The 72089-nt window shown below is 37.5% G+C and overlaps 1 long non-coding RNA gene across 1 annotated transcript; it reads left to right on the top strand.

The window, feature by feature from the left end:
* The first annotated feature begins 43303 nt into the window (after positions 1 to 43303).
* Positions 43304 to 68927, top strand: LOC131032254 (uncharacterized). Its single transcript, XR_009103414.2, has 6 exons — positions 43304 to 43359; positions 43529 to 43637; positions 65985 to 66151; positions 66345 to 66503; positions 67215 to 67313; positions 68485 to 68927. It is a non-coding gene; the product is annotated as an uncharacterized LOC131032254 (long non-coding RNA).
* The last annotated feature ends 3162 nt before the right edge of the window (positions 68928 to 72089 follow it).

Below are 72089 nucleotides of genomic sequence, written 5' to 3'. Positions count from 1 at the left end.
TCATTAAATTCCTCAATGTGTTGTGAAATTATGGTGATAACGCTTTGGATTGAGAGAACCATTCATACCGAGGTATTTTTACGTCACTGACTTGGAATCTATTTTTGCGAGGATTCTGATTATATGCTTTGCATTTTTGTTGTACATCATGTGTTTACTCTGTGTTTTATGTTTGCTTGTTGTCTTGCGTATATGCTTTGTGCCATGTGCGTTTGCATTATGTCTAATTCATGTTTGATTTGAGTATGCTATATATCCTGTATGTGCCCTCTTCATATTTTGTATATCACGTGAATAATATTGTGTATTGATGAAGCTCCCCTATGTGTCTGTTATATTTTGGGGATGATGCATGGTATTTAGACAACATTTCATACTAAGGTATCTTCACCCCATTGACTTTGGATGTTTGCTTTGTAACATTGCCATTATATGCTTCGTAATTGTCTTTTATATCATATGTGTTTTCTCTGTCTTGTGTGTTTTATGTGTTTTCTCCCTGTCTTGCAATATGCTATGTGCCTTATGTGTCTGTATGATATCTATATCATGTGCTTTATGCCCCGCACGAGTCTTCCCCATGTTTTGTATTTACCATGAATCACATTGTGGATTGATTAAGTTCCTGAACGTGCCATATTCCTCATGAACGACATTGTGGACTGATTAAGTTTTTGAATGTGTTTGTGAAATTCCGAGGATTATCCTTGCAATCTAGACCACCTTTCTTGTTGAGGTCTCTTTAACTCACATAATTGGAATCTTTGTTTGCTAACATAATCATTATATGTTTCGTTGTTGTCTTGCATATCATGACTGTTTTCCTAGTTGCACGTGTCTTGCGTTTGCTCCGTGTCAAGCATATATGCTTTATGCCTTGCCTGTCTCTATATCATGTTTGATTCATGTTTTCTTTGTGTAGGTTTTATGCCATGGACGTGTCTGCTACATACTATGTATTTCCTGTTAATGACATTGTTGATTTATTAAGTTCCTCAAAGTCAATGTTAAATTTTGAGGATAATGTTTGGTGTTAAGACAACCTTTCATACTGAAGTCTCTTTACCTCACTGATTTGGAACCTTTGTGTTTTTAGATTGTTCTTATATGCCTCATTTGTGTGTTGCATGCCATATGTGTTTTCTCTGTGTGTACTCCGTGTCTTGTGGTAATTATTTGTGCCTTACCTGTTTTCTTTATGTTTGATTCAAGTCTGATTTATGTCTTGTATGTGTCTGCTTCATGTGTTGTATGTGTCTGCTTCATGTTTTGTATTTCACATGAGATATTGTGCATTGATTAAGTTCATCAATGTGCTTGTTGTATTCTGGGATGACGGTTTTCAAACAACCTTTCATACGGAGCTCTCTTAACATCTATGACTTGGAATTTTTGTTTGTGAACATTGCCATTATATGCTTCACAATTGTCTTGAATGTGGTGATTGTTTTGTGTGTTTGCTCGTTGTCTTGTGTATATTCTTTGTGCCTCAGGTGTCTGCATCGTGTATTCTTTGTGTATGCTTATCTTGTGGATGAGTCTCCATCATGTTTTGAATTTATTGTGAATTACATTCTAGATCGGTAAGTTACTTAATATATCATGTGCATGGGTGTAAGCACACAACTCTTCTAAAATTGGGGCTATATGTAGTGTCATAAATTGTTGACACTCATAATTTCACACTGTGTTTAGCACCCATTTTATCATGTGTAGTGTGAATGAACTTGCCTCAAGTTCAGAATGGCAATCCTGGTCACATCTTATGGTCCCTGGTCCTTTGAAGAACCAAATCTAGTAAGACAATAATGTCCATTGCTCTTGTCCCAACAATTTGGCTATAAAATCTTAGGTTCAAATGTCGGCTTCAGGATCTTATCGAACATGTCTTTTTTTTGTAGTTGACCTTTCTCATTAATTTTCTTACGAAAAGGTGTAAGTTGCATATAAATGTGACTCCCATTCTTTTTTGAAAAGCATGGATAGACAATCTATTTAACGTCTGGGGCCTTCTCACAATGAGAAACAACACCTTGGAATAATTCAACTCGCAATCTCATTGTGTCATCAATCTCTTCAATGAGGGATTTGAGAACAAGGGCTTTGTTCTCTAGAAGTTCTTCAAATTCCAGATACATGACCTTGGAAGGAATAATGGCATGCACTTGAAGAATACTCAACCGTTGTCGAGGCATCTTGCACCAAACTGTCAAGCTACCTTCAACCCTTTCCAAATTTTGTTTGAAAGTCTTGGAGGTATGATTCAATTTTTCTTCAATGGTCTCCTGCTTAGCCATCATTTGGAATATGTCTTACAGCATTTGCACACACAGGTCATGAAGTTGATCCACCCAAGAGTCCAACGCTTGTACATTTTGAGCAGCTCTTTCAACTCCCCGAATCGATTCTTGTGAACCAAAAGAACCTGAAGAATTACTCCCTTCACTAGCACGTTTTGTGATTTTATGAACACCTGCAACAAGTTGCCTATTTTACTCTTCTAGCTTGTCTTTCTTCGCTAGAAATTCATCACACCGCTGTACTAGTGAAGCTACAGATTGTTGGGCATCATGCTTGACCACTTCATGCTTTATTTTATCCAATTCTATCCTTGTAACCCTGTAAACAACAACTTGCATTTCCTCACATGGCTTATCTGCAAGAGGCTCAACAATTTTTGCCACTTTCATCTTGTTGCTGTCAACAGTTACCCTTGAGATTTTCTTGGGCCTAGATTGCTGAAGTTGCTGATAATCAAAGACATTAGGAGAGATTTCTTGCTTCTTCCTCTTGGGGGTGAAAGAACTAATCCATGGAGGTAAAGCCATCAATTCTCCTTCAGTAGTAGCTACAAGCAAAGGAGAAGCAGCTCTGTTTGAGCAACCGTGGTCATCCTGGGGGAAGCATTTGTCTGGATGGCAACCATGGCTTGCTCGGTAATCAAAGGGTATGAAGATTCTCATAAACTCCTCAAAGCTAGAAGTAGAGGTATCAATCTCTGACAAATGAATACATGTAGGAGTATCCTCGAAGATTTCCAACAAACTCTCTTGTTCATGATCAAGAGGTGGCTCATTCTTGAAATAGGAACGATATTCTGAGGAGACTCCTCCACTACTGTGTCAGGAGGAGATATAGGCAGCTCCATGGAAACCGAGGAGGGAATCTCATGAGGTGACTCCGAAGCCAATGACTTAGAAGCATCATCGGATTGCTGTCCTCCTTTCGGATTATCGGGATTAATCACATGAATGTGAATTTGGGAGTTTTCTTTTCCACGAGTTGTCGCATCCTCAAGAGGAAACACTATTGCCCGACTAACTCGCAGTTTGATCCTAGTGCTTGAAGATGATGCACCTTCCTTGTTGTCAATCTGAATCTCAGACTTACGTCCAAGAGGCCCTGTAGAGTCATCTTCTTTTTCAACCTTAACCTTGATGAGTCTAACACCATTACCTTTGAGCCAAGTGTTGGTGTTAGCTAGGATAGGCTGAAATCTTTCAAGAATAGAAGTGTATTCTTTATGTGACCATTGGATTAAAGGAAGTGGTGCTTCATCAACCCTTTGTGAGACATACTGTGGATCAAACACATTCCCATCATCAATCATCCCTTGCGGAATGTCCACCAGGTTCAAATCAATAACCTGTTCAAGAGTGAGCCTGCAGTAGTCCATCTTGAGAACCTCCATTTCTGTAAGGAGATCCACCCAGATATCCTCAATGCGATGCACATGTATGAAGGACTTTTTGATCTTTTCCTTCATACCTCGGTAGTCAAAATATGCCCTCAACTTAAACCTTTTGAGTTTAATCTCCTGCATCTCGCTCTCCATATCTTTAGCTTTGGTGGATATGATAAGGGAGTATGGCCAATCTTTAATGGGTTGGTTGTAGAAATCCCCATCCCAACCTTATGTTTGACAGATTGATGTGCATGTACAACCATGATCTGTCTTCCCAACTCCATAAGAATAATCTTATCAGTCGAGTATCTAGGAAGCATGTATGGCTGCCGACTGTAGCATAAAAGTAGCACAAAGTCTACAAGTTATCTCCTTACTTGAACTTTATACACTAGTTTCAAACGTGATAAGAAGCTCAAAGCCTGCAAGACCAAGTCTGAAAACCAAATCTATGACTCTAAATACAATTAGTAGCTCAAAGTCTGCAAGATTGAATTTAAATTCCTCTTGAACAATAGAACAAAAATTATAATCAATTCCAGAAAATGTCATCAGATAATAACTTTGAATTGGCACAAAGTTTCAACACAACTTGCCTCTTTTATTGAAAGCAATTTGATTTACATCTAAGCTCAAAGTCTTAGAGTGCACATACAAACTGGCAGAATTTTGTTGCATTGCCAAAATATATAGATTATAATAGATCCTCTCCAGTATATATAGCAGAGGAGTCTTGAGAAAAAGGTGGGAGGATCCCAACTAACTTGAGAAATTGTCTCAACCACCTTGACTTATTCCAACTACAATCCTAATTTAACTCAACTTTTAGTTGCTTTACCGGTAAATACATTTTACAAAAATGCAAAAGTGACACTTGGAATTACAAAACTTGATTTTACTTGTAACTTGTCAAAACAAAATTACAAATTGTAAAGTGGAAAATTGGATCCTAGTGACTCCCCACCTAGGAGTGGGAAAGGAAGCCACTGGGATGATTTTCACTTGGGAAGAACTTTACATTCAAAAGAGGGGTTGAATCCGTTACATCCAGATCCGAGGGAAACATGGATGTGAATTCTGAATGGATTGCAAGTGGTTGAAGTGTGATTTACTCTCTTTTGTAAATGAGAAAGTTGACTTGTTGACTATGTGGAAAAGAGAGGAAATAAGTGAAATGAGGTGCTACCAGTTCGGGATTGTGTTGTAACTTCGGATTTGAGCTAATTAAACTGATGTGGATCTGCCCTGCAAATTTGGAGAAAAGTCGTGGTGACCATAGTGGGAATGTACATGGTCCGCCACAAAAACCATGAAACGAAAAGGGTTCTTTTGTCTCTGCAAATGAAGCCCAAACCTGCAATTACAGCTGCGCACCTCCAACCTGCACACAAAAAAGAGAGGAAGAATGGTTGTGGATAGGGATTGCCTCAGTCAAACCCCGGTTGAGGAATCAACCTTGAAAGAAAGTAATTGCAGATGCTTGAATGTAAACAATGGAAATGTATACCTTATAGATCTGCAACTTGTTGATGATGATTGATTTGCTTCTTGAATGTAACCATAAATGTTGTATGAAATGACATGTAACATGGCAAAACCCTAACACACACACATGCTTGCAAATGAATGTTGTAATGTTGCTCCCATGGATAAATGAAGAAGACTTGAATGCTTGAATGCTTGATGATGACCTTGAAATATTGTATCTTCTCCTTATGCCTATTATGTCCTATCATGCGTTTTATCCATCCTCTCTGAATGTGGGTATTGAATTCCTTTTTATACATGCCTCAAGGATTAATTTTCAACCATCGAAGGTGGACAAAGAGGAATTGCAAACCCCGAAGAAAAATTGTGCATAGGAGTTCAGGCAGACCTGACATAGGGCCACCGTAAGAGGTGGGGACAGGGGCGCCACGCCACGCCACTGTCCTGCCCTATTTTGGGGCTCGGATAGGGTCTAGAGAAGACACAGGTCATGAAGGAGAAAGAGTGAAGGGTTGAAGATGCCTTTGCCAAGGCGAGGATCCAAAATGTGGTTCAAATTGCATGGGTCGCAATTTTATGACACTACATTTAGCCTCCGCTTTAGTGGGAGTATGTCTTACGCCACTAATGTTGGTAAATTAGAAGAAAAGAGAGATGAAGATGAGAGATGCGAAACAATACCACAAGGAGTGTAAGACATCACTAATATTGAGGAGCAAAAAGCCCCCAATCTTAGGGTCTTAACTCACGCCAACATATGCAAGAGCACACAAGACAGACAAACACAAAGACAAAGCACAAAAAGACACATGACAAGAACAAGACACAAGATGATAAACTAACTAGCGAAAGAGATCTCGAGCTCAGATGTCTCAACAACTAATTAGGACACAAAGACCAATGCCATCACATAAACACGAGCGATCACGTAAAAGAGCAAAGCTAACATCATCCATGAACTATCAATAGTAAAACTATGAGTTCATGAGAGGAAGAAGAGAGAGAACATGAATACACACTTTGGTGATCCATGAGAAGAAAGACGAAGAAGAAAGAAACCATGGATGTCTCGCCCCTAAACTACGTGATCCATGGAGAGAAGGACATGGAAAATCTTGCCCCTAGGTGATCCATGTAAAGAGAGAGGGTGAGAACACCGTTAGTTCTACTCAACCTCATGCGCGTGTGTGCAAGTTAGATTCAAAGCGCCTCATAGGAGTCTATGCTCGAGTATGCTACAACCTGTATAGAATGTAGAGTACAAGTGTCAAGAAAGGTGTGATATCTTGCTCCAAGAGACCATGCTCTGGTTCCGAGAATAATCACCCCGCATTAAAGAAAAAGTGGCATCATCTCACTCTAAGAGACCGTGGTCTGGTTTCGAGAATGACCCACTGTACAAGAAAAAAAGTGACGACATCTTTCTCTAAGAGGTTTCCCTCTGGTTCCAAGAATGTCCCACTGTACAAGAAAAGTGACGACATCTTTCTCTAAGAGGTTTCCCTCTGGTTCCAAGAATGTCTCATTGTACAATGCATGAGAGAAGTATAGTACAAAGGAGCAGTGTGGGTGCCCCCCCTTAAGATGTCAACATAGACTAATGTTGATATCTTAAGGAAAGCAGAACAAGGATACCTACCTTCATCACAAAGAAGATATCCGCTATGCAACAATGTCATAAATCCAAACAAGAGAGGGAATACTCTTCAAGCAAGGATAAGATAGTTGAAAATATATATCTTGCTGTAAGTGTAAGGGTGATCCTTGGAGGAGAAGAGATCTTCGTTCAAAAGACATCTACCCCCAAGAGGAGCTGTCTTAGACAAACATTACATCTTCTAGAACAAGACAAGGAAAGAACAAGAATGTAATCCTTCCTCCTATTTCTAGGTGAAAAGGGATTCTTGGTGAGGGATGACTCACTTTTATCCCCCAGAGGGATGGGTGAATTTATCATAGATGTACATGACCAAGTGTGAGAGAGGTTGTAATCAAGGATTTACACCTCTTGTATAAGAGAGAATCCTTGAGCCAACAACCAACAATTTCGTGCAAGGAATGACATCAAGTAATACAATTCACACCATCCACTTAATAGGAAAAAGTGGACCCCTAGAGAAAGAGAGAGAGAAGGATCATTGCCCCTCAAGCTAAGGGACAATGAGAAGAGCTTACACAATCTACTAGAGAGAGATTAAACATAAGCAAATGTGCAATGAACTTACATGAACGCATGCAAGAAAACACATTAGTAAATGTAAAAGACATGTCTCAAGAAGTGGTAATCTTCGAAAGGAAGAGAGAAAAAGCATCATATAGTCCTCAAGGGGGATTAGTCATAAAAGCATACCATTGTAAGAAATGATAATCACATATAAACAATGTAGCCCCTAAAGGAAATAATGATGCAAGGGAAAGGAATGAAAATCCTTGCCCCCGAAGTGAGGAGAACAAGGAGAAACATTACACATTTTTTGATGGCGATTAGTTTCAAGTGATATGCCGTCCTTATGGAACAAATCCTCTCAAGGAAATGATACATACCTCCCAAGAGATCATTCCCTGCTAAGGGGTATATCATACGAAACTATAAAAGAGGTAAGATTTCCAAGAGAATGAAGGAAAGAGAAGAAGTGCAATATTTATTAAAGATGCCCCTCTCCAAGCACAGATGAAAACCAATGAACAATTATATGCTCACATAAGAATAACTCTATACAAGAAAGGAGATCTAATAATCAATATTGCACAAAGATAGAGATAAATGTATAGGAGGAAGAAGAAAAATGAACTTCATGTTGCTGCCCCAAAGTATGTTAAGGTGAAAGAATACCACCACTAATGATAAAGAGCCCTCGTTAAATGGGCTAATTATGCCATAGGGTGAAGAGCAACATGAAGGGAAAAGAAGTGCCAAGCCAGATGTTTTTATCAAGAAATACAACTAGATCTTCTGTGAGACAAATGTGTGCAAGATCATATTGTAGTTGAACAAATTTCATAAATGCATAACACTTTCCAAGAGAATGTGAATATGAATCATGAAAAATGCAATATTCAATACCTTTCACTTGCCTAAGATTTTTGTTTTTATTTTGAGGAGGAAAGGAAATGTTCTTGTCATATTTCAACCTTTAATAGATTCTTGCAGCTAATCTGTCAGGATGGTAAATATCCTCTTCCCATGAAGAAGAGGTTTTGTTAGGAGTTTCATTATCCACAATTCTAATTTTGCGACTATCTATGCCATCTTGAATAGATTTTTGAAAATCATGGCAATCATCAACATTATGATCATGGGTTTTATGAAATGAACAAAAAGGACGCTTTGAAAAAGCATTCTTGCGGGCTCTTGATTTGTTGTTTTTGAAGGAATCTTAAGAGTTTTGAAGCCTAAGGAATTTGTCCATAGAAAGAGAGGTACCACTTCCTAGGCCTCTTGTAGTAGTTTGTGTAGGAGGATTTATAGGGACACGAATTCCATGCTCAAATTTCCCAATTCCTTGTCGTTTAAAACCTTCTTTTGTAATTATATGAAAGCCACGACTATGATAATGTTGCAATTGACTAGATGGAGGAACATACATGAAAGCTCTGAGATCTAATAATGTGGAAATCCTAACAACACAATATGACCAAGTGCTATGAAGAAAGAGAAGCAACAGGAAATGAAAGAAACTCTTATCCAACACATGATGAATATATGCAAAAATTAACGTAATCACATGCGAAAGAGCAATTAAATCCAATTTATTAATTGCCATTAAAAGTCTCTTAAGTGAAATCTGAATTTGTTGGAAAAACAAATCTAAAATTAGGACCTTTTTATGAAAATTAATTTTAAGATGTAAATTTTGAATTTGTGTTTGACCTTAGAGAGTGTTAAAATTGGTAAAGTATGCTGATTTTCTAGATCTGCGCAGAAAAATACAGTCAATTTCATCTTCTGAAATTTCGGGAAAAAAGCCGAGGACCGTGGTAGGAATGCACACGGTCCGACCAACTTTTTTCGAAATTTTCAGGGATGATAGAGATTATGATTTAATTCAGAACTCAAAAAAACAACAGATTTGGAGATGTCTAGATTGGTCAAACTTGCAGTCAAAGGTCGAAAATAGAAGAATCTTAAAAATTAGGGTTTTATGATTTAATCACTGAATTTTCAGAATAAAGAAACAGATTTGAATTGCAATTTTGAAATAGAAATCAGATCTGCAACAAGTAATTAAAATTTTACACCTCACAAGCTTAATTTTCACAAAATGAAAAATTACGGTTTTTATGCATTAACCTCTAAAATTTGCAAATATATCAAACTTGAAAATAAAAATTTGAAATAAAAATTGCAAATAATTAAATCTAATAATGGGAAATCGGAATTAATGCGTAAGACGTCAGGTTCACCAAAATGTAAAGTGGAAAATTGGATCCTAGTGACTCCCCACCTAGGAGAGAGAAAGGAAGCCACTAGGATGATTTTCACTTGGGAAGGACTTTACATTCAAAAGAGGGGTTGAATCCGCTCGATCCAGATCCGAGGGAAACAAGGATGCGAATTCCAAATGGATTGCAAGTGGTTGAAGTGTGATTTACCCTCTTTTGTAAATGCGAAAGTTGTCTTATTGACTGTGGAAAAGAGAGGAAATGAGTGAAATGAGGTGCTACCAGTTTGGGATTGTGTTGTAATTTCGGATCTGAGCTAATTAAATTGATGTGGATCTGCCTTGCAAATTTGAAGAAAAATTGTCGGGATCGTGGCGGGAATGTACATGGTCCGCCACAAAGTCTGCGAAACGAAAAGGGTTCTTTTGTCTCTGCAAATGAAACCCAAACCTGCAATTACTGTTGCGCACCTGCAACCTACACATAGAAAAGAGAGGGAGAATGGTTGTGGATAGGGGTTTGCCTCAGTCAAACCCCAGTTGAAGAATCAACCTTGAAAGAAAGTAATTGCAAATGCTTGAATGTAAACAATGGAAATTTATACCTTGTAGATCTGCAACTTGTTGATGATGATTGCTTTGCTTCTTGAATGTAACCACAAATGTTGTATGAAATGACATGTAACATGACAAAACCCTAACACACACACATGCTTGCAAATGAATGTTGTAATGTTGCTCCCATGGATAAATGAAGAAGACTTGAATGCTTGAATGCTTGATGATGACCTTGAAATATTGTATCTTCTCCTTATGCCTGTTATCTCCTATCATGCATTTTATCCATCCTCCCTGAATGAGGGTTTTGAATTCCTTGTTATACATGCCCTAAGGATTAATTTTCAACCATCGAAGGCCGACAAAGAGGAATTGCAAACCCCAAAGACAAATTGTGCATAGGAGTTCAGGCAGACCTAACATAGGGCCACCGTAAGAGGTGGGGACAAGGGTGCCACTCCACTGTCCTGCCCTATTTTGGGAACCGGATAGGGTCTAGAGCAGACACAGGTCATGAAGGAGAAAGAGTGAAGGGTTGAAGATGTTGTCGCCAAGCTGAGGACCCGAAATGTGGTTAAAATTGCATGGGTCGCAATTTTATGACACTACACAAATGCATAATTGAAACTATTCTCTGTGTCTGAAGACACGAGTCTAAGTACATCATCCTTTGTTTGTGACGATCTTCATGTTGCTTCAGGATGCTAGAACTTGAAGTATTCAGGATTGGTGAAGACATCTCGAACCGGAACTGAAATTTGTATCTTGAATGATATTTGTGTCCTTGGCCAACAAACTCTAACCTTATCACATGCTTAGGGTAGTACCATTTCTTCAGGAGGGAAATCCTTCTCTTCGTTGTGTTCTTTCTCCATGCTTGATTCACTTTGTCACTAGATAAGTTCATGAGGATTACTGACCCTTGGGCTGCCCCATGAATTACTGTTGCATCTCTTCTTTTGTTCACTGATGAAGAACCCATAACACCTTATTCAAGATGAAATTGTTATAAAACAATGCCCATGCCTTGATTTGTTGGTTTGATAGATCGTGCGTGCAAACAAGACTTTCAAGGGAAGGGATAAATTGATGCAAAAATGGGCTCACAAGTGAATTTCGGGTTTTGAGGACTGCATTACTTGTGTAGAAAAACAAGAGCATTGACTTGCAAACGCGTAATGGGAAAATACAAGTTTGCACTTGTAATTGGTTCCAAGAGACTCATTTTCAAGTGTTTTTTAGTGCATTTTGGACCAATTTCAGGTTTTGGAAGGGTGGCTGCAAGTGCAAGTATAGGGAAAAACTTTTACAAAACCACTCGTAATCAGGTCTTGAAGATTTGACTACAAGTGTTCTTTATTTGCAAAGAGGGAACATTTAAAACTTGCTTATGAATGAAAAAATATTCCTTAAAATATTAGCATAGTAATATGCTAATAGTCAAACTGTAGGGTGGGTGGTCATGTGGCCTCCTAGATTGTGGACTATTTGATGTCCCCCCTCTATAGTGGTTTAGTTTTATAATCCGCTATGAGGCGTGGTTATATATCTTCACAAACCAACAAGTTGCCTTATACTGGGTGATTCGTAAACCTGCAAAACTTGCAAGAGGAATGCTAATAACCATGCCTCATGAGACATTATGGAAAACTAAATCACCATAGAGGGGTTACATCAAAAAGTCGATGACATAGGGGGCCATATTGATGTGCCCCATCTATTATGGTGTAGTTCTTCACAATTCCTTTTGAGGCATGCTGATCAGTCTTTTTTATTACATATTGAGTTCTTACATGCGTTTTTTATATGTATTGATTAATTTCCATTATGTGTTTGTTATATTCTAGGGATGATGGATGGTATTAAGACAACCTTTCATATTGAGATCTCTTTACCTCACTGGCTTAGAATCTTTTTTTTTCTCAGATTGCTATTATATTATTTGTATTATTTTTACATGTCGTGTGTTTGCTTCGTGTCTTGCTTGTTTTGTGTGTGTGCTCTGTGTCTTGTGTGTTTTGTGCGTGTTCTTTGTGTCTTGTGTGTTTTGTGTGTGTTCTTTGTGTCTTGTGTGTTTTGTGTGTGTTCTTTGTGTCTTGATGCTTTGTGCTTGACATGTCTACATCATGTCTAATTCACGTCTGATTTGTGTATGCTTTATGTCATGTATGTGTTTGCTTCATGGTTTGTATATCACGTGAATGATACTATGTATTGGTTACATTTCTCAACGTGTATGTTGTATTTTAAGGATGATGCTTGGTATTGAGACAACCTTTCATACCGAGATCACTTTACCTCATTGACTTTGAATCTTTGTTTGGTAACATTGTCATTATATGTTTTGTAATTTTCTTGCATATCATTTGTGTTTGCTTCATGTCTTCTATGATTTGTGTGGTTTCTCCATGTGTCGCGTATATGCTTTGTGCCTTACGTCTTTGTATCATGTTTTTTGTTTGTTTTTTATGCCTTATATGTGTCTGCTGCATGTTTTGTGTTTTTTGTGTGTGGTTTCTCCATGTGTTGCGTATATGCTCTGTGCCTTACGTCTTTGTATCATGTTTTTTGTGTGTTTGTTTTATGCCTTGTATTTGTCTGCTGCATGTTTTGTATTTCATGAGACTAAAATCGTGGATTGATTAAGTTCCTCAATTTGTTTGTTAAATTGTGGGGATGATCCTTTGTATTTTTTGTGAATGACATTTTGGATTGATAAATGCCTTAATCTTTGATTGCAATGAAATTTCTTGTGTGTATGGGTGTAAGCGCATACGTTCACTAAAGTTGCATCTAAATGTAGCATCGTAGATTGTTGATAGTGGCAATCTCACATTGTCTTTAACACCCATTTTGGCATGTGTGATTAGTCATTTGTGAGTGTGCTTTCCTCGAGTTTATATTGGCAATCCTAGTCATATCTTATAGTGCTTGGTCCTTTAAAGAACCAAATAGGACACTAGAATCCATCACTAGCGTCCTGCCAATTTGTCTCCACAATCTAAGGTTAAAATGTCAAATCACCCTTCAGGCTCTTAACGGACATGATCTTTTAGTTGACCTTTCTCGAATAATTGTTTACGAAAAGGTTTAAGTTGTATATTAATGTGGCACCTTTCCTCATTTAGAAGCCTAGCTGTACAATTTATCTAATCTCCTAATTAATCTCTCTAGCAATCAGTTAATATCAATCAAGCTAAGAAGTGTGAAGATAATAAAAGCACGTAGTCATTTGCAATCGTGTAGTTTTGTTTCTTACTTAGTTTATTATCATGTTGTGTACTAACACTTGCAATACTTCACCAACACCTTGTGTTAAAAGCAAGGATGGGCTTCACATCTAAGGTAATCATTATCATTTATGTTATTTGTCTTTGCCTCTACTCTCCTAAGAGAACATGATTGTTATTATTATCATCATAGTTGTTGTGGAGGTGGGAACACCAACATGGCGCTTGACCAAGGGAAGCCCATATACAACACAACATCTTCCATTCTTTGGTGTGTCCAGGTGGAGATCCAAAGGATTCAGACTATGAAAATGGCACAGGTGGACAAAGCAAACTACAATGAAGTGTTCTAGACTTTGAATAATGCAAAATCGTAGGATACTAGTGCCCACACATTTGTCCTCTTGTTTTGGCTCCAAATTTTGAGGATAGCTGCATAGGTATTGTTGATGTGTTTTTCATGCACATGCGAACACACAATAAAATAACCAAAAGTATCTTATCCTCTCTTGATCAAAGTCTCTCAAATGCTGAAGACTGGCTTAAGGATCACTTGAGACAACTCCAAGGTTCATAAATGTCGGGTCACGACGTGTGGATAAGCTCAATGATTTGATGTGATTATGCTGGAATTACAAAGGGACTTACGTTGAATTGTTGAATGCTTGAATTGTTGGAACTTGATCATTTGATGTATCAATCTTGTAATGCTTTCTTTCCTAAACTAACTTGGATTTAGAAAAAAGGACAAAAGAAAAGGGTTGATGAAGTCTATTCTAAGACCTAGAATGCAAGAAGATGGGTGAATGGTTAGATGAAATCCTATTGGGCAAGGTCTCACGATCAAATTGAACGATTTGACGCAAGCTCAGTGAAATCTTCTAAGGGACAATTCAAAGATATTCAAATCATTACCGTCGAATATTGATTACCATTCAAGTTAATGCATGAGTAATGGACATATAACAATTTGAAGTTAAGCTCATTCAATTCTAGTTGACCACGCAAGGCACACTTACAATCAGCAAGAGGATAGTGGTATGGACTAAACGGATTCCACACAAATGCATTCAACAAATTCCTCCATTTAATCAAATCAACATGAAAGCAAATGAATTGAGAAGTAGAGACCATGGAACTTGTTGAAATAACACATTAATTCACCATAACTTCAATGAAATCATATGCTCTTTACAACGAGATTTTAACAACAATCTTTGCCTTCTCCTAATCTAACTTCTACTCTAATTGCTATCTACCATTCACTATTCTATTCCTTCTATTCTATCACTATTAACCTTTACAAAATGAAGAGCTTGAGATTTATATAGAGAGTTCATTTTACAATGAATGGCTTGGATCAAACCCCATTAACGGCCAAAATTTTACAATGAAAACCTAATTAAGGTTTGTTACAACAAACTCAATTCTGGCCAATGAAATTATTACGTTCAGGTTCAATACTGAATGTGAACCAATAGAAAACGGGGGTAGGTGCCTCAAAGTTTGTCTCCATGGATGATCTTGGTTCATTGAATCCAGACATGCTGATGTGGAACCTTCTGATTGTTGGAATGATGACTAGGATGCCATCTCATCTTGCACTTGTAGACTTGGTAGATTATCATGAATGAGTATTGAATAACATTTCTTGATACTCAACATTATCCAGATTCAACAATGATGGTGATGATCTTCTAACTTTGATTAACTCTTCTGAAACAATTTGTTTCCTTGATCATGTTTGATGTAGACTGTGTGATGACCTTGATTGATCTTCCCTTGTTCATGATACACTTATGAATAATGCTCTTGGTGTATTTGGCTCCTCAATGTGCAGACTTCGGTTCTTGGATTCCCGAAGGGAATTCAAGATTGTAAAACATTCCTTCAGTATGAAGTTGACTCCTTCATGCTCCAAGGTTTTGATTTCTTTGTTTTGCAATGATATCTTGAAGGTCTTCGAGCTTGTCTTAATCAACCAACTTCTTCATTTCGCCACAATGCAATGAAAGTCTTTTGAATGCATTATACTCCTCTTGTTGTCACCTTTTATATGCATATGTAGGGTTAATTACCCACAGATTGTGATCTGAAAATGCCTTTAGAATCAGAATAATGATTTTCAAATTGATTCCATTCTTCATATACGCCCTTCTTGTAATTTGTGAATGAATCAAATTCACCATGTTGATGTATACAACTTCGCCTTCAACATTGTGAATTTAGAGATGGGGATCTGAATATTGAATTGATTTCGCACAAATTCGCCCTTCTTGATTATAAATCTGAATGTTGCCTTGTGAAGTTTGCTACCTCCTTGAATTGCAGAGCTGCTTGTATTGATTGCTTTGATTGATGCCTTAGAATGAAGATCACCATCCTCTTATATAGGTGGTGTGTCTCCTCATTCTAATCCCTTAGGCCGTCTTTGCATTTTGTTCACGCTTTTGATCTTTTAATTTTACAACCTTGTTAGCATTGCATCATTTACTAGCGGTGGCATTTTTAGTGACCTTTGCAAGCTAAGGTGAAGTCGGTAATTTCGAAGACCTTTGCACATTGCACCTTGGGCGGAAATTTCAGGGAGCATTTCAACTTAGGTTGATGGTGGCATTTGGAGAGAGCATGCAACTTCTCCCCTTGGATTGAAATTGAAGGTGCCTTTGCAACTCTCCATCATTGGAGGCATTTCAAGATACCATTGCAAGCTAACATCTTGGTGGAAATTTGGGACACCATTGCATTTTTCTATCAAATAGGCCTTTGAGAGCACTTTTGCATGTTTTTTACTTAGTAGAATTTCATCACGCCGTTGCATCCCTTGACTTAGGCGATATTCCTTAGCTCCTTTGTAACTTTTCCCCTTGGGTGGCTTTTGAAGGTAGCATTGCAACTTGGTCACCAAGTCGGTATTTTGACTCACCTTTGCAAGTTTGATCTTGGTGGTTTGATGAAGGCGACATTTTAGGGGGCCATTGCACTTCATTGACCAAGGCGGATTTTCAAGACCCCATTGCACCTTTGCAAGTTAGCACTTGATCAACCATCTTAACTTAGCTTTGCAATTTTAGTCGAAAAAATTAGGTGACTTTTGCAATTGCAATTGATTTGCATCCAAAGTTTCATCATGATTTTGAGATATTTTTGGCAAATTTTCAAATCTTGATTCAATATTTCATCCTTCGGCCATCCAAGGCTCCTTTTCACTAGGTCTTGATGCTTTAACACAATTGAGACAAATCTTCATTCAAACCCTAATTGACCTAGACTAGGCCACTCCAATGATCTTAATCCTTCTACATACCTCCTAATTCATGAATTTCATCTTCAGCTACTAAGATTGACAATGCTCTTCATTTAGAGTCTAATCCTAGGGATGCTAGCCATTTGAAGCTTTAGAGGGCAAAGGTAGTGTTGCACCTCATTTCATCCTAAAGAGAGACTTGATTGCGCCCTGAGCAACTACATGCGAGAGGCTAATAGAAAAGACACGACAACAACCAAAGGTTAAGCTAAGACAACTAACCTAAAAAGCAAAAAAAGTGGGGGTCCCCATTTGGAATGGGGCGATGTGTGAATACATCACAAAATGTATTTTCTTAGATGATTCCTAACAATAACTCTTGTCAAAATAGATTCAAGACTGGCACCTAGCTTTGGAGTTTTACCTAGTCAGCTTCAGTTTTCTATGCTAGTTTCCTTTATGTATCTCTTTTTCAGATATGCTTTCATCTTTTGTAGTTTTGTCTTGTCCTTTCTGCAATATGTTAAATTTGTTTAACTTAGCCTTCTTTAGGTTAGTTCATTGCACGCATTGAACTAAGATCCTTTTCTAGCCTAGTTCTCTATTATGTTGCTCCTCAGTATAAGAGATTTGTAGCTCTATATTGGGGCTTACTGTCATTCATGGTCGTACAATCTTATGTGCATTCATACTTTATCTTGGGTAGTAACAAAGTCATCTCTAGTTCAATTGTCATTGCCTCTGCACCAGGGGAAAGGATAACTCGTTTTTCAAGGTGTGTATCCTTCATGAGTAATTGTTGTGGTGGTGTGGTTTTCCTTAATGTGCACTAAGGTGTGGTTATTAGTCTTCATCTTGCAAGTTTTGGTTCTCTCTGACTCACCCACCATAAGGCAACTTGCGTACTAGTTTAATTCATATGACTCACCTTGATCATGTAGCATAATGCATCTTGCTAGTTTGTGATTTTTTGTTATTTACATTCATAAGGCATTAGTTGTCTATGAATCACCCAACATTACACAACTTGGTGGCTAGTGGAGTTTATATGACTGGCCTTGATCACTTATCGTAAAGTAGCTTTCTAGTTTGTAATATTTTGTTGGTTATGCTCCTTGAGGCATTGTTGGTCTGTGAATCATCCAACATAACATAGTTTTATGGCTTGTGGAATTCATATGGCTCACATTGAACACCTAGCATACTGCAGCTTGCTAGTTTGTAATCTTTTGTTGTTTATGAATCACTCAACGTAACACAACTTGGTGTCTAGTGGAACTCAAATGTGGTTTGTTATCCATGGTCATATAGTATAAGACAATTTGCTGTAATGTTCATGACCCCTAGTGATAGAGCAAGCTAGTGTTGGAGTCGTGCACAATCATGGTCACAGCATAACACAACTTGCTAGCTTGTGATTAATGAGTCCATTTTGACATGCATGACCTCTAGTGGCAAATTAAGCTAGTGTCGGTGGTATGTTTGCATTTAGCACCTCCTTGTGTTTTATTGAGTTCCTGTATATGTTGAAGTTCTTCTATATGTTTATTACATATGGAGTTCTTGTTTTGTTTGTTATATGTATAATCAAAGTTCCTCAATGTGTTTGTTGTGTTTTTGGGATGATGCTTGGTATTGAAACAAACTTTCATATCGATGTCTGTTTACCTCATTGACTTGGAATCCTTGTTTGCTAACATTGTCATTATATGCTTTGTAATTGTCTTGCATGCCATATGTGTTTGCTCCATGTTTTGTATGTTTGCTCTATATCTGGCGTATATGCTTTGTGTCTTTCATGTTTGCATGATGTTTTATTCTTGTCTCTTTGTTCCCTGTATGTGTTTTCTTCATGTTTAGTGTTTCCTATGAATGGTATTTTGCAATGATTAAGTTCCTCAACATGTTTGGTATATTTCGGGGATGACGCTTGGGATTGAAACAACCTATCATAATAATGTCTCTTTACCTCACAAACTTGGAATCTTTGTTTGCTAACATTGTCATTATATTCTTTGTAATTATCTTGCATGGCATATGGGTTTACTCCATGTCTTGCATGTTTTATGTGTTTGCTTCGAGGCCTGTGTATGTTCTATGTGCCTTACATGTTTGCATTATATCTTATTCATATCTTCCTTGTGTATGCCTTATGACTTGTACATGTTTGCTTCATGTTTTTGTATTTTCAGTGAATGACATTGTGTAGTGAGTAAGTTCCTCAATGTGTTTGTTATATTCTGGTATCACTTTGCATTGAGACAACCTTTCATACCGAGTTCTCTTTACTTCATTGACTTGGAATCTTTCTTTATGTCTTATGTATATGCCTTGTGCCTTACGTGTTTATATTCATGTTTGATTCATGTGTGAATGTGCTTGCCTCAGGCAAACTTGATCACTGATTATAATACTGTTTTTTAAAATGCTTTCTAAATGTGAATATAATGCATATGGTTTGGGGCATATGGAATAAGGAATTATGGTCCCTGTGGTACTGACATTGTACTCTTATAGAGGGTTTAGCTTCCTGGCTTTATTCTACTCATACACTTCCTTCTTTATTACCTCCTCCTAGAAAACAAAAAAACCTTGTTTCACATGAGATAGGATTGCTTCTTGCCCCCTATCCTTTATCGAGGCATGAACACACCTTGCAAAGGCTTCTAAAAGCCCGCTTGATTGTTCTTTGTACTCCAACATATGAAAAATATCACAAACATAATTGAATGGATCTCTCTTTTTGTGCATATCATCAAATGCTTGGCCATGACATTGGTGAATGTAATGCCTTCAAGAGAGAGGTCTGAAAGCTTCTTTATGATGATACCATTCACATGAGAAGTGACATTGAATTTCTCCTTTGTCTTATATCTCATATTTAATCAAAACTTTTGCTATTATGTTGTTCCTCACTATATGACATACAAAGCTCTATATGGGGGGCCATTGTCATTCATGGTGGTACAATCTTATGTGCAATCATACTTTATCTTGGGTAGCATTATAGTATTGTCAAGTGCATTTGTCCTTGCCTATACACCGGGGGGAAGGATAACTAGTTTTGGAGGTGTGTATCCTTCTTGAGGATGCCCTTCTATTTTCTCATATTCCTTAAAATATTAGCATAGTAATATGCTAATATTTAAAGGTGGGGCATATGGCCTCCTAGGTCTTGCACTTGCCTTTGTGGTGGTGTGATTTTCCATAATGCTCCCCAAGGTGTGGTTATCTGTCTTCGTCTTGAAAGTTTTGGTGGTCTATAAATCACTCAACATAAGGCAGCTTGCTGGTCAGTAGAATTCGTATGACTCACCTTCATCACCTAGCATAACGCATGTTGCTAGTTTGTGATATTTTGTTATTTACACTCATTGAGGCATTGGTGTTCTATGAATCACCCATCATAACACACCTTGCTCACCAGTGGAATTCATATGATGTACTATCACTTAGGATAATGCAGCTTGCTAGTTTTTTATCTTTTCTTGTTTACGCTCCTTGAGGCGTTGGTGGATTATGAATCACCCAACATAACACGACTTGGTCATTGGAATTCATATGACTAACCTTGATCACCTAGCATATTTAGCCTAATGTAACTTGTAAGTTTTAGATTAGTCTTCTTTAGCCTAGTTCATTGGACACACTCAACCAAGGTCATGTTTAGCCTACTTCAGTATCATGTTGCTCCTCACTATAAGAGATTCCTTACTCTATATGGGGGCTCATTGTCATTCATTATGATACAATTTTTTGTTCTATCATACTTTATCTTGTGTAGCAACATAGTAGTCTCTAGGGCAGTTGTCCTTGCCTATACACTGGGGGATGGATAACTGATTTTTTTGATGTGTGTATCCTTCTCCCTTTGTGGTGGTGTAAAGAGTCCTAAAGAAAAAAGGGAGCATTTTTTATATTCGTGAAAAGGTTAAATTCCATGGTGAGCAAAGCCTTCCCACAATCCCTATGTTCAAAGTTGAGGAAAAGATAGAGTTTCATCTTTATTAAGGATAGGTAGATGCTGACAAGCTTGACCATTAGTGGGCACAACCTAGGTTATATTCCTGTGTGTGTGATGTTAGTGATGAACAAGAAATTTCTTTTGCTAGATTAAGAGTAAGAAAGCATGCTCTTGGTTTTGAAATCTATGCTCATTTTAAGAAATATGGTATAATTTTTTCTTGTGATGAATCTTATAGACTAATCAAAAGCAATTATCTCATATGGTGTAAAGAGGAAAGGTCTATTGATTGGCAATATTACACTACGAAGGAAAGGTCTAAATGAAACAAGAATGTGTAAGATGATGACATCTTTATGAGGCAAATAGGTGGACTTCAAAGCTATCTAATGAGGTCTACAGTTTTCTCAAACCTTAAATATGTAGATGAGGCATGTTATTGTGCTCACTATATAGAGATGGACAAGGAATTGACTCAGCCCCTCTTTTCAAAGTCACAAGGGCAATAAGGTGAACCAAAGGCCAAAAATAAAGGGAAATGTAATCATAATGTTATGACTGTTGTTCTCATTTTTGAAATTTAAAAAATGTGACAACCCTTACAAAATTTTGGTATAAATGTGTTGTTTCTATCTCCAAGGCATGTTTTACGAGGTACAAAACTCACATTTGTTAGTGTCAAATCATTGAGGGGTGTCTTTGCCATCATTGTCTAAGTTTTGGTGAGTTTTGGCCTTCTTTTTCCTAACTTTTTGTGCAATTTCGGGTTTTAGAGCAATCACTACAAGTTGAAGATTTTACTCTTAAGGCATGCTTACCGAGGCAAAATTTTTGCTTCTTGTTGAACTAGACTGATCTTCGGTCCATCCTCGATTCATGTTTCAAATTTCATCGCGTTCCAAGTTCATTTGCTATGTCTTTCCTTCAAATACGGGTTTTTTCTTCCTGACTGCAGGTGGGAGATTTTCTTTCTATTGCAGGTTAGGAGTTTCCTTTATGTTTTTGTATTATAGGGGGTTTTTTCTAGCAATTACAAGTGCACTTTATTTAAAACTTGTAATTGGTAACTTGCTTTTTATTTTCCCTTTTCCCTTTTCCCTTTTTGTTTTTTTTTGATTAAGGAAAAAGCAGGTTTTGAAGGGGCCCCGAAACCCTTTACAATCAGAACTTAAACAGCATAACCAGCATAAGTGACGAGAAACAAAAAAGAACAGAACCACAAAAAACCATCGGAAAACCAGAAAAAACCCAAAAAAGTCCCATTAAGCCAGCAGGCCTTCCAGAATTCAGATTTTTTCTAGGGCTTTTGCCAGGGTGTTGCTAATTTCGTGCAGCTCTTTGATGTCGTCTTTGAGGTTAAGGGGATCCTTTGCGGAAGCAGCCACAACTTTCTTGACACTGGCCCTGGTTCTCTTCGCAGTACCGCCCACCGGAGTAGCATCACCGCTTCTAGTCTGGATGGTCTCATCATCCAGGTCAAGATCCATGATCGGATTCGGAGTGCAGGTATGATCAAAGACCTTGGCGATGTCCTCTTGGTTTTTAGTGACGACAGAGAGGATACTTGGGATAACGCCCATCAGATTTTTCATCGCTTCTTTTCCCTCTTCCAACGATTTTACCTTATTCTCCATTTCCTGCTTCCATTTAATCTGCTCTTTGTTTTCATCCTCCCTCTTCTCATCCGAGTTTATTCCCTTTTTTTCCAGGTTTTTCAGGATCTCATAGGTCCATCTATCGTAATCCATTCTCACCTCAGAGTGTTTCTTGAGGTTATCTAGGATAAGCCCTTTACCAGCACATTCCTTATCCTCGCTATCCTTGTCCTTAGTCAGGTCTTTCTCAGAATCTTTGTTCGTTTCCTTCTCGGAATTCACTTCGGTTTCCTCGTTATCCTTGAGATCCACTTCTTCCATCAGATGGCTGTTGTCCTTACCAGGCCATTCGCTGAGGATAGGGCTTTCATGACCAGGCTCATTATCCCCACTTTCTTCCTCATTACCCAGCTCCTCGTCTTTCCAGCTATCTTCACCGTTGGAGTCGTCTGTCTCCATTCCACTGCTTTCCTTAACTATTTCCTCTGTTTCCAACCCAGGAACACTTTTCCTTTTTTTGTTGGAGGATGCCTTCTCCTTGCTGGTTTCTCCCTCTTCCATCTTTCTCTTGCCCAGAGAGGCGGAAATCCTCTTATTTTCCAGCAAGGCGAGGGTTTTGCAATGCTCATAGATGAGCAACAGAAGCCCGCAATGGAGAATAGGGCTGGAAGGGTTATTCCTGTGTTTATTGATGGACCTGGAGAGGGACCGAAAAAGGTAGTAGGGCAGGGATACCTTTTTGTTGTGTCTGAAATGGTTTAAGAGCACGAAGTGGTAGGTGTGGGCCCTGGAGAAACGGCCTTCAACCGTGATGTATTACATAATTGCATTCAGAACCCAGCCCCACAGCTTCTTGATGTTCGCAGCTTCGTAGTAGCCCCCAGTGGCTTTGCCGATTTTAACCCTCTCTTTCTCTTTTCGCGGGAACAGATTGACCACGTTGTTGGAGACTTTAAGGTCTCGAAAGAAATTAAGCCCAGTGTGGGGAATGCCGGTCACAGTGGATATGAGCCCAGCGTCTAGCTTAAATTTAACTCCATAAATTTTAAAAGAGCCATTAGACTAGTTTTCAGAAATCTTAGAAACAGCTAGGTTAACCCTACCTTTGTCATAGTCCACGAGCTTCTCCATGAAGCTGGTGAGAGAGCCCTTCTCCAATTTCGCCCAGACTTTTGGCATTGCTTTCTAAGTCGACGTATTGTCTGGTTCTTCCCGCCTTAGGTCTCCTCCCATCTTCGAATACGGGCTATCTGCTCTGTTTCTTTGCAAATTAAAACCTTCTTTCCCGATGTTGCTCAAGTTTTAGAACTGAGTAACCCACAAAGCGTGCGTCAGATTATTAAAGGTTGTTGAAGATCTGCCGCAATGCCAAGTAATGATGGGCTTTCCAGCAAGGCATAAATGATGCTTTTTACTTGTCATGATTAAATTGTCCTTCTCTCCCCATATAATGGTCCTTTCTAAGGAACTCTTTAATGTTTAAATTGAGATCCTCCTCGTGCCAAATCATTTGGAAATCAGAGTTAACCCCAGAATTCGCTAAACAATCCGCAACACTGTTTTGTTCTTTGAAAGCATGTTGAATAATAATTTCTTTGAAACTTGCAATGATCTCCCTAGCTTTCATGATGATATTTTCAATAGACCAAGAAGGCTCCGATTCCCCCTTTAAACACTTAATGATATTAAGTGAATCTCCCTCAAGCCATAATTTATCATAATTTAGATTTTTAGCTATAATTAAGGTGTTTAGGGCGGCAGAGGCTTTGGCAAAATGGCTAGTTTGATTCCCCAGAGGTCCAGCCACCGCCTTAAGACAACTTCCAGCAAAATTCCTAACAATGCCCCCATATCCAGCTTTACCTGGATTCCCTTTAGAAGCCCCATCAAAGTTAGCTTTAATCCATCCCTGAGGAGGAAAGCACCAGACCAGACCTTCTCTTCCAGTCTCCTTGCTAGAAGTAGTGGTAGAAAGGTTCCACCTGTCTTTAAAATCATCTTTAGCAACAGGTCCCTGATTAGTGCAATAGAGGCATTCAAAAATACTCCTAAAGATTTTATCTGCAACCACTTCAGGAATAGCTCTTTTATCCCTAAAAATCCTGTTGTTGCGCTCTTTCTTGATATTCCAAATAACAATCGGCAGAGTAAGTCTCCAAGTCTCCACAATTTTAGGATTAGAATTAGGGCAATGCCATTGCTGCCAAGAGTCCCCAAGGGAGTTCGGGAAAACTCAGCTCAGGTTCCACCTGGTTAGGATGATTTTCTAGATATCCTGGCTAAAAGTGCATTGATTTAGAATGTGGCAAGCCGTCTCTTCTTCCCTGCAGCAAAGAGAGCACCTATTAGGAAAAATAATACCTCTTTTATGAAGATTGTCCAGGGTTAATACCTTATTTTGGATGAAAATCTAGAAGAAGATATTGACCTTTGGAACTAACTTCTTGTTCCAAACTTTAGCCCAGATGGGAATTTCTTCCACCGGGTCATTGTGAATAGCCACAACAAAGGAAAGAGAATAAATTCCATCCAGGGTTTCCCTCCATATCAATCTGTCATCTTTGTTGTCTCTAGGGATTTTAGCAGAGAGAGCAATCTGAAGGAACTTGAGCCCCGGACACTGCTGGCTAAAATCAATCCAGTTCCCATTTATCCAATAATCTCTGACCTTTTCACCATACCTGCTTTTGAACCGGTCTTTTAAGGATTGGAATTTCCTCTAGAGGTTTATCCAGGATCCATCTACCTTCCCAAAATCTTATTCTCCTCCCATCCCCAAGGTTCCAAGTTCTGCCAGCAGCAGCCCAGCTTTTAGTAGATTGCATAGCATTCCATATAGCGGATCCTTCAACAGTGAAAGAGTTATCAAAGAATTCTTCCTCAGAAGGTTGCATATAGAGATATTTGTTTTTCCAGATAGAGTTCCATTCTCTTTCTTCCCCTTTGAATCTCTATATTTGTTTGGCTAATAAAGCTTTGTTCATAGAACCAATGTTCCTTAAACCCAACCCACCCGAGGCCTTAGGGGAACAGATTTTATTCCAGGCAATAAGGGGAATTCTGTTTTTGACTTCCACTCCCGACCAAAGGAATTTTTTTTGGATTCTTTCAATGGCTTCCGCAAACTTTGTGGGGATTTTGAACAAGCTGAGAGCATACACAGGAAGGTTTTGGAGAGTGGCTTTGAGAAGAGTGATTTTGCCCGCTTGACTAAGGACAGCCCCTTTCCAACCAACAAGTTTCAGGTTAAGTCTGTCTATCAGCTTGTTCCAGAAGGAGTCCTTAGACTTAAGACACAGAGGAAGCCCCAGATAAGTAGAGGGAAACTCAAAGATATTGCAGCCAAGAATCCTTCCAATCCTTAGTTGCCTTTGGACCGGGGTATTGATGAAAAACAAAGAACTTTTATCCCAATTGATTTTTTGGCCAGAGGCAGATTCATAAGTATTTAGAATATTGTTCATATTATTAGCTTTCATGATGGTGGCTTCCCCCATAGTAATAGAGTCATCAACGAATTGTTTATGAGAACAGACAACATTGGAAGAAGAAGGTTTCAGACCCTTAAGATTGCCGTCTTCCACATTTTTGAGAATGAATCTGCCCAGGCATTCAACAAGTATGGTGAACAGGATAGGGGATATGGGGTCCCCTTGTCTGAGACCTTTAGAGCTTTTGAAAAAACTGGACGGAGAACCATTGACAATAACAACAAAGGAGGACATTTCCATAAGTTGAGAGCAGAGCTGAATAACTTTGTAACCAAAACCAAACGCTTTCATGATCCTAAGGAGAAACTGCCAATTCACTCTATCAAAAGCTTTAGCCATGTCTAACTTTAGGAAGAATCCCTGGTTATTTGTCACTTTCAGGGAGTGGATATTTTCATGAACGGAGATAATGGAATCCAAAAATCTGTCTTCCGGGGACAAAGCCATTCTGCTGGACAGAGATAATCCTAGGGAGAATTTCCAACAACCTGGAAGTCAGAACCTTGGATAAAATCTTGTAAACAGAGTTACACAGGCTAATAGGTCTAAACTTGTTGAGAGAATCTCAGCTCCAGGGATCTTTGGGATAAGTACTATGAATCTTTGGGATAAGGACTATGAAGGTGGCGTTCAGTTCCTTAAGAAGTCTTTTGGAGCCAAAAAATTCTTTAACACCATTGCATATGTCAGCCTCCACTATGTGCCAGAAATTTTGGAAGAAAAACATAGGGAAGCTGTCCGGTCCAGGGGATTTATAGCCCTGAAAGGAGAACACCGCCTTTTTGATTTCCAGATTAGAGGGAATACGGGATAAGAGGTGGTTATCAGCTTCTGTCAGGATAGAAGGAATAGCTTGTAAAAGGGTGTTTTGATTGTGGAAATCCAGGTTATCCACTTCACCCAGCAGGGTACTGAAATGCTCGAGAGCTTCCTTCCTAATGTCGCAATCCTCTGTTAGGATACCTTTATTGCAGGATAATTTGGATATTCTGTTGGCTGCCCTATGCTTAAGAGTAGTTAAGTGAAAGAAGCGGGTGTTTTTGTCGCCTTCCTTCAGGAACAAGGCTCTGGATCTTTGTCTCCATAAAGTCTCTTCATTAGAGATGATGGTGTAGTATTTAGATAAAAGATTATTTTCAGCCATCCTAAGATCTTCAGTCAACCCAACCTCTTGGATTCTATCCTGAACATCCTTTATTTCAGCTTTGACTTGAATTTTGCTTTTGAATATGTCCCCTAATATCTCTTTGTTCCAGGTTTTAATTTTAGCTTTTAGAATGTTGAGCTTTTTAGCAATTCTAAAAAGAGCCTTACCCTCCACTTCAGAATTCCACCATTCAGCAATACAAGGTTCCAAAGAAGGATGGGAGAGCCAAGCTTTTTCAAATCTGAAAGGGAAGTTTCTCTTGGCCGAAAAAGAATTGGCAGTGAAGGAGATGGGGTAATGGTTTGACCCAATTTTGATAATGGAAGCAAGGGAGCAGCTATACATATAAAACCAATTAGGAGAGATTAAAGATCTATCAAGCTTAACTTGAATCAGATCAGCTCCGGTTCTTCTATTGGTCCAGGTGTAGTTGATACCCTGAAGATCCACGTCAATAAGAGCTTGGTCATTAATGAAGTCCATAAGGTCTTGTTTCCCATCAAGTTGTAAAGGGATACCTCCCATCTTCTCTTCATCTTTGAGTGGAGTATTGAAGTCTCCCATAATAATCCAGCTTTGATCAGCAAATTGGAGTTTGTCAGTTGCAAGGCTTTTCCAGTATTTAGCTCTCCTAGATTTGGTATTAGGAGCGTAGACATTAGATAACACCCAAACAAAGTTGTCCTTAATATGCTCAAGATGAACTGCGTTCCTATTAAAAGCAGAGATGATTTCCTTTCCTATTATAGTTTTTTTGTTCCAAAAAATCGCAGTTCCTCCAGAAGCTCCCTCCGAGTTAGATCCTATGACTCCATTTTCCTTGAAAATTTTAATCTTTTCAACTTTTTCTTTAGACATCTTGGTTTCCTGAACAAAGACCACATCTGGTTTATGATCTCTGATGATGTTTCGTAACACATCCTGCTTATGAGGGGCGTTCAGCCCTCTGATATTCCAGGATATTATCTTCATACTTTAACTGGGGATAGGGTTGACTCAATGGAACACTGTGCTCCATCTCCATCAGCTTTCTTGTTCCCTTTGATGGGGTTGACTCAATGGAATACTGTGTTCCATCAGCTTTCTTGTTCCCTTTGATGTTTTAGGGATGGCCTTCCCTGCTTTTTATTCTGACTTCCAACATCTGCCTTTTTCTTGATCTTGCTTCTAGTTGAGATTCCTCCATTGAGTTCCTCCTTGTTCGATTTTCCTTCTCTCGAACCGGGTATCCAGAGATTCCCTTCCAGCATATCCACACTTTGAGAAGGGGTATTACAGAGGAGAGGCTTTGGGCTTCCATTAGTTAAAAGCAGTAAGGGCTCAGTATCAAAAGGGTCTTGAGCTTCATTAAGGTTTTCCTCGACCAATTTAGAGAGTGAAGAGGCTGGAATGGTTTCTTCCTTCTCCTGACTAACTGATCCATCCTCCTGGTCCTGAATGGTTTCTTCCTTCTCCTGACTAACAAATCCATTCTCCTGGTCCTCTGGGTTTTTTTTATTGTTCAACTCAGTTCCTTGCTCTGCTTCTTTAGAGCTCTCTGGTAGGTCGTTGGAGCAAACACAATCTTGTTTATCATTACTGCTACTCACAGTCCTCTTGACTTCATTCATAAGATCCGTTACATCCTTATCTTGGTTACACTCGGTTGTTGATGAGTCTCCTTTTTTATTTATCGTTTGCCAGATCTTTTTGTTCTTGGTATTGCTATCAGTCTTGATTTCCTTGCATTTCTTGAGTGGACATGATTTTGCCCAATGCCCCGATTTTTTGCAGTGGAAACAGGCAAACGATAGAGATTCATAATCAATAGCTTGGGACCATTTTCCTAGTTTAGATATGATATCTATGGATTGAGGCATATTTGTCATTTGATTAACATTTACGCAGATGCGAGAAAAGACTAACCTTGATTTAGCCGTCATCATCGGGTCAATTGACAAGAGTTCTCCAAAGGATTTCGCAATGCGCTCCTCATTCTAGTATTCCAATGGAAGACCCGAGAGGTGCGTCTAGACTGGCGCAAAAACAAGGAAGGATTCATCAAGGACGAGATTTGGGGCCCGTTTCTGAAGAGCCAGGGATGACTTACCAAACATCCAGGGGCCTTCGCAGAGAGCTTTATTCATGTCTTCTTCAGAATTGAAAACGAAGGTAAAAAACCCTCTAGGCAGTGCTGCCACTTCCACTTGTCCTTTTACAAGCCATTTTCTCCTTACGAAATTCCTAACATCATCAATGTTAGGCCTAAAGCTAGAGAATCGTCCCACTAATGTCATAGATAGGCTAGCTATAGTCATATCAACCACTTTGTCCGGAACGGAAATAGCGACCAGTCCAGAGGCGGGGTCTGAAATGTTTGTTACTTCCGGAAGCCCAGATTTAGCCAGCGGCTTCACTCCAAAGAGCAAAGACCATTTTTTGCCTTTACCTCTGTCGTGTGAGTCCCCGAGGTTCGAATCTTTATCCTCTTCCGGTTTTGCTTTTTCCTTGTCCTCTTTTGACCCTTGAGATGCCTGACCTCCTGCCTGTTTGCCAGTTCCGATCCCAGAAGAACTACAATCTCCAGGAAATCTGCCTTCCCCAGGAAATCTGCCTTCCCCAGGGATTCCGCCATTTCCCAATTTGAAATTTGGGACTCCCGCTTCTTTTCGCTCCGCACCCATGTTGTTGTTCTTTTTTAAGTTGTTGTAGGAACTTTTTAGACATATTGCAAGTGAATTTAAAATTACAAGTTTAATGAGAACTTGTAACTTCTCATAATAGTTCCTACTTTGTGCTTTTAAGTTGTGATAGGGGTTTTACTTCCCTATTACAAGTCTTTTAAAGTTTTTAAAGTGATTTTATGTCTTGTGTTTACGTGTAATGGGAATTTTATTTCCTTATTACAAGTTTTTATGTTTTCATTCCTTTTAAACCTGTAATGGGGATTTTATTTCCCTATTACAAGTCTTTATGTTCCTTTATGTTTTTAAAACTTGCAATGGGGATTTTATTTCCCTATTACAAGTAGTAGTTTTTTTTTTTTTTGCTCTTCTTCCTTTCAAACCCGAATTGCTCAAGTGAAGGAAAAGTAATGCAATTTAAAATTTGTAAAGGGGTTTTAAAAACCTGATTGCATCTTTGGAGGGCACATTTGGTTGTAGTTGAAAAGGAAAAACCCGATCTGCATTTTTTCTCTCACAAATCTGATTTTTGTGGCATTATTCCCTTGAATCCATCTCACATTCTTGCTATGCAGCTCGAGATCGATGGTTGGTGCCATGTTTTTGGGATTCAACGGTTTTGGCAAACACGTTGTGCATAAATGTGGGGATTTTTGACTCTGTTTTTTGCTTTGTAAGCTCCACGTTTTGGGTGCCCATATTCCGCCATTGTTGCCACATTTGCAACACGTTTTACATCCTTCATTCATTAAGAGTGTTTGACATCAATCGTATCTCTCCTTCCAAGCCATTTTTTGTGGAGTTGGATGAATGGAAATCCATTTTTAGCTGCCAAGGAATATCAACGTGGTGATTTCTCAATCTATTTATAGAGCATTTTGGTTCTTCCCAAGCTCATTTGTTTTGGTCTAGGGCATTCTTCAAGCAAGGTTCATTGAATGCAAGTTGTAAATGTGCAAGATTTTCCCCTCTTTCATTTCTCCTATTTACTTTTATTCGGGTTTACATAACCCGATTACAAGTAACTGTGGTAATGTTGACCTTACCCCTTTGGTAAAAAGAGTTTTCTTTTTACAAAATTTACAAATGTTGAAGAATTGCCATGAGACTCATTCATTTGATTTTGGGATTTACAAATCTGATTACAAGTTGAAGTTTTTCCCTTTTTCCAAGTTGTCAAGCTGAAAATATTCATTCCCATACATGTACATGGTCATCCAAATTTGCCATCTTCTCTGTCATGTCAAAATCCCTTTCTCACCATTTCATCCATTCATTTCACCCTCATTCTTTTTTCCCATTATGAGTCTACTTACAGTTGGAATTTTAAAACCCAATTGGAGTTGTAATGTTCTCTTACTTGCAGCCAGCCTTCCAGAACCCCAAATTGGTCCAAACTGCACTCAAAAAACACTTGAAAATGAGTCTTAAAGGTCCAAATACAAGTGCAAACTTGTAGTTACCCATTACACATATGAAGTTGCATGTTTGTTCTCCACAATTGCAAGTTAATGTTCTTGTTTTTCCACAAATGTAATGCAGATTCTAGAACCCGAAATTCACTTGTGAGCCCATTTTTTCGTCAATTTATCCCTTCCCATGTCAATCATGTTTGCACACACAACCTACCAAATCAATAAATTAAGGCATGGGCCTTATTTTGCAAGCAGATTCCAAGATTGGAGAAAAAACAACATGATGACAAAGCCACACAAGGAGATGGATAAGTGATATGAATGATTGAGAGCATATAATGCTTTCAAGACAAAGATAGGTTTCTTACTTCAGCCTTGCAAAGAACTTCCCTCCTGAAAAGCCAGTACTACCTCAAGCAAGAAGATAAGATTGAAGTTCGTTGGCCAAAGACACAAAGATCATTAAGGATGCAAGTTCCCGTTCTGGTTCGAGATGTCTTCACCAATCCTGAATATCACAGAGTGATAAACATCTTGCAACAACATGAAGATTTTCAAAACAGAGGATGATGTAGTTAGAGTCGTGTTTTCGGACACAGAATAGTTTCAATTGTGTATTAGTAATTTTGTTTTGACAAATTACATGTAAAAACAAAAATTGTAATTGCAAGTGTCACTTTCACTTGTACTTTTGTAACTTGTAATTACATGTAAGTCATGGTGGTAGAGAGAATTTCTCAAGTTAGTTGGGATCCTCCTACCTTTTTCTTAAGGTCTATTGTAATTTTTATCTTTTGGCAATGCAACAAAGCTCTGCCAGTTTGTATGTACACTCTAAGACTTTGAGCTTAGTTGTAAATCAGATTGCAGTCAATTAAAAGAGGCAAATTGCTTTCAAACTTTGTGTTGATTCAAGGTGTTATGTGACGACATTTTCTAGAGATTGATTGTGAGTTTTGAGATGTTATATAAGAGGGATTCAAGCTCAATCTTGCAGACTTTGAGCTGCCTATTGTGTTTGGAGTTTTAGATTGGTTTTAAGATCTGATACTGCACGTCTGAAACTATTGTAGGACGCTCAAGCAAAGGGGTAACTTTCAGACTTTGTGCTGCTTTTATTTCCTATGTTTGTGCATAAGAGGTGCATCATGTGGTTAGACTTTGAGTTGATATTGTGATTAGTTACCAAAAATCATCTACAAAGGTTGATAGGACAGTAGAAGTGCTGAAGACTTTGTGCTTTCATTTTTGTTTTCCCGTCCCGGGGAAGTGACGAAGGTCTTTGTGCTTTCATGGAAACTTTTCTTCCCTTTATGTTCCAAAAATCCTACAAAAAAGTCTTATTTCTTTATTTGCTGTTATTTATTTCCAATTGCTATTACTTTTCTGTGAAGAGAAAAGAGTATAGTTTTTCTTGAAGAAGAAGAAAGATTGTTGTCCTACCCATATTAGATTAGATTACTTTGTAGATAGGGAGAGCCTTCCCTAAATTAGGAGAGTATCATACTCACACACTATAGCTGAAACCACAATTTTGCACATTCCCCAGGTGTACAAAATTTTCAACCAACAATGAGTACACTAAGTTTGCTTAACGCTAGAATTGGTGTGATGTTGATGATCTCACATATGAAACATTTTGGAAACTACATCTAAAATTACATGCATGAAAGATTGCGAAATGTGAAAAAAAGCAAAGGAAGGCCATGGCTTATTTCAAAGGAAGATAAGTGTAGCTTTCATAAAGATGAAAGGCTTGCTTGTACCACCGTTGATAAAAGGTCTGCTTAGGTAGAATGAAGGGCAAGACGAAGTGAGCATACCAAACCTTTTGATGTCAAAATTAAGATCAAGAGGACAATATTGGCTTCTCCCTTGGGTTCTTGTTCTCAAGCTAATTTATTTTTTTGTTAGTGGAGAAGCGTGGATTCAAACATGTCCACATCCCAAACTAGATGAGTTGGGTTATGTAAAATAAGGATTAAATTGTCTATTCCTAAGAATGTAAAGTTAAGTTTGCAGTTAATCAGCTTTTCATTTATGGAGTTATTGTAGATGCTCTTGAAGAATATGTATAATGTTTGGCAGCCCATACATATATCATAGAGATGCTATTTATTGGAGAAGGATCAATATTCATAGGTTGATTAAAGATGGAAACAACTTCATCATCAATGCATATGAACGCAAATTAGGGATCTCCTTGGTAAGTACACATGCAAAGAGGTGCTAGTAATAAATTTGCTTCACTTATTTTAAGAGAGTTCTGAATGTGAGACTTCTTCTAGTGTAGCTACTAACCAAGATCAGAAGCAAATGGAAAGGTAGGGGCAGCAATTTCAAGGGGCATGGCAGGTTGATCTGAAAGGGTAAAACAAATGCATGACCAAGTGGAATCCAATAGACAAGGTGAAGGAATTGTTTCCTCATCGTAATTGGGGATGTATGATCAAAATGGATCAGTTAAGTTAGTGAAATTCACTAATATATTCACTTAATGGTTCTCATGGAGACTTTCCCATTTCGAAGAGCTCTTAAGACTCAATTAGGCAAGAAAGTATCCTAAAATGAATAAGAAAGATATCTAAAGTGGAATACTTTTATATATTTGTATTCCTCTTGTAAAGTTATGCACTAATAAAAAAGTAAGCATTTCATTTCTATTTCGTATTTAGAAGTTATGTCTTCTTCAAGTAGTAGGATAGTGTTACTAATTTGATTTTGGCTTAAAATGTCACGAGGCACAACTTATCACTTCAGTTGGGGCTGAAACTATCAAATATTCACACAATATCAGATCCTATGCAATTAGAGGAAGTTTAGATATTTGGAATTCTATTTCTTCAAGTATTGGAGGTATTTGGTCTTCTCTTTAAAATTCTCTTGTAAGTTCTATGCTATAAAGTTATAAACCTATAAGACTTCCAAAGGAGGCCATTGTTATGTTTTCTTAGTCGTATTGGTTGAATTGTGCTTGTGTTGAATTGTACTTGGAGTTTATGCACAAGAGGCCATTGTGTTGTCTTCTCATTTTTTTTTTGTGTATGCACTTATGTTTTGCTGATATATTATTTCTTTATGTTACTTGCCCTTAACGACATCACATTTAAGACATAATGAACGTTTTTCCTGTGTTTTGCATAAGGAATAACAGCCTAGTTATACAAGCATATTGAGGATAAGCAAGATTCATCTTCATGAATGATGTAGTAGAATTTTCACACTAATTACAGATCATTTGCCATCGAAGGATGAATTCTAGACAGCCATTAAATTTAATGAACAATGTTAAAATTGAAACGCAATTGCTTATATGGAATGGGTTTAAAACCCTTTTATTTATTTTTTAAAAATTCGATCAAAATACTTCCACAAATTTGTGTGCGCTGTCCAAGCAAGCACTTAATCTCCTCAACACTTAAAATGCCCCAGTTGACGAAAATATCACCCTCACAATGCTTGAAACTTGGAACAATTGGATCTGATTTTGCAAATAATGTGAGTAAAATAGAATGCCAATGCATGCAAATGCTAGAGTGCTTAATGATTTACCTTTTAACTAGTAGAGTCTCACTATTTCCACAATTTTTTTGCAGAGAAAAGCCAAATAGAGAAATGATAGCCTTGCAATAAAATGAATGGATTTGGAAAGAGAAGGGGTAATAAAAGAGATGATGAGCGAGTTAACTAAAACTGAAGCAAGCAGAGGGCACCTTATCACTCCAATCGGGCCAAGATCATTAAAATTTAAGATGTTGAAAACACTTTTACTGAGATCAATCTTACAATCTGAAGATACCAGTTCTAGTAAGACCAAACCTTACTGATGCTATACCTATTTAGGTTGCTTAAATAGAGACCTTTAAATGTCAAGAGCCACATTCATTTGGAAATTAGGGGTGTACTGATGTTGTGCAAGGATTAATTGAAGATTCCAAGTGCCGGATTGAGCTTTGTTCTTGAAATGTTCTGGAACATTTCCTCAGTGGAGTCGCCAGATGTTGTGACCTTTTCAATGACTAAGTAACTTGATACAATTCTTGGATTCCATCTTTTTAAATGTGTTTTCTGACCTTATGCTATGTTGTGCAAGGATTAATTGAAGATTCCAAGTGTCGGATTGAGCTTTGTTCTTGAAATGTTCTGGAACATTTCCTCAGTGGAGTCGCCAGATGTTGTGACCTTTTCAATGACTAAGTAACTTGATACAATTCTTGGATTCCATCTTTTTAAATGTGTTTTCTGACCTTATGCTATGTTGTGCAAGGATTAATTGAAGATTCCAAGTGTCGGATTGAGCTTTGTTCTTGAAATGTTCTGGAACATTTCCTCAGTGGAGTCGCCAGATGTTGTGACCTTTTCAATGACTAAGTAACTTGATACAGGTCTTAGATTCCATCTTTTTAAATGTGTTTTCTGACCTTATGCTATGTTGTGCAAGGAATAATTGAAGATTCCAAGTGTCGAATTGAGCTTTGTTCTTGAAATGTTTTGGAACATTTCCTCAGTGGAGTCGCCAGATGTTGTGACATAATCAATGACTAAGTAACTTGATACATTCTTGGATTCCATCTTTTTAAATGTGTTTTCTGACCTTATGCTATGTTGTGCAAGGATTAATTGAAGATTCCAAGTGTCGGATTGAGCTTTGTTCTTGAAATGTTCTGGAACATTTCCTCAGTGGAGTCGCCCGATGTTGTGACCTTTTCACACATCACCCCATTGCTAACGGGGACCCCCTCTTTTGTCGGCTTTCTGCGTTGTTAGGTTAGGGTTTTGGTTGCTTAGTGGGCAATTTTGTGTTTCTCGTGCCCGAGTCTCAGAGTTTTGATCATGCCTAGTGCCGTCTAGGATTTTTGAAGTTATAGGATCAAGTTGCAAAAGTTGATATTTTAATGATCCTAAGTTTTGCTAAGGGTAAACCTTTTTGAACGTTAACGTGTTTTAGACAAGCGCATCAAGTGATTTTAAAGTGCCAAGGTATTCGCAAACCTTTTGGAGTTGTTTTCTCGCTCCTAAGGTAATATTTAAGTTGGTTTCGCACTTTATTCCAATATTTTTCTAGCGTTTCGCTCATTTTTTTTTGGAAAATTAGCCTAAGTCCAGTTAAATTTAAAGTCGCTGAGTGATTTTGAGTGGTTAAAATGATAAAATCCTAAGGGAAATTCATAGTCCAAGGGTTAAAGGGTCAAAATCCATGCTAGAGTTGTTTTTCCCCTCACATTCCAGACTACCCAACCCATTCCCCCACTCAAAATCCATACTACACATGGGTTTCCCCTAGAATCCATACTGGCCACTAATTTCCCCCACTGTTTATCCAGATTGCCATCGATTTTCCCCTGGAGGTGCTAAAATTTGGCTAAGTGTCAGGATTTATCCAGACTGCCAGCGATTTTCCACTAGGAGTGCGGATTGAAATGCGAGGATAATTCCATGCCTGGGTCGATTTTCCACCAGGATTTTTGTGACAACTAAGTGAGGATTTTTGTCCGGATTTTTATCCAGACAGAGATCGATTTTCCCCTCAGCATTTTTGTAAGGATTTTTGTCTGGATTTTCATCCAGATAGGGATCAATTTTCCAGTGGGAACATTATGAAGAGTTTTGAGTCCGGATTTTCATCCAGACTGAGGTCGAATTTCCACCAGGGAGGTATTTTTTTCAAGTTAAGTGAGTTTTGAGTGTGGATTTTTGTCCAGACACATATCGAATTTCCCCTGGGGGTGATTTTTGCAAAATGAGTGCATTTTTGTTTGGATTTTTGTCCAAACTCGCATCGAATTTCCCCTGGGATGGTTTTTGTGTGCATTTTGGTGAAGTTGAGCATGGATTTTTGTCCAAGCATGGGTCCAATTTCCCTTATGGGGCAAATTTTGACACTTCAGTGATTTTTAAAGGGATTTTTCAATCCCAACTGATATCGATTTTCCCCTGGAGGCTTATTTTTGGATTTAATTTGCAATATTTTAATAAATAAGCCCCATTTTGATTGCTTTTAAATAATTATTAATGATTAATTAAAATTTAAAAACAAATTTAATAACTTGCAATAATCATTAAATGTTTGAACCTTCTAGAAGCAAGTTAGGGTTTCACCAAGCAAGTATTTATACAAGTGTTTTATCCCACATTGCTTGTGGTGAAAGTGAAAGATGAAAGCAAGTATATGAGAGGAACTCCAACATTATTTTATTATTATTTCTGCCAGGTGTCTCCATGAAAGCGATTTTTCTCCAAGTTGGGCGAATTTTTTTAGCAAGGTGTTTTTGTGAAGTGTGTGATTGAGGATTTATTTTCCTCCATTTTTTCAGCTTGTTGATCTATCCTCCTTGGCTGCCATTAAAGACCAGTTTCAGATTTTCGATTTTTGCTAAGTTTGGCGATTTTTTCCAAATTTAGCATTTTTTGGTGAAAGTTGGCAATTTCATGATTGGAGACTTGGACGATTTTTCCTCCACCATTTTTGCTTGTTGTTCAGACCTTCATTGTTGTAGATCAAGGCTGCCATTGACATCAATTTTCAGATTTTTAAGTTCAGCGCTAGACTTGGGAAACTTTCGATTTTGCTTGGGAGGTGTTTTGGTGCCATATTTTGATGATTTTAATGCATGTTTGGTGGCTGCCATCATTTCCAGCCTGCTGATTCGCTCCAGATCTAAGGTTTGCTTCAGATTTTGACCTCCATTAATGGTTGCTATTAATTTTCAGACTTAAGTTTTTATTGCCCAGCCAATTCCAACTTAAACATTTAGCATTTGGAGGTGTTTATGGAGTTTTCTGTGCACTTTTTAGACCATTTTATCGCTGTTGCAGGTTTGAAACTCCATTGTTAGGCCGTTGTCCTCATAAATTTTCATTTTCAGCCACCTAACCATTTTTTATCGAATTTGCTTGGGGCTGTTTCCTTAGTCATTTTTCATCATTTTCAAGGATTTAAACCACTTTGCAAGGTGTTGGTAAGTCTGAAGTATCCGATTTTCAGACTTATCTTCAGAAAACTAAATTTTACCAGCCATACTTACATTCCAGAAAATGATTGTTTTCATCAATAAAACTGATTTTTATAGATTTTATGCACATTTTGAAGATTACAACATGTTTTAAAAAGTCTGATTTTCAGGTTGTCTTCAGAATTTTGAACTCCATTGTTGACTGTGGAAGGTGTCTTCAGACATTCATTGTGTGAAAACACAACCTTTCACACCTCTCCTCAGTCATCACTTATCCGGTATATTCCTTTGCATTTTTGCTTGCATATTGTCTAAGCATAAGGAGGTATTCAATGAATTTTATGGAAGACTTCCATGCCTTACTGTTGTCACACTTTGAACGTAATTGCAAAAATTGACCAAGTGTATGGATTATTTTCCTGACTCCATGCTCTAAATTAGCTAAATCTTTAGAAAATCAGGAATTTTATTACAAGTATTATTTATTTTCCTGAGTCTAACTTCGAGCTTCGTACAGATGCGATGTCAAAGTAAGGATACAAGGAAAGGAAAGAGCTGCTGAAGATGCTGGAGATTGGATTTTATCCAGAGTTTAAGATTTCATCCAGATGGAAGGAGATCACAGATACAAACATGCATTTCCTGGACTTCGACCAAATGCAGCGTCGGATGTTTGGAGTTAGAGATCAGGTTCCTTCCCCAGCATATGCGAATATTACGAAGAGTGACATTTTTCATGCCACTAGGTTTCCATAATCCATACAGTGTAGTGAGTTGATCTTGGAGTGTGCACGATGTTACGATCCGCTCACAAGAATGATTAAGAGTCCTAAAGGCGTTGTCATAGCCTACCTTGCTGAGGATGCCATTGCTGAGGTGTTTGGAATTCCACACGGAACTGACATGAAGGATGTGACCAAGGAGGATTATGCAGACAGATACACGAAGAAGATGGGTGTATGCAAGAGTTAAATTAATAAAGAGTGGATGATTGAGCCTAGGTCTCATCATCCAAGGCTCCCAAGACACTTATGTGCATAGATTTTAAGGAGGAATATGGTGATTTGATATTCCTACTCAACAGAGTGATGGGAATGCCGCAGGGAGCAATATTTCATGGATGGATGTTCTACCTTAGCGAGGATTGTCTGAGAGGAACACTAGTGAATTGGTCCAAGATTATAAGTGACAATCTGGATTTCCAACTGAGGAATGTAGAGCGGTCCAAGTCATTCGCCATGACTTCTTACCTGGTGTACCTTCTTGCACGATTTGTTTCATACAAAGGTTTAATATGCAAAGGTGAAGTCGGGAATGGGCAAGGACAATTTAAGAGTTATGAATGCTACCCGCAGTTGAGCATGCACAAAATTGAAGACTACAAAAGACTGAATGATGCATTCACTATGTACATCACACGGATGCTGCAGGGCGGAATCCACAGAAGATTGTCCAAGGAGGCAACAGAGTTAATAGAGAAATATGGATCGTGATATATACAGTTCCCCACTTTCACGTACCTGAGGATTCATGGGTTTCAATCCGAACCCTACAGACTTCCTAGGTATCCTACCGACTGAATGATATTGTTGGAAGTGGTGAGACAGCTTCTAGAGTTCGATGTTATCCAGAAGAGAAGCACAGGACAGGAATGACATTCCCTATTTCAGTTGGGAAGACGTCAGAGGTTTGCCAATCCGCCATAGTTGCCAGCACTGCAGGTGAGGAGCTTGCATTCTACAAATTTGCTACATACAAGAAAAGAGAAAGATTCGATCCAGACAAGAAGGTCGGAAGGATCAGAGGAGAGAAGTTCACTCATAAGATTGACATAGAAGATTATTGGGCTAACCTGATGGATGAACAAGTAGTGAAGAGAAGAATGTGGTCCAGAATGTCAGTAGATTTCATGAGGAAGTGTGGACTTTTCCTCATTCCTAATCAGGTATTAGATGATAGAGATCATACACATCCACAATATGAGAATGAAATGAGGAAGGCAATTCTATTGCCAAATTGGTCAGAGTCGGAAGAAATTGACCTACATATATTGATGAGAGAGGTCTTGAATTTCTCCCGCCTATGGTTAGATATACAGATGAATAAGTTAGTTGACATGGGTGTTCCCTTCACTTATGAAAGGATGAAGCTGGAAGAGTCTACTTCCGAGGATGATTAGAGGACTGTCAGTGATGTCAGGATTCATGCAGATGAGGAGAGTCAAGCTCCCAAGAGAAGGAAGAACATGCCAGGAGAAGTCAAGGCTAGAGGGAAGAAGATTGAGGATGTGAAGAAGAAACAAAAGACTATCATTCCTCCACTTATCATTCCTTCACCCCCTCCCAGTGTCTCATCCATCGAACTGATTGAAGTAACATAACAGAATAAGGAGACTCAACAGTGTTCCAACACAGTGATACTACCAGAGAATACTCAGGAATTTCATGCCACAGCGACATCTGCACCTCTTGATGAGAATGATGACCAGCTGGAATCCCCTACTGTCCTTTTGGAAGTTAGTTTTGAAAATGATGTATATGATTGGACCGGGAATAATCTTGATGATAATGATGAAGTTATCTCGGCATTGAAAGGACTTGATCGAGAAATATGTCTCGATGATGGTATGGAGATGACCGTATTCTTGAATGGTTGAAGAAGAGTATGGAGAAAAGTAAACAGATGATAGAGGTACAACCTATTCATGATATTGATGACTACCTAGCTAGGAGTGCTAAGGAGAAGGAGCCCAAGAGAGCGGAGATTTTGTCGCACATAGCTAGAGATGAGACAGGTTTGTGGATTGTGCAGATTACTGTTCCTATTGCAGGGGTGACAGCGGATATTGCTACTCCTATGGATTTCCAGATCACTTCAGTCGCCCTTGGTTGTGCATCCATAGAGCAGGAATTTCAGGAGATTGGTGACAACCTCCAGGCAATCAATGCAAGGTTAGGCAGAGCAGTTGAGAAGAATGAAAGATATAGAGAAGAAAATATTAGACTCAGAGAGTATATTGCAGAGATAAGGCGTGAGAATCCCACCCTTATTTCCCCTATTGCAGTTGACCATGGAATACATTCACACTGCGAGGTAGTGAGAGGTACACACTCAGAGGTGGAAAAGTGGATTGAAAGTACAAGAAAGCAGGCAGATGATTTCCTTACTCAATTTTTCCATGCATATGATAAGACAACATCACTCGTATTCAGAATCCAGTATTTGGAGGGAGTTTGGGAAGAATTCCAGCCTATTCAAGATAAGACAACATCACTCGTATTCAGAATCCAGTATTTGGAGGGAGTTTGGGAAGAATTCCAGCCTATTTACGACAAGACTATTCCACGCTTCTTGGCATTGAAGAAGGTTCCTAATTTCACCTTGGTCAGTGAGAACATTGTGCACAGTGGAGACAAATACGATTTCCATGGCTGGTATTGTGCATTAGCCTTGAAGAAATCAACTTATGAGAACGCCCAATCGAGTTGTATGGAGATGGAAGGATTAATTCAGGACATTCAGTTGAAGATCCTTGCCTTGATTGAGGAATTATTGGGTATTGATGTTAGTGATGCTAGTGGTTTACACTTAGCCGAATTAAGAGACAAGATGAAGTTTATATATTTTTGCCAGTTAGACTCTTTGCAGAAGAGTCAGATTGATGATTTGGTCTCTTTGTTGATTCATGTTCATAATTCGCAGAAGCTTATGCCAGAATGGGATAACACTTTGAATGCTTGCTCGGATTCATTGGATGTGATTGATTTACAACAGGATACCTTGCCTAGCATTTCCATGGAGGAGTTAGATTCAATATTGGCTAGATTCTTGGAGTATGCTAGGAGAGAGAGAGATGCAGGGAGGAATCTTCTAGAAGATTCCCTATATGATGACTAGGTATCTTTTCATTGGGCCATATGTTGGTGGCGCCATTTTTGATGTAACCCTAGTTAGAGCAATTCTACGGTTTTGTTGGCATGATCTCAGCCGTTGATCTTAGATCATTCTGGGCCATCCATTTTGTAAGAGACTCTATATATGCCCCCTTGTCTCTCATTTGTAAGAGAGAGTTTTTGTAGAATTGTTGGTATATGCTACAGCTATTTGAATCCTAATCATTGTTCAATTGTTGGTGATTTTGCTCTTCAAATGTTGTATTTGCATTCATGGTTCTCAATTCCTCCAAGTTAGATTAGAATTTATTTTCATGTATGTTAGATTGAGTGAAAAATTTGTTGAATTCATTTGTGTGGAATCCTTAATCCATACCACTAGCCTCTTTCTGCTGGTAAGTGCGCATTGTGTGGTCAACTGGAATTTGAGTAAGCATAACTTCAACTATTACTTGTTCGTTGACAAGCATCAACTTGGATGGTGTCTATTTAAGTATACCTTAGATGATTGCACTAAGCTTGTGTCAATACCTGATTGTGAGACCTTGCCTAGTTTGATTCCACTAGATCCATTCATCATTTTCCACATTCTTAGGTTTAGAATAGATTTCCTGAACCCTATTCTTTTTCCCCCTTTTTTTAGTAAGAAGTAAATCTAGAGCCATATTGATAAATCTTAAGTTGTCAACACACCTATTCTGCATCATTCATGATGATCCAAACATTTGCGTAAGTCCCCAAGTGAAACACAGCAATTCACATCAACCACTGAACATACCCACTCGTCAAGACCTGACATGTAGAAACCTTGGAATCATTTTAGTTGATCTCATTCTTAGCATCTGAGGTGATTTTGTTCAAGAGAGGGTAAATTACTTTGGTAATTTATTTTGTATTGTTATGTGCATAAAAAACACATCAATAGGGTGCAAAATTTTGCTTTAGTTGAATGATCTTCAAACTTCCCCTGTGAAATATTCCATTCCCTCTAGAGAATATGTAGGTTTGTACTTGAAAGATAGACTTCTGAAACTCTGCCACCTCAGCGACACATGAAGCTCAAATTTGATAGGGAAGCAAATGGCAACCTAGGAATAGGGCCAATTGTCGCAGCTTGCAATGAAAAGTTGACATTTACTACTGCCAGAGTATGATGAAACAAATCAATAACATTGTAGAATTACTAATCCACTCCATGACCTCTAACTGGTAGAGAAGAACAAGTGGAGACCTTTATTGTTACAGGGTGAACCCCACGTCATAATAAATCTAGTTTCATTGCTAAGACAAAGAAAATATTATTATAGAAATTATTATTTATGCACGAAGAGGCAACAATACAGAGGACATGCTGATGGGGATTCATCACACTCTATATAATGCTCTACAATTATCACTATTGTGCGTTTTTTATATTAATTTGGTTAGGCCATTTGCCAATTTTCTACAATTTGATCTTTTGTTCTTTGAAAATGATACGATTGTGCATTTTTATCAAAAATGTTTTCTGGATGTTTTACTTTTCTGAGGACATAATGAGGTTAATCCAAATATTTATGTAATTTGATATGTAACAATAGCCATTGTCTATGCAGGTTGTCATATGTGAATTGCGTTCATGACATCCTCTTTGAGTTAAAGATCACATGTAGGTTTTCTTACTGTATTCATAAGGGATGCACTTTCAGATGGCGTAAATTGTAATTTGTAAAAAGGATGTACAGATAAACCTCTATATGCAAGTTGATTGTTTTTTCAATACACTGACAATTATAGATGTTAGTTTTCCATCTTTATCTTTTTGATATGATTTACAGGTTTGGTAGTCCTATTTTGGATATCAAGTGGCATGCGAGTTTAAAATCCACTATACCAAAAATGATCACGGCTGCTAATTGAGTGGTTAGGATTTGCGATCCAGAGACGGTAAGGATTCTTTAATTTTTCAGTGTGAAAGTTAACTTTGAAATTAATTAAGAACTGTTAAACAAAAAATTTAAAACGAGACACCTGTGAATCTGGTTTTATGCAAGCATGAATATCATGAAGTTATGCAGGTTTTAGAATTTAATATTGTCTGCATGAAAAGAGAAATTTGTTGTCACTTAGCTCATATTATCAAAAGGGAAATTTATGTTATTTTCTTATTATTTAACTTTATAGAGGAAATTATTTGAGAAAGATTGTAATCATTCCTTCATTTAATGGTAACTTTCATTTCTTCCTTGTGTTTTAAAAAAAAAAATCTTTGCTGATCTGAAAAGGGAATAGCAACTTATGCTAGATATGTGAGATCAAAATCGGAACAAGATTAATTCAAGTTAATGAGGGAAATGAAATGAACTTCTTCAAGCACAAGTGCTAGGCAAACATAAAAGAAAGCAAGAGTTGTCAAAACTGCCAAGCAACAATATAAGAAGCATCAGGTTTTCAGAATCCTTGAGATTGTTTTAAAGAAGCTTCTGAAAAAAAGATGAATCAGAATTTTTTCCTTAAGCGTTGTCAAACAGCAATATAAGATCCAATGTGGCAGTGATAAATATAATGAACAGAACTGGCAAGCATGGAAAAGGAATTAGCCAATATATTTCAAGCAATTGAAGAAGAGAGGTGATTCTTGACAAGTGTACGCTTGAAAACTACAAGCACTAAAATAGAACAAGCAATGTATAAGGATGGAACCCTTGTTTGAGGACTCACTAAGTACTCAGCAGGACTTGTGGGACATGTAAGCCCCGAGGTTGGAGTCAACTCGCCCAGGACTTACCAGTCGAGTCCTAGCAAGTACGGGTAAGTACTCGGTCGAGTCTTGGGCAAAAATTCGCCAAGTCTAGTGCTCAGACTCACGAGACTTGAGCTCAGACAATTATTTTTTGTCAGATGCGCCCAGGTTGACTTTTAACTCAATCACCCAAGCAAGAATAATGGGTGTTGAGTCGAAAAAGTGGAAAAAATAGTCAAAAATGTCATAATCTTGTCCTATAAATGCAATTTTTTTTTCATTTTTGCTTCATCTTTTCAATCGTTGTGTTTTTCTCACATCTAACGGCTTGTGCAACTTGTTGACGTGGCTAAAATCGTATTGCTACAACTATATCCGGCCAACGCAGAATAGAATGATTCTAGTTGAGTATCCTATCCTCTCTTGAAATAAGGGATCCCTAATGCTGTTTTTAATTGATCAACGGGGACGACCTCAAGGTTCCAACTGTCAGTTCATGACTGCAGGATAACTCAGTTGTTTGATGTGTTTTGCTGGGAGCACAAGGGGCCTTACGTTTACAACAAGTTGGTCTACTGCGATTCTCAAACTGGGGAATAAAATCAAAGGGAAGGGTTTAGGAGACCTAAAAATTAACAAGATTGGTGTGCGAGTAGATGGATTTGACATAACTCACAACCTCACAAGAACGGTGCAATCTTCAAGGGAGACTTAGAAGATTTTCAGATTGCAGGTGCATGCCTAAGCACCCAATTCCGGTGCAGCTCAAACAGACACTTGCAATTGAACTAAGCATGATTTTAAAGGCTTAGACTAACCATACACAAGGATACACAATCAACATATCCCTGTTAGTTGAATGAGAGGGGAGGGGTGAATCAGATAAACTCACAATACAATGTTCTAATCAGATTCAACCTTGGTAGAACGAACTTGAAATGCAACTATGACTGTAAATCATTCAAACTCATAAATAGATAAACTTGAAACATCAAAACACATTTAACACCAGATTTAACGTGGAAACCCAAATATGGAAAAACCACTGTGGGATTTCGGACCCACTAAGAAAATATACTCTTCTAGAGTATGCTCGGTTAAAAGCCAATCTTGTAAAAGATTACATAAACGCATTGCTAGATGTGACCTGGTCAAGGGATTTCCCTCAGATCTATCAGAATCTTGCACTTTGTTAGAAGTGACCTTGTCAAAGGATTTCAAACACTCAATTAGAATGTTACCTTGCTAGAGGATTTACAAATAAGACTGTTAGGTCCACTCGGTTAAGAGATTTCCTGTCACTTACAAAAATAAATAACAGTAATAAAATATATCTGCAACTTCACATCTGAAATGTTATAGCGCATTCTATGTAATCAAAATAATCTTGTCATAAGACTTATCTTCCTCCTTGCTGGGCTTCTCACTCTGTTCTTCAAACAGATCTTCAATCTTCTATACTCGGTTATCACTTCAGCAGCATCACTGTTCATCTATTTGCCCACATTCTTTGTTCTTCAACTTTTTCTTATTTATAAGCAATTCCTAACCGCTTAATCTCCTTGATCACATTTCCCATGATTAATCTTAGCCATCAGATCTTCAAACTTGACTAGGTTAATTGAATCCTTCAAACTGAAAAACGTTTTATCTTGCCTTGAAACTTGTATTTCGTCCTTGGTACTTGTGCTCGGTTATGACTGTTCAATCTGTGTTGTAGATCTAACTTTATGAATTTTCATTGCCGTTGATCCTTAACAAACTTAATGCACGACATTCCAATCTTCTATAAATCTCCAGCTCATTGGCATCCTTCATTTAATAATGTATTTATTCATCCAATGCATTCTGTTACTGCTCGGTTGATACTCGGTTAATTCTGAACTTTACTCGGTAGACATTCTTCCTTCTTTAACCGACATCGATAACCTTGGAGTTTACCGACTGGCTCCTTGCTCGGTAAAATAGAATAGTATCAAACCTTTACTCATTCTATTGCATGAAATCTTTTCTCCTTTTTTATTCAATCTTCGAATACATATATATAGGATATCAAAACAATCAAAATATCATAATCTCATTGCTGTCTTACTCGGTAATAGTTGCCCATTGAATAACTTATTACTCCCCTTCATTTTCACATCCTTTCAGTGTCACTTACCGACATCTTTATACTCATCAACACACTCTTTAAGATATGGCAACATCATACTGAATCAGAAAATCAATTGCTTGACATCAATGACAAAATAATAATATTAAGACAGTAATCATCCTTTATCAATTATATCATTAATCTCCAACAACCTTCTCAATATCCTCATACCAACAAACTTACTGTAATGCCAACAATCTCCCCCTTTGGCATTGGTGGCAATACCAACTTGATTTATTCCAACTGATTCGAACGTTGTTTATCTTTTCCTGTTATCTTCTCCCCCTGTCATTAGTCTTCTCCCCCTTTGACAACAATGCCAAAAGTAAGACTGAACCATGATTACTTCCCCTGTGAAGTAATTTTCTTGCTGTTAAAACATATACAAATTTATTATCTTAGTCTCGGTCAGAGCATCTTGTCTACATTCACTGTTTCTTGCACAACTTTAGACAACCTTCTAAAGTGTGTAAATCAGCATCAGCTCACAAATAGTATTCTGTCGAGTCATAGAATTGATATTTTCACCGAACTCTGTCAGTGAGTACCAGATAGGGGTAGGACCCTGTTGATGTGTTTTTTATGCACATGCGAACATAGAATAAAATACCTAAAGGTACCTTATCCTCTCTTGAGCAAAGTTTCTCGACTGCTGAAGATCTCGCCGAAGGATTAGTCGAGGCAACTCCAAGGTTCTTGTATGTAGGTTATCTACTCATGGATAAGCTCTTTGTGGTATGATGTGATTTTGCTGGAATCACAAGTGGACTTACACTTGATGACTAAACGTCTGATTTGTTTTGAATATTGCTGGAACACAGGATTTCACTAGCCTAGATTTTGAAAAAAAGAAAAAAGGATGAGGGCGAGGAAAGGATCTAATTCTGACACTAAGAATGTAGGAGCAATGAATGATCTTTGATGAAATTCTAACTAAGTCTTGTTTTGACATCCCAGGACCATCTCCACAAGGTTAGTGCGATCTTCGGAGGAAAGCTTTATGATGTTCAGATCATCGCTACAGGCATAGACACCATCAGGTTGATGCTTATTAGTGAAGAAGTGACAATTGAAGTTAGGCTTAAGCTGAATGATTCCAATTGACTACACAAGGCAAGTCTGCAATCAACAAACTGCTAGTAGTATGGATATACAAATTTCACCATCAATCAAACACATTTCGTCCACTCATCTAATAACATGAAATCAAATCTGAGAAGTATAGAGACCATACAAATTGTTGAATCGACCCATAGATTTCACCATTTCTTCAATGAAGTTTTACAAGCCTTTTACAACAACATCTTGGCAACAATCTTTGCCTTCTCTTTCTATTCTACTCTAATTGCTATACTATTTGCTGACTATCCACTATTAGCTAACTATTCACCTTCTAACTATTGACTAACTATCATTAGCCTTTACAAATGAGGAGCCAAGGCTTATATAGTGCCCTCAATACAATTCGATGGCTCCGATCAACTTGAGATCAATGGCCGAGATTTTACAATGAAAACCCTAATTAGGGTTTGTTACAACAAACTCAATTCTAGCCAATGAAATAATTGCATTATTTGGACACGTCTTTTCTGGAATATTCGACCAATGGATAGCCGGGTAGGTACATTGAAGTTTGTGCCATCTCCCATGAGTCAGATACATTGAATCTGGACACGTTGAGATGGACCAATCCGACTGGAGGAGTGATGACTGGGATGCCACCTTGTCTGACACTTGTAACTTGGTAGATATTCGATTTGATGTTGCTGAGAAGCTAGCTTTAATTAACTTTTCTGAAACTGTTTGCTTCTTCAACGAATCCTTGCTTTAACTTCCTTTGTCTTCGATGTGCAGGATGGATGGTGTACCTTTCCTTCGAATGCTGGATTGGAAGACGTTGTCCCTGATGATGCTGGACCGGAGAAGGTCGTTCTTGATGATGTTGGGTTGGAGAAGGTCGTCCTTGTTGATGCCGGATTGGAGGAGGTCGTCCTTGTTGATGTTGGACCGGAGAAGGCTGTCCTTGATGATGCTGGGCTGGAGAAGGTCGCCTTTTAACTGCAAGACAAACAAAAAGATGATTAAGGACACATAATAAATTCATTTCAACATAGCATTTTATACCTTAAATCATCAACAAGAAAAGATATTAACATGAAACTTGCCCAAGATTTTCTCCAGGAACATACCCTATAAGAATTTCGCCCTGGACCCTTTGGAAGGGTCAGGAGCGAATTTCTTGTTTGTAGCTCATTTTTTCATCATTTCAACTTCAATTCACCTCACAAGGCAAGGAAACACTTTTCTTCTCTCATCCAACCCAAGTTTATCTTGATTTTGCAAGGCAAAATAGGTGATTGAAGGATTTTCGCTCTGGACCCTTTGGAAGGGTCAGGAGTGAATTTCCTCCTCTAGCCTAAAATCATCACTTTTGGAGACAACCATCAACTCAAGGGCAATCATAAGGGCATCTTTTACCTTGGTCTAGGCTTGGCTTGGCACAAATTTTGGAGAAAATGATGGGTTTTAGGATTTTCGCTCTGGACCCTTTGGAAGGGTCAGGAGCGAAAATCTTGTTTTAGGCTCATTCCTCCATCATTTCAACTTGAACTCACCTCCAAGACTAAGGACACATTGCCTCACTCCTATCTAGGCCATAAAAATCAAAATGTTAACTTGTCTTGCAAAGAAAGTAGGTGATCCTAGGATTTTCGCTCTGGACCCTTTGGAAGGGTCAGGAGCGAAATCCTTGGTTTGGGCCAATTTCCATCATTTTTTAAAACCAACTAACTTCAAAAGGGCAAGAACATGTCTCCTCGCACCCATCCAAGCCATGAAAACCTAATGTTTGACTAGACTTGCAAGGAAAATAGGTGGTTTTAAGATTTTCGCTCTGGACCCTTTGGAAGGGTCAGGAGCAAAATTCTCATTTTGGCTCAATTCCTTCAAACTTGATAATTATTGACCATTCAAGGACATGCCTAAGGACTTCTTTAATCATGATCCACATTAGATTTGGCATGAAACTAAGGGAAAAGATAGGTTTTACACAATTTCGCCTTGGACCCTTTGGAAGGGCCAGGAGCGATTTTCCTTTTCTAGCCCAAAATCATCATTTTTTGAATCCCAATCTTCTTTGCAAGGTGAAATTTCATCTCTTTTCGCCTTAGGAACAAAGTTTTAAGCTCAAGCAAGGTTAAAAATATATGCTTGTAAGGAATTTCGCTCTGGACCCTTTGGAAGGGTCAGGAGCGAAATTTCCTTCCTTGGCGAAAACACTCATTCCTTAACTCCTTCAAACGTCCTTAAGGGTTTCAATATGCCCATTCTCTCTTTCAACATGCCTTGGACATCAAAACTTGTCCAAATAAGGAAAGAAATGAGGTCTAGGAGGATTTTCGCTATGGACCCTTTAGAAGGGTCAGGAGCGAAAATCTCATTCTTGACTTGATCCTTCATCTTTTCAACTCCAATCTTCTTTGGAAGGTAACTGTTATCACTTGAACCTGCACCCCTGTTTGCTAAGCTATCAACTCAGCAGGCTTGTGACACATGGGAACCCTCCTAGGCCTGCGGGTTGCCTAAAAATTGGAGTGAACCTCCAGAGTAAGCTGGTTCTTTTCAAATTCTGCACCTAAACTAACAGTTTCTTCAGGGAAAAGAGTAAGGAGGAGAACATGTAAAACTGAAATCTAAATCTAAGGTGATTTGCACCAGATGATATGTTGAAATCCAACTAAGTAAAAGATACACAGTATAACAGTGATAATAAAGCTCTTTTACACTAACCAACAACCCATGATTTTTGCATCAATACTTCATAAGAAGGCTGGATAATCACAGTCCTAAGAGGAAAAAACTCCTTTCACAACCTAAGACTGATAATTTACTAAAAACACAGCTTATGACCTGCAAGAACATATGTATTTCTGTATAAGACATCAACAGAAAGTGCAATTTTAAGGGGGGCAAAAAGCCAACCACAAAGAACTGACTAACACTAAAGACACAATAACAGAAAAGATGAGAAGTAGAGAGGTAAGCCAAGCTATTATCCCTGCCAAAAAGGTATCACCAAGCTTTATAATTCCTGAAAATGTGTTACAAAAACATTCCTTCCTGCAGAGAGAACTCAGAAATTACAGTCTGCTAAAAAGATGAATGAAGAAGAACCCCAACAAAAATGAAGTCTTCTAGTATATATGCTTTTGCCAAGGCAGTCAAAAAAACTCCACCTCCTCTTCTTAGGTCGAGCAGACTCAAAAAACCCACTTTTAGGGCCCCAAACATGTCTGAAAGGGAATGTACTTGAGCCAAAAAATCAAGCCACCCATACTGCAACCATAAAAGCCCTTAAATGCATCATAAATGACTTTGAAATATCCCTGACAGGCCTGCAAGCCTTCATAAATGCAAAAAATATCTCTCTTTGACCTCCTAATAAATGAAAATAAATATCTGTTAAAGTGATTTTAAAAAATATAATTACCTAATTGAACATTTGTTTGATTTTATTTTTATATATTTAAAGTAAAGATTTTAATAACATAAAAACAATAAAATTATTTTATTAAAGTGATAAATAAAATAAATCATTTTAATAAAATAATTTTATTAACTTTATTTATTAAATAATAAATGTAATTTAGAAAATATATTTAATAAAGTGCTTTATTATTTTTATTTTTTTTCACATTAATAAATAATTTTCTTTATTATATTTACTACATTTTTACTTTAAATATATATAAAAAAAAAATAAAAAAAAACAAATGTTAATTTAGATAATGGTATTTTTTAAACCATTTTAAAAAAAGCATTCATTTACATTTATTAAAAGACATACCTCTTAAGTGATTTAAAATCACTTAATAAGATATGTGGATTTGAAATAAAATATTAAGTGATATTAAATCACTTAAGAAGTATTAACAATGCACATATTACATTAAATCGCCCCCCCCCTTAGGTATTTCACGGGGAGAAAAAGAGGGGAAATAAAATAGAACAAAGGCGAACATGAAAACCTAAAGTCTTCATTCCTCGCTTCATTTGATATTTTCATCTCTCTGCTGAAAACCTCTGGGCCCCGCCACGAGCTAGGGTTTGAACTGGGAATGAAAGGAGGAAAAAATGGTCATTTGCTGCATGCTGGGTGCGATTTTGAGCGCTGGGCGTATTGGAGTGTTTGCAGCCCGATCTCCTTTCTTTGCATTTGTTGATTCTGGGCACATTTTGTTGACGCTGGTAGTTTAAACTTGCGAATTTCTTTGCACCTCCTTGGCATTCGACACTTATCTCTGCTGCTGTGCGCGATTTTCTGAGAAATGTCGGGGTGCCGCCATGAGGGGTTTGGAGGTTGAAAAGAACTGTGACTATCTGACAGATTTGAAGGCATATTTATGATATTTCTTGTGTGTTGGGCTTGATTCCTCCTTGGCATTTCTCTGCTGGGCGCTGCCATGTCTAATTTCTTGAAAACTTTTTTAAGGGGGGAAACCAGGCGTATTTCACAGCTTTCAAAGATGCGAATGGGCCTTTTGCAAAAAATAATGCAGACTTTCAGACTGCCGTGGTAAGCCTTATCACTTGTGAATTCTCATTATACGAAAATTATGCCTTTATAGTTGTTTATATGAAAAGACCATTGTTTGACAAAGCAATGCGTGAGATTGTTTTTCCTGGATTTCTGCATTTGTTGGGCATTTTTGTTTTTTATCTCTGCTGTAACGTGATCTTCTTGCTGGGCACTATGTTTGACCGTGGCTTGATCTCTGCATATTCCACCTATTCTGAGAAAATACTGGAAACCCTCTGTCTTCATTTAGCAATTTGATCTTTCTCAATTCTGAAAATAATATTCTGAGCATAATTCCTTTCGAAAATAATGGTTTTATCAGATTTTTCTTAAAAAATACTAAAAAAAAATGTGAAAACCATATTGCTGTGTGCATCTCTGAACACCTCTAAGGACTGAAAATGGTGGAAAAAGCATTATAAACCCTCCTTTTGTCATCTGCCATTATGTTGTGCGTTAAAATATGTATTTTCTGAAAACTGTAGCTGCATATTTCTACAAAATACTCTTGAATCTGAATATCATTTGCAAGGATGTAGCTGTCTTGGAATTGTTGAAATATCTGATCAATAATGCCTCTTCCAGTTTATCATAAAAATTTTCAGGCTCAATGCATAAAATATCCTCTTAATGATCATTTGTAAATATTTGCACATTTTGTTCATGCTCCTCGCATGCATTTTCTCTTATACCCCTTGGAAAAAGCATATTAATGTTGTTTGAAGATCTGCGCACTTGCTGTCATGGAAGATATGTAGTTGCAAATAATCAGATAGAGATGCACCTTGAATAATTCATTCATTTCATGTGACATCTACTTAGCTGTTAGCAGATTATGTACTTCCTTTTGTGACATGAACAGCTCACTGTCATAACTGGAAGTGATGCACTTCATTTCCACATTTTTACGCATAGATGCATAGGTGAAACAAAGCTTACTGCTTGATATTTTGATGGCTGCTGATACCTTTGTTTTGAATATAACAGCAACCTGATCATTTACTGTTCTTCTGCATTGAAGTCTTTAACATAAGGTTATAAAAAAGCACACCTCCTTGTGATGCCTGTCATGCTTTCATGATAGCCATAATGTTATGTGATGGCTGAGATGTTCCTTTCTGTTACTTATATTGCAAATCATTCTTTTCACGATTGTAAATTGACTGTGACTATGCACTTGTGGTTTATGAGAAAATTTGACCTTGCGCATTGTAGTATTTGCCAGACTTCTGATAGTATAATCTCCACTATGTTTTACTGAAATATTCATTCCTTTGAAGGCATGACAACACTCCTTATGCGTGAAATCATTATCATCATGTTGTGCTACACTACTTTGCTCTATTTGCTGCATAATGGAGATTACTCTAACATGAATACATCCTTGCATACATCTTCTAAGACATGTGACCTGTGGCGTGAATGATTGCTGTCCATACTGACTTTGATTCTGGTCTGTATCATTTTTTGAAATATGATTGCATGCCTTTGTGAATTGATCACTGTGATTGTATCTTTGATTATATGCATCCCTTCCATAATTGTGTTTAATGGTATCTTGCATTGTGTTAGAAAATGTCTTCATTATGATTCTGAAAATGCATTGTATTCCTTACTATTCGCTGCCCACTGAGTCTGAAAAACTGAATGTTGCATTTTCTATACTTAGTGTACAGCTTTATGTATGCACGACATATCTCATTCGCATGCATAAATACCTTGTCCACGTCCTTTACGAAAGGACAGTCTTATCATGCTTATTGGCTGATCATGTGATCGCATACTTGCGTTTTGTTACTCTTTTTCTATCACCAGCTCTGACATAACTTAATTGTATGAGACCTTGCTATTGTTTCACATGAGCTGGGCTCAACCCTTGTGGGAGCCTCATTCATCCCCACTCATTTTTGTGAATTTTATGACCAGCAAGCTGTCCTTTTTCCTAATTCTGCACATGAAGCAAACATCTTAGCAAAAATATGCATATGTATGGTGATTTTCCTTTGATCTGATATTTGCCTTTTGAGATCCCTCTGTGATGCTAGTTATATGCATCTAATGCATGTAGGGATTATATATATATATATATGCGTGCATTACTACACATGTTAGGAATGTAGTCAACCATTGCTTAGAACAAAATGTTCTAACGCATTGCATATTTTAACTCTTTTGCAGATACCAGAAGGAAAGCAGATACGGACCAGGGTGAAGCAGCAAGACAAAGGCAACATCGAGTCTACTCCAACCGTTCCAGTCATTCAGGCAATGACTGGTTCCATTCTCAACATGCTCTCTTCATTTTTTGTACTTGTGTATACATATCTGTATATTTCTTTTCTGCATTTGATGCATGTAGCTAGTCTCACGACTCTTTGTGTGGGACGCATGTTTGAATATTAATAAAAATACTTCTCCTTTTGATGAGATGTCTCTCTCTTTTGCTGTTACAGACTAGAAGTATTTTAAAAATACCATCTTTAGCTCATTCCTTACTGCAGTTGGAAACACAAAAATAGAGAAGTAGTACACACTTGTTTCATTTTGTAAAAACTAGCATATCTTAACCTATTTTTCAGCTAGAAGCAAAAAATAGGTAACAGTAACAAAACATCATTCTTCACCCAGGAGACAAGGTTTGTGGTCTAAGCAAGGTCAAAAAAATAGGCTTGCAAGGAATTTCGCTTTGGACCCTTTGGAAGGCTCAGGAGCGAAATTCACCTTCTTGGCTAGAATCCTTCATTTTTTCAAAGCTTTCAAACATTTCCAACGTCCAAACATGTCTACTCTTCCCTTCAAAATGCCTTGCAAATCAAAATTTGGTCAAATAAGGCAAGAAATGAGTCTTAGGTTGATTTTCGCTCTGGACCCTTTGGAAGGGTCAGGAGCGAAAATCTTGATTTAGGCTTTAATTGCTCATTTTTCAAACTTCAATCTTCTCCTGGAGGCAAATATAGATTGTTTTCCACTTGAGGAACCAGGTTTGAAGCCTATTCAAGGTAGCAAATGAGGATTATAGTGAATTTCGCTCTGGACCCTTTGGAAGGGTTAGGAGCGAAATTCCTATTCTTGGCTAAAATCTTCATCTCATCCACCTTTACTCACCTCCTAAGGTCAGAACATGTCAAAAATCCCCCAAACATGCCTAAGGAACTATGAAATTGGTCTTGACAAGTGATAAATTGAGGTGCATAAGGATTTTCGCTCTGGACCCTTTGGAAGGGTCAGGAACGAAATTCCTAATCTTGGCCAAAATCCCTCACATTTCTACGTTCCATCACCTCAAAAGGCAGAGACATGTTATTTCCTTCCCAAATTCGCCCATGGAACAAGGTTGGTATCCAAAACAAGGGAGCAAATGAGGCTTATGAAGAATTTCGCTCTGGACCCTTTGGAAGGGTCAGGAGCGAAATTCCTATTTTTGGACAAGATCCTCACTTTTCAAAACACTTCTCAAGGCAAGAACACATCAAGACTCACACACAATGCCTAATAAACCAACGCCCATACAAAACAAGGAAGGAAAATGAGGGTTATAAGGATTTTCGCTCTGGACCCTTTGGAAGGGTCAGGAGCGAAATTCCTCTCCCAGGCTAGAATCCATCATCCCAAGGTCTAAAATCTCCTCTCCAAGGCAAAGTTGCATCAAACCTTCTCAATTATGCCTCAAAAGTCTACAAACTTGGTCAAGCTAAGGAGAAAAAAAGAGGAAATATGAATTTTGCTCTGGACCCTTTGGAAGGGTCAGGAGCGAAATTCACCTTAGGCCATGATCCTGACTTCATTTTTTCGCATTTCTTCATTCAAACAAGTGCTTTTGCCTTCATTCAAGCCTAGCAATGTGTTAGTTCTAGGTTTTGGTCAAAGTAGAATGTCTTATGGAGAATTTCGCTCTGGACCCTTTGGAAGCGTCAGAAGCGAAATTCGCTTTGGACCCTTTGGAAGGGTCAGGAGCGAAATTTGACATTTTGGTCTCTCCGTCAGGATCATTTTATGGAATATAACATTTAAGTATAAGAAAGAAGATTCTTATACTTTAAGTTATATTCCATATATACTTTCAGGATGTTTGAGAGTGGTTTCGGACCTCCAGGAGTTATATTGCAAAATCTAGTTTTTGGAGGATTCTTCAGTTTTCCAGACTTAGTCAAATTTCAGGATCAGGACATTCCAGACTTAGCCAAATTTCACGATCAGGGCATTCCAGACTTGGCCAAATTTCAGGGCATTTGAAGATCAGGATGACATTCCAGACTTCATCACTCACCAACTTGACCTAGCTCGGACCTTCAAGAATGATACCCACTCACAAAGCAAGACACAATTAGCAACAAGAGCAAAACCAGGCCCTAAGGAAGACTCTCAAAGAAACCCTAACCTGGAGCATCTGCTGACTCCCCTGGCTCAAGCAAAGCCTACCATCCTATTGATCCCCTGGCGACACTCAAAATGCAAAGGCTAACAGACAAACCCTAAACACCTAGAAAGCAAACCCCAGAAAGCAAAAAAAAGTAGGGGTCCCAATTTGCAATGGGGCGATGTGTGAATACATCACAACAGACCCCTAACTTACTTCCGAGATACTCGAAAGTGTCCCTTGGCAGTGGCTTTGTGAAGATGTCTGCTATTTGTTCCTTTGTGCTAACATATTCCAGCACAACTTTCTTTTCTTGAACTTCTTCTCTTAGATAATGATACTTTATAGAAATATGCTTTGTCTTAGAGTGCATTACAGGATTCTTTGAAATGTTAATAGCACTTGTATTATCACAAAATATAGTTACTGGCTCGGTAAGTGTCTCATTCATACCTTCCAAAAGTTGTTTGATCCATGCTATATTTGTACAATTCAATGCTGCAGCGACATATTCAGCTTCAGCTGTTGACTGTGAAATGCATCCTTGTTTCTTGCTAAGCCAACTCACTATTCTTTCTCCCAAAAAGAAAGCTCCACCGCTTGTGCTTTTCCTGTCATCAATATTTCTTGCCCAATCAGCATTAGTATAGACTTTTAAGTCAAAATCATTCCTCTTTTTATATAGTAAACCATAATCTTTAGTGCCTCTCAAGTATCTGAAAATTCTCTTGATCGCTGTCATATGGGTTTCTTTGGGATCTGTAGAAAATCTTGCAGCTATACCTACTGTATGTGCTATATCAGGCCTGCTGTGAACTACATATTGCAACTTTCCAATCATAGATCGGTAAAGTGTCTCATCAACAGATGCAAATTCATCACTCTTTGATAGTTTACAGTTAGTAGTCATAGGAGTACTTACAGGTTTAGAATCCTCCATTCCAAATTTCTTCAAGATTTTTTTTATATACTTGGATTGAGTAATGAAAATCCCATTTTTCATTTGCAGTATTTGTAAACCTATAAAATATTTTATTTCACCAATTAATGACATCTCAAATTCTTTGCACATTTCATTTCCAAAGTTCTTACATAAAGAATCATTTCCACAAAAAATAATATCATCAACAAATATGGCTGAAATCAGTATTCCATTATCCTCATCATTCTTCATATACATGTTGTTTTCACTAGTCCTCATAAATCCAATCTTTATTAAGTAAGAGTTCAACCTTTCATACCATGCTCTAGGTGCTTGCTTTAGACCATATAAAGTTTTGTTCAACTTACATACCTGATCTTTATTCTTCTCTTCAATAAATCCTTCAGGCTATTCAATATAGACTTCTTCTTCTAGTATACCATTCAAAAATTCAGACTTAACATCCATTTGATATACCTTGAAATTTTTGTAAGCACCATATGCCAACAATGTTCTCACTCCCTCAAGTCTTGCTACAGGTGCAAAAGTCTCACCATAGTCTATTCCTTCTTCTTGAGCATAACCTTTGCAAACTAGCCTTGCTTTATTCCGAATGACCTCACCTTTTTCATTTAGCGTATTCCTAAAAAATCCACTTTGTACCGATTACATTTTTCTCTTTTGGTCTTGGGACCAGTGTCCATGTTTCATTTTTCTTGATTTGTTCAATCTCTTCTGTCATAGCATTCACCCAATCTTCATTGCTTAATGCCTCTTTTACTATCCTCGGTTCAAACTTGGATATCAGACATGTGTTTTGTCTCAGTTTGTTCCTTGTCATCATTGGAGCATCCTTATCTCCTATAATTTGACTTGATGCATGATTTCTTCTGACATATTTTGCTAATATAGGCTCAATAGGCTTTGTATGATCTTCTTCATCACTTGGTAACTGAGTATTTTCTTCATCGGCTTTCTCGGTAAGACTTCTTGGTTGTACATATACAAACTCTTCATAATCTTTTGGTTCTTTGGAATTTCCTTCATCATTCCTTTCTGCAAATTCATCAATTTTCACATTTGCACTTTCCACTATTTTGTTAGATGATTTGATCAGACATTTAAATGCTTTACTCCTAGAGGAGTAACCAATAAATGTTCCTTCCTCGTTTTTTTGATCAAATTTTCCATTTCTGTCATCGTTGTGAACATAACATCTACTTCCAAATATTTTAAAATAACTTACATTTGGTTTCTTGTCATACCAGATTTCATATGGTGTCTTCATAGTTCCTTTCTTCAGTTGTACTCGGTTCAAGGTGTAAACTGTAGTGCTTATTGGTTCTCTCCAAAATATTTGAGGCACTCTCTTTTCTATCATCAAAGTTTTGACACAATCTACAATTGATCTGTTTCTTCTTTCAGCTATCCCATTTTGCTGTGGTGTTCTCGGTGCAGACAATTGTCTCTTTATACCATGATCATTGCAAAATAAGTTAAATTCATCAGAAATGAACTCTCCTCCTCTATCAGATCTTAGACATTTCAACTGTCTTCCTGTTTCTTTTTCAACTCTTGCCTTATACCATTTGAACATTTGAAAGGCTTCTGATTTCTCTTTAAGAAACATAACTGACATCATCCTTGAGTAATCATCCACAAATAATATGAAGTATCTATCACCATAATAACTTTGAACTTTCATAGGACCACAAAGATCAGTGTGCACAAGATCTAAAATTCCTTAGAAGTGTAAGACTTACTTGTAAAGCTTGATTTTGTCATCTTACCCATCTGGCATCCTCGGCATATTGCATTCTCAGGTTTTTCCAAGCTTGGTAGACCTCTTACACGGTGCTTCATACTTATTTTGATTAGGTTATCAAAATTTACATGACAAAACCTTTTATGCCATAGCCAGGTATCTTCTATTTTTGCATACAGACAATTGTTCCGAGTTGAGTCAAGGTGAAATGTATTACCTCTTGTTTGAGTCTCGGTAGCAGCCAACTTTCCATGTTTGTCATGAACTTTGACAATTCCTTTCTAAAATTCTATTCGGTATCCTGTATTGTTTAGCTGTGCTACACTCAACAAATTGTATTTTAGACCTTCAACCCAATATACATCATCACATTTAGCATTGTCAAGAAGTGTGATAGAACCTTTACCTTTCACAGGACATTGTGCATCTTACCAAATCTTACATAACCTCCATCATAATCTTCTAATTTAACTTACTTGTGTTTATCACCTGTCATGTGATGTGAGCAACCACTATCTATGATCCAAGAATCATTATTATTTATATGTGATATCAAGGCTTTTTCCTCATACCTTTCTTCATCTGATCCATCTTTGATAGCCACATATACAACTTCCTCTGTCTTAGTCCCATCAGATTTATTATCATTGGATTCCTCATCAACTACTAGGCATGTCTTTCTATCTCTCCTTCTGAAGTCTCGGTGTCCTCTGTATTGGTTGTCTTTTTGTCTGTCATCTCGGTATTCTCTCTTTTCACTAGATTCCTTGTCAGGACAGTTAGAAGCCATATGTCCAATTTTATCACAGTTAAAACATTTTAAAGGTAACTTTCCTTTGTACTTACCTTTGCCTCTCGGTAACCTTCTGGCCAATAATGCTTCAAACTCTTCTTGCTTTCTGATTTCCTCATATAGTTTGTGTACTTCTTCAATGTTTTTGCAAAATCTCTCACTTGCTCCACTGTGATTTCCTTCAGCATACTTATACATTCTATCATTGCAATCTTCAGATTCACCAAGATGAAAAGAACTGAATGCAGATTCAACTTTGTTTACCGAAGACCCACTATTATCAAAATTACTTAACTCAAAAGCATGTAGCTTACCGATAGTAGCATCCGAAGAGACTAACATGTTTGGTATTGGCCTTAATTCATTAATTGCAGAGACTCGAATGGCATAAGCAGGTAGAAGTGTTTTTAGCAACTTAGTTGTTACATCCTTTTCTTCAATAGTTCCTCCTGCTCCTTTGATTTGATTGACAGTATCCTTTAACCTTGTACTGTATTGGATTATGTTGTCACCTTCATTCATTCTCATAGATTCAAGTTGTCCTCTTAGACTGTCTACTTTTGCTCTTTGAACATGTTCATCACCACCATACACAGATGTGACCTTATTCCACATAGCTTTGGCATCATTACAACCTTCTAGATCATTAAACTCAGAGTCGGTCAATGCTGATGTTATCTCAATCATTGCTTGAATATGTTCTTGCTTTGCCTTTATTTCTTCCGTTGTCATAGGGTAGGTGCTAGGTGCAGTGTAATCATTCTCCAGATAATATGTTGCATATTTTCCAATTCCTGATAAGTGCAGCTTCATCCTTTTCTGCCATGTGGTGAAACTTGACTTGTTCAACTTTGGTGCATCCCTTTTATACATCTTCGGATCTTGCCTCAAGTTCTTTTAAACTTTTCTTTCGGAGTTCTAGCTTTGATACCAATTGTTAGTTGAATGAGAGGGGGGGGTGAATCAGATAAACTCACAATATAATGTTCTAATCAGATTCAACCTCGGTAGAACTTACTTGATATGCAACTATGACTGTAAATCATTCAAACTCATAAACAGATAAACTTGAAACATCAAAACACATTTAACACCAGATTTAACGTGGAAACCCAAATACGGAAAAACCACTGTGGGATTTCGGACCCACAAGAAAATATACTCTTCTAGAGTATGCTCGGTTAAAAGCCAATCCTGTTAAAGATTACATAAACACATTGTTAGATGTGACCCGGTCAAGGGATTTCCCTCAGATCTATCAGAATCTTGCACTTTGTTAGAAGTGACCTTGTCAAAGGATTTCAAACACTCAATTAGAATGTTACCTTGCTAGAGGATTTACAAATAAGACTGTTAGGTCCACTCGGTTAAGATATTTCTTGTCACTTACAAAAATAAATAACAGTAATAAAATATATCTGCAACTTCACATCTGAAATGTTATAGTAGATTCTATGTGCTCAAAATAATCTTGTCATAAGACTTATCTTCCTCCTTGTTGGGCTTTTCAGTCTGCTCTTCAAACAGATCTTCAATCTTCTGTGCTCGGTCATCACTTCAGCAGCATCACTATTCTTCTATTTGCCCGCATTCTGTGTTTTTCAACTTTTCCTTATTTATAAGCAATTCCTAACCGCTTAATCTCCTTAATCACATTTCCCATGATTAATCTTAGCCATCGGATCTTCAAACTTGACTAGGTTCATTGAATCCTTTGAATTGAAAAACGTTTTATCTTGCCTTGAAACTTGTATTTCTTCCTTGGTACTTGTGCTCGGTTATTACCGTTCAATTTGTGTTGTAGATCTAACTCTATGAATTTTCATTGCCGTTGATCCTTAACAAACTTCTTGCACGACATTCCAATCTTCTATAAATCTCCAGCTCATTGGCATCTTTCATTTAATAATGTATTTATTCATCCAATGCATTCTGTTACTGCTCGGTTGATACTCGGTTAATTCTGAACTTTACTCGGTAGACATTCTTCCTTCTTTAACTGACATTGATAACCTTGGAGTTTACCGACTGGCTCCTTGCTTAGTAAAATAGGATAGTATCAAACCTTTACTCATTCTATTGCACGAAATCTTTTCTCCTTATTCTGTCTTCGAATACACATATATAGGATATCAAAAAAATTAAAATATCATAATCTCATCATTGTCTAACTCGGTAATAGTTGCCCATTGAATAACTTATTACTCCCCTTCATTTTCACATCCTTTCAGTGTCACTTACCGACATCTTTATACTCATCAACACATACTCTTTAAGATATGGCAACGTCATACTGAATCAGAAAATCAATTGCTTGACATCAATGAGAAAATAATAATATTAAGACAGTAATCATCCTTTATCAATTATATCATTAATCTCCAACAACCTTCTCAATATCCTCATGCCAACAAACTTACTGTAATGCCAATAATCCCCAATGGTATGAACCCGAATCCATCAAATACTTGTACACCATAAAGGATCTATCAAAAATTGTTGAAGGAAACCATGGAAACAAAAGAAAACCAAGATAACAAACACCATACTTCAATGTTCATATATTGATTTTGGCTGTCATTACAACATTTCTGTAGCAGTTCTACTCTATTCCTAACTACTAAATTCTAACTTTCTATAAAAAAACTCTAACCTGATCTAACTGTCCAACCCTTTACAATGAGAGGCATCCTGCCTTTTATAGATTTTACAATTTTGAATTAGAGGCCAGAATTGACTGCATCCAGCAGTATTGATCTGCCTTCTAGAACTTGGCAGCTTTAACCCATGCCCATTCAATCCTTAGTTATCCCCCCAACAACTTTCCTCAACTACCGATCACTATTTGACATCAATTTGGTCAATCAGGTAGCTGGGAAATAACTAACCCGTGTCCCCTTTGTTTTAAAATATCCTGAATGGGGCCCACAGGCAGTCATGTACAATAAAGCATTTCAATTTTTAAACGGATTTTCTAGAATTGCTTCCAACCTTGCATTTCTGACTTTGCACATTTTGAGTGTTTTTTTGCTTTTCGTCTTCAATCTTGCTTGTGGACTTCAACTTGTCGTCCAGTGGTGGCAAGTTTCCCTGTACTTCGTTTCACGCTCTGCGATGCGTTCTTCATTGGCAGTGCTTGGGGTTGTCGCCTTGGTCCTGCACTCCTGCATTTTCGCTTCCCGACGTCGTAGATATGCAAACAATTAATTTCAACCTGGATTAATCATTTTGAAAAATTAAATAAATTAATTTAACAAATATTAAATTTTAGTCAATGTTGGGCTCTATTCGGCGAGGATGAAAGACGTTTGTTTTAAAAACAATATAAGTTCCCTCCTTTGCAAAATTAGGGGTTTTAAGGTTAAAATGCGAGATTTAAACCCTTAAGTTGAAATGCTCCCTTCACTTGTGACGAAAATCGGCCACTTTGGCTTTAAATGCGAGATTTAAACCCCTTGATAGAAAATGCCCACCTTTAAATGAAATTCGGACAAACTTTCATGTTTGTAAAAATTTAACTTTAAAATGTCTCCCTTTAATTTCACTTGCAATTACCTTGGCGACAGGGTGAAATTTGGCCCTTTGAAATAAAATGCAATACTTTGTTATCTTTTCTCCCTTTCACCTTTGATTAGTGAAATTCGGGTCCTTTTAGATACATTGCGATTTTGGATGTTTCACTTCTTTTTCGGCCTATGGACTCATTTGGCGAGATTTTAGTCCTTGAATGACTTTTTCGAGCAAATGGAGTGTTTTGCACGATTTTGAGGTTTTGGAGTTTTCAGCCAATGAGGGGATTTTGGCGAACTTAGACATCTTTCATCATTTTCCGCTTATTGACTTAAAATGCAAACCTTAACTCGACACTTTCACCTAAAATGCTCGAGTTTTTCTTTATATTTTAAACGCCTCCCTTAAGATAAGAAATTCGGCCATTTTACAAGCTTTGCATTCATTCAACTTGCAAAACTCGGGTTATTTGAAAGAATTGGGCGATTTTTTTTTTCTCTTGCATTTCAGTGGAAGGCATCAAACTTTTACTCCTCTTTACAAACTTTGCCCCTTACTTTTGTGTGATTTTGAGGTTTTGGAGTTTCTTATCGGCTATTTGAAGCCTTCTGCACGATTTTGCCTGAGTTCACTTTCGGCTATTTGAACAGATCTGTGCGTTTTTTTATTTTCTCATTTTTGGTCATTTTTCTTATTGCGTGAACATTTCTCTCTTTGATTTTCGGCCTGTGAGGTTGAAATGTGCGAACTTTAGTCTTCAAATTTAGGCTAATTGAGCCTTAATGCACGATTTTACCTTGCCTTTTGATTTTTTCGTTTTACCCTACAAACTCGTGATTTTCGAGAGAAAGTGTGGTTTCACGCGACTTAGGGTTCATTTCAAACGCTTAGCTTATTCAAAGTTCGGGATTCTGAGAGATTTGACACGATCTTTGCTTCTGTGAAGACATTGGCAAGTGTTAATGTCAGATTTTATAAGCAAATGCCCGAGTTTCATTTTCGGGCTTTGTGAGCATTTTGGGTTTGCACATTAAAACGCCTAATTTCTGCTACATTGGACACACCTTTCGATTTCAGGAATTTTGATGAAAATGCTTGACCAAGCAAACTCGGGTCTCTGAAAAAATTCGGACTTCTTGAATGGAATGGGCGAAATAGGCTTTGTGAATCCTTTAGTTGCCGTTTTCATCGTTCTTTCTCTCCTACACGGGCAGGCAGACAAAACTAAAAAATACGGGGGCCCCTGTGAAGCAGGGCGGGGTGTGCATAACGCACAACACAACTTATCATTCCTGCTCCTCAAACCCATTAGGGTCTCCACTCTCAAACCCCCACTAGTTATTGGGATCTCGTCATATAAGGAATTTGATTACAACGAGAGGGAGAGGGAGTAGAGACCAGAATTGAGAACTTAGACAACTAATTTTATCACTATCATAATATCATTGATCAATGATCAGGTATCAAGCTATCAGTATCAAAGATTCAAATGCAATTATGAAAACCTCTCCTCAAGTTTTCACTAGACTAGGGAAGAGGAAGAGGAAGATGTAAAATGTTGTAATATGCATTAATTTTCTTTTTTGTGTGCAATTATAATGTTTTTTGTCAAGTCTGTGTCGAGTTTTTTCCTGAGTCTGGGTCAAACTTTGAGACTGCCAAGTGAAGTCTGAGTCCGAGTCCAAAAACTATTCCTTATTTTAGATCCATTTGTTTCCCCTTGTTGAATATTCATTTTATTTTCACATGAACGATGTCAGGATACTTGTGTTACAAGTGTAGTTTCTAGATCCACTGCACAATTGATTGGTTTGGGTTGGAAGTGAAACTGGCAGTCTTGCTTCCCTCCAAAGAAAAAAATAAAGTGGACAAGGCACTTAAGAAGGCAAGAACTATGAAAACTAGGTGCACCGAGGAGTACTCAGACAAGCCCCAAAGACGATGAAGCTAATGCTAGGGCATATGACAGAGAACGAGTACTTGATTTGGGATGGATGCTGAAAGCTGCATGGCAAAGTGGGGGTCTGTAAATCATCAGTAGATACAAATTTTGCAGGGTTATGGAACTCCGTGTGCAGGGTGATGGATGCATGTTAGTTTTAAGGATCGAGAATCAAGACAATAATACCTTAGAGGTATTTTAATTCAGAAGTCTTATTACTAATGTAGGGAATTGCCAAGAGTGGAGTTAAAACTTAATATCATAATACCAACAGTGTTGGATTTGATATCAGTTATTCAAATTTGTTTATTTTATTTTACATATTTCTGCCTGAAACAATGCTAAGTAACAATTTGGATATTTATTTCCATGTATGACCTAAGATGCTTGTAAATTGTATAGGTCCAGTTTTACCCATTTTATTTTCCATATCATTTCATACTATGGACTGGTCTGTACAACTGGGCTGCACTATTCAAATTATGGCTTTTTTGGATTACTTATTCTACTTATCTACTTTTATTTGCAGGGAGATGGGATGACTAGCATTGAACCCTCAGCTGGAAATATCAATGACGTTTGTGTAATTAGAAACAGTGAATCAATGCTCATGGCTCTAGAGTCAACTCAAATTCTGTCCTATTTTATTCCTTAGGTCCAGTTCCAAAGTGGTGCTCTAATTTGGAGAACTTGACAGTATGCATACATATATATTTAGTTGATGTTTCTCTATAGTAGTTGCATATTTTTCCTAGGTAATGGTACTTGCATGCCTTTATTAGATATAAAGTATTAAATCAAATATTGGATGTGCGTGAGAGAAAGTTATATCATGTACAAAGTGCTGCTACTTTAGTTGTAAATTCTATATTTTCTAATTCTTTTACAGGAAGAGCTTGAGGAAGGGGCACAAACCACCATTTGTGATGATTTCGAATTTGTAACAAAAGAGGACATTGAACACTAAAATTTGACAGATCTGATTGGCACCAACCTTTTAAGAGCTTATATTCATGGATACTTTATAGATTATCGTCTCTACCTTAAGGTTTTGTATACTTAATTCCTTTCCTATGCATAATATTTTTTCTATATAAACCACAAAATGTATATCAAACCATGTTGTTCTGTTATCGTTTTATCAAATGCACTGGTTAGTGGTCTCTTGTCTTGAGCATTCTCTTTTGGTGTTCATACAACAATTTTTTTTTTCTTATGCATAATATTGTTTCTAATAAACCATGAAATGTATGTCAAACGATGTTGCTTTGTTAACATATCATCAAATGTATTGGTTGGCGGTTTCTTGTCTTGAGCTTTCCCTTTTGGTGTTCGCACAACATAAATTTTGGAGGAGCAAGGCTTACCTCGAATTAGAGTAAACAACAATTTTTTTAATATATCATTCATATTGGACATCAATGCATGTTGATTTTTTATTTCCTCATAAGGCTAAAGTTTTGTTGCTTTTATTATTTCCGCAGTTTCCAAATTTACAGTCACAGACTACATGCTACATTTTAAGTGTCTGTCTTGTAAATTCTTAACCCATTCTGCTAGGTTTGCTATTCTTATCTAGTTGACATGTTTCTGTGATTTCTTTTCTGATGTCTGATTCAGACTTCATGTAATTGGTGCTTCGTGTATTCAATTTGGAAATTTAAATCTTAGCACTTTTGAGTAAAACATTACCTTAAGAGTGAAAACATGTAATTAATTTCTGTACATTTCTTGTGACATCTTGGAACGATTGCATCAGGAAAAATCTATGGCCGATCCATTTGCATATGAAGCTTATAGGAAGATCAAGAAACACATGCAAGAAAAGATTGAGGCTGAGCGTACTAATCGTATAATGGTATGCTATATTTTTCAGTAATTACATATTTTAACTGTAAATGTACTTTTGCATGGGTGTTTCCTTTGACTTATGTGAAATAAATGGTTGTTTCTTTTCCCCTGCTATCATGGGTGATTAAATGATTTCATTATGCAAATTTCAGAGCACTAATTTATTTCTCAATATGTTGTGTGTTCAATTTTTCCTTTACTTTGGTATTATTTGTTTCTTAATGATTTGCCTTCGTAAAAACCAATAAACAAAGGAATATTTTTACTTAGATATGCCTTCGATCAATACATAAACATGTCTACTTGGTAGGTGATTTCATTGAACACCAGTCACCTCTATACTCCCAATGCATGCGATCTGCAAACATGCTATTTGTGAAGAGTACAAACTTGAGTCTAAAAGATTTATTCCTTTGGCGTGTTTCTACTCGAGCAAAAAAAAGATGGCACAAAAAAGTAGACAGAAAGTACATTAATCCTTGGTAGGCAGTTAATTGACTCCTTAGATAGATTGGGATGGCAGATTATCACATTATTGATAATGGCGGTGATTTTAGGTTTTCAAACTCTTTTCTTAAAGTATGTTTTTTCTTGTTACATCTGAGGCATATGAAATTAGAAAGAAAAGTTGCTTTCAATTTACATAGTTAAATACTCATTCAAGGAAGACACAAAAAAATGCTTATGCCTCACAACCGGGGACCAGTTAGGAATGGGTGTTTATCTGCTTTTTGTTTTCAAGCATCTTTCGTTGGTAGAGCTTTACTTTTACTTAATTTGTTGGACTACTTGAGCTCCATTATTGCCTTTGTGTGTTTCTACTCAACAAGGAAAAAGGGACAACATTTGCTTTTCAATGAATTAACATCATATTAGATTAAGAGAAGGATTGCGGTTTATTTACAGGGAAGGATTGCTGTTTATAATCTTGAAACCTTTCGGATTTTACAAAGCTAAATTTCACTATTTTGCTCTATGATTTTTATGAGCCACGTTGTACCAAAGAGGTGTACAAAAGTGTTACTGAAGAGACATGGATATTAACATAGAGTTCAAGCTTTACAATATGTACATCAAAGAAGATAAAATGTATTGAAAACACTAGAAAGTTGAGCAAGTCTGTATTGAGGCGATATGTTCATGATAGTTCTCATGTATTGGATTGGACTTCTTTACAGGTGTAGGAGGGAGATCAACTGACATTGGGTCAATTGGCCTCTTGACGCGGAGATCCCTAGCTCTTCGAGGACACCTATGATGAGGCATCGACTACTTATTGGTATAAGGGCACAATTACCGCACTTGTAAGAGGACTTACAGGAGGAAGCCCATGCCTAAGGGGGGAGGATGTTAGATCCCTCCTTTAGTTACATTATAGTTATATTATTTGAGTGAGATGGTGTATTATGTCTTGATTCATAGATTATTTCATGGTTATTGTTCTGAACCCTTTTATATCATGGTTTAGACATTATGAGGATAGGTCGTTACTTCTTAGTACTTTGCTCCTTACTTATGTTGTTCATGTGATCTCATGGTTTTACATTATCAATTATGGACATGCATAGTTCTTGTGACATGAGTTTTTTGAGATATAGTTGTAACATGATATGTTCTAACATGTTTCAATCATTACTTTCATAATGGCTAGTTGGACTTGATGATATGGAATAATCTAAATATATGTGATGTTATGCAATCTCTCTCTCTCTCTCTCTATATATATATATATATGTGTGTGTGTGTGTGTGTGTGTGTGTGTGTGTGCATATATATATATATACGCACACACATATACATATACATATATGTATGTATGTATGTATTTATGTATTTCATGATGAGCTGACACTTTTTCTTGAGTAAGCAGGTAGATGCCAATGGGGATGCAAGGACAAGATGTAACCCTTATTGTGTCAATCTCAGTTAAACCAATTCTAACCTATTAGAAAAGGTTAGGTCTTATATGTAATAATATGTTTTTCTTTGTAAATGTGTCCAGCATGACTTGTGGATGATAGATGTGTATTTGTATGTTCATTTGGATGCATTTCTTTGCTGCAAATCATCTTTTTATAATGTAAAATGACCCCTAAGTCATAAGGCTAGGGGTTGGGGGTGTTTTGATTTGATTTTTTATAAATTTTGACCCATTTTATTTTGAATTTTGAATTACCTACGGGATTGAGGTGGTTGGGATGGATAAGATTCATTCCCAACCTTCGCTCTCTCCCAAGTGTGAATGTTGTTCAATTTTCATTTCAATATGCAAGATGTATTCTAATTTGTATTCTCTATATCTATGTATTATCTATCTCTATTATAATTTTGACTATCTTCTTTTTTTGGCAGGTAAGGAATATTTATCGATTTCAATATCCTCTTCACAAATATCAAATGATATATATATGCAAGAGGGGAGGATGAAGCAGTGCCTTGACCGGTCATGCCTTATGGACATGAATGATCAAGACACTACTTGATCGCACCCTTTGATATATATTATCAACTAGTATTTCTTTAATTACCAGCCAGATACTAATCGGGGTCCACGTAACTTAATGTGTATGCCAATCGGTATTCATGATATATGCCAAACGATGTTTGCTTGGCATATTAATTGATGTGAATCGGTGTCTAGTTTAACCGACATTGGTCACTAACTAAAGGTTATATATGTCAAGCGGTGCATACTTTGCCACTCGAAAGCAACTCGATAATCATTATTTGTTTATCGCTGGGAACGCATCTAATGTAAATCGCGATACATGGTTAACTCGATAGCCATCAGTGATCACCGATATGCCATGCTATAATATGATTATTGATATTGATCGACTAAGTATATTTAATATATAAACGAGGAAGGATTATCATATGAAATAGCTTGAAGTTTTCTTGATGGTTTACCGATAGGATAAATGATTGAATGAGAGACTTCATTTATCTCTCATTCAATCATTTATCTTATCGAAGCTACCATGTATTAACACTCCCTCTTAGCTAGGTAAGATAAATGAGAGCAGTGTATCAAGCATCACAATTCAAATGATAGTTAGCATTCTTAACACAATCCAACTTTCTAGGAAATCATATCACCTAATCACATGATATGAAGTATCACCTAAACACGTGATACAAAATGTCTATCACATCAATCTTGTGATGATAGGATATCACCTTAGCATGTGATATCAGTATTGCCTAAGCACACAATACTTAAGGATAGTCATATGAGAAAATATTCAATTCTCATCTTTATCCAAGTTGTGGTAGGTGCACTAACATCTCATATAAATGTTTTACAACAACACAATCATGGCTTATCCATGACACACCAGAGATCCAACATGATAACTGGTTTGGACATTATAAGATCGTGACCTTATAATGCCTCCATACAAGTGTTCATTATCTTGGGAGATTGTCACCTCTTAGATATGAACCCAAGGAATAAAATCCAAAATGTCCTATCATGACAAAGAAGTTTACACATTAAACATCTTATTGATATGTAAATACAGATTACAAAGCAAATCACCTTTCTATCATACCTAAACCTTTTCTGAAGTGATCAATCTTCATTCTGGAAAGAGGTTTGGTCAAAATATCTGTCGTTTGATCTCCTGTACAAACATATCCTATTTGAATCACATTTCTATCTACCATATCTCACACATAGTGGTATGAGATCTCAATATGCTTGGATCTGTCATGGAACACTGGATTAATTGAAAGTTTTATCAAGCTTTGATTGTCACAATGTATAATAGTAGGTTTCATAGGTTCTCCAAATAACCCCACAAGCAACTTCCTAAGTCATACTGCCTCTCGAGCAGCCATAGAAGCTACAATGTATCCTGCCTCGGTGGAGATTTGAGCTACAGAGGATTGCTTCCTACTGATGCAAGATATCATGGCTGAACCTAGATTGAAGCAACACCCTGAAGTGCTTTTTTCTGTCATTTACACTTCCAGCCCAATCTGAATTTGTAAATCCATGTAGGTCTATATCAACTTTCTCATATTTGAGACCAAGGTTTAGGGTACCTTGTAGGTATCTCATGATGTGCTTTCTGCAACCAGGTGTATCTCCTTAGGTTCACACATGAACTGACTTAAGGCATTGATTGCATAACAGATATTTGGCCTTGTATTCACCAGGTACATCAGGGACCCAATCATCTGTTTGTATTGAGTAGAGTCAGTGGGTTGAGACTCTACTGCTGCTTCCTTAAGTTTATGTAAATTGGTTTCCATTGGAGAGGTCATGGGCCTACAGTTTAGCATTTTGAATCTCTTCAAAATATCTAAGGTATACTTTCCTTGTTTAGTATAATGTTGTCAGAATTCTACCATACTTCCAATCCTAGAAGCAATGAAGGAGTCCTATGTCTATCATATCAAATTCTTTGGATAGATCTTTCTTGCATTGATCTATAAGATGATCATTTCTTGTGATTAATCAGTTATCAACATATAAAATCAACATTAGCATATCACCTTTATTTCTTTTGTAGTAGAGATTAGGATCTGCATCATTTTTGGAGAAGCCTAGTTTGAGAGATAGGTGTCAATTCTTTCATAGCAGGCCCTTGGAGCATGTTTAAGCCCATAGAGAGCTTTCTTGAGTCTACACACATGAGACTCTGCATTATAAATTTCAAACCCTCTAGGTTGCTCTAGGTAGACTTCTTCTGAGATCTCATCATTTAGAAATGTTGTCTTAACATCCATCTGGTGTACCTTCCACCCCTTTGCTGCTACAATGGCTAATACAACT

Source organism: Cryptomeria japonica, chromosome 10 (assembly GCF_030272615.1).
Source record: "Cryptomeria japonica chromosome 10, Sugi_1.0, whole genome shotgun sequence".
Taxonomy (NCBI): domain Eukaryota; kingdom Viridiplantae; phylum Streptophyta; class Pinopsida; order Cupressales; family Cupressaceae; genus Cryptomeria; species Cryptomeria japonica.
Note: the sequence above shows the minus strand (reverse complement) of the source record. Positions and strands in the feature narration are given on the sequence as shown.